The sequence below is a fragment of the Hemicordylus capensis genome, chromosome 1, assembly GCF_027244095.1.
Source record: "Hemicordylus capensis ecotype Gifberg chromosome 1, rHemCap1.1.pri, whole genome shotgun sequence".
Lineage (NCBI taxonomy): Eukaryota > Metazoa > Chordata > Lepidosauria > Squamata > Cordylidae > Hemicordylus > Hemicordylus capensis.
Genome location: NC_069657.1, coordinates 183233596 through 183305684, shown reverse-complemented (window position 1 = coordinate 183305684; position 72089 = coordinate 183233596). Strand labels below are relative to the sequence as shown.

The 72089-nt window shown below is 44.2% G+C and overlaps 1 long non-coding RNA gene across 1 annotated transcript; it reads left to right on the top strand.

Moving 5' to 3' along the window:
• The first annotated feature begins 33537 nt into the window (after positions 1 to 33537).
• Positions 33538 to 59744, top strand: LOC128339209 (uncharacterized). Its single transcript, XR_008312905.1, has 4 exons — positions 33538 to 33651; positions 41201 to 42194; positions 44740 to 44825; positions 59484 to 59744. It is a non-coding gene; the product is annotated as an uncharacterized LOC128339209 (long non-coding RNA).
• Positions 59745 to 72089: the final 12345 nt, after the last annotated feature.

Here is a 72089-nt window from a genome sequence, read left to right as displayed (position 1 = left end):
CACACACTGACACACCATTGCTCTCTCACACACATGACACCATTGCAGCAGCAGCATAAGAAGCATGCACTTTTATCAAGCATAGCCATCAACTAGAACATCCTCAGCCACATTTTGACTGAGTTCCTCTTGCAATGTAGATTGCAGAGCAGACCAGAGCAGGGAGTGAAGCACAAGTTAGTCTCAGAAACAGTCATAGAGTACATCTCATAGCAATCACCAATAAAATAGTAGAGAAAGCACTGTCTATTTCTCACTGCAACACCATCTCACAAACAGATTAAACCACAGCAACTCACGGCAGGAAGGCACCCTGCCTTTGTCCATCAGAGCTCCAGCTACTCCAGCTCCAGCTCCTCCAGGATACTAAAATGTTTAGAAACAACTGGTGTCAGCAAAAACATTCAGATATTGGGGGGGGGGGGGACAATGAGCATGTGGAGTACACCGGTAACAATCAATGGTGAGATACTTGGACAGATTAGCATTAGAAGAGGCATTTTCCAAGGGGACTCACTATCCCCTCTGTAATTGCCATGACCCCACTTTCACAAATACTAAACAAAACAGGCCTCGGATACCAAACATCTAAAACATCCAGTAAAATCAACCATCTGCTGTACATGGACGATCTGAAGTTGTATGGAAAGTCCCAGTCAGAATTGAATCACTGCTAAACACTGTCCGTATATTCAGTAGCGATATATCAATGGAGTTTGGACTAGACAAGTGTGCTGCATTAATAATAAACAGAGGAAAAATAACAAAAACAAAAGGAGTAGAACTGCTCGATGGAAGCAACATCAAGAACCTGGAAGAGAAAAAACATTACAAATACTTGGGCATTCTCCAGGCTGATAACATTGCACACACTGAAGTTAAAAGAAAAGTTGGAAGTGAATATATCAGGAGAGTTAGAAAAATCCTCAAGTCCAAACTCAATGGCGGGAACACCATACAAGCCATAAACACCTGGGCTATACCTGTTATCAGATACACTGCAGGAATAATAGACTGGACCCAGGCAGAGCTAGAGACGCTAGATCGTAAGACCAGGAAAATTATGACCATCAATCATGCTCTGCACCCCCACAGTGATGTAGGTAGATTATACCTCCCTCGCAGCTCAGGTGGAAGAGGAATGCTGCAAGTCCATCAAACAGCAGAGGAGGAGAAAAGAGGCCTTGAAGAATATATCAAGGACAGTGAAGAAGATGCACTTCAAATGGTCAAGAACGAGAAACTATTCAACACCAATGAAACAAAGCAGGCCTACATGAAAGAACAAGTCAAGAACCGAGCAGAAAAATGGAAAAATAAGGCACTGCATGGTCAATATTTGCACAATATAAATGGAAAACCAGATATCACCAAGACCTGGCAATGGCAAAAGTGGAAAAATCCACAACAAACACCAAGTGCTGCCTTTGTAAAGAAGCAGATGAAACCGTGGACCACCTAATCAGTTGTTGTAAAAAGATCACACAGACTGACTACAAACAAAGTCACGACAAGGTAGCAGGGGTGATACACTGGAACATCTGCAAAAAATACAAGCTACCTGTAGCCAAAAATTGGTGGGACCATAAAATCAAAAAAGTTGAGGAAAATGAAGATGTAAAAATATTATGGGACTTCCAACTACAAACAGACAAACATCTGCCACACAATACACCAGATATAACTGTAATAGAGAAGAAAGAAAAACAAGTGAAAATAATCGACATAGCAATACCAGGATAGCAGAATAGAAGAAAAAGAAATAGAAAAAATCACCAAATACAAAGATCTACAAATTGAAATTGAAAGGCTGTGGCAGAAAAAGACCAAAATAATCCCAGTGGTAATTGGTACCCTGGGTGCAGTACCAAAAGACCTTGAAGAGCACCTTAACACCATAGGGGCCACAGAAATCACCATCAGCCAATTACAAAAAGCAATGTTACTGGGAACAGCCTATATTCTGTGACGATATCTATAACAGCAGCAACAACATGGACAATAAAATTCTGGCATCCCAGGTCCTTGGGAAGGACTCGATGTCTGGATAAAACAAACCAGTCAATAACACCTGTCTGACTGTGTAAATAAAATTAAAAAATTAAAAAGTGGTTTTAAATACATTTTTAAATACACATGGTATATGTATTCTTTCTTATGGGAGTGAGTTGTTGCAGGATCGGTAGAATGGATGCCTAATTTATAGAAACTACAGTTGTCTCCAACTTCTTTGTGAGTAAGGGTGGAATATATTCAAGCCATTTAGATGGAACTGAGAAGGAAAGCTGAAGGGAACAGCTAGTAGGAACCCTGTCCTTAGGCTGCATGGAGGTGAGCAATATATACAAGTACTACATGTAATTTGTTGGGGGGAACTTATACTTTTGGAAAAATAATAGATTGCTATGGTGATATTAAGATGGACATTGACCTGCATCCAGGTTAACTGTTTCTGCCTCTGATTATATTGTGTTATTGGACTATCACAATTTAGTTTACTTGTTTGTTTGTGGTGATTAATATAATATAATACTAAAATATAAAATATACTAATCTAGGCACTAGCCTCTGTTGAGAGAGAGAGAGAGAGAGAGAGGTCTATGTGTCTATATCTATCTATATATCTCAATATAAAAATTTGGAGCCTTTTTCTAATGAATCAGTGTCCATCCGCTCCACATGCAGTACATCCCACCTGGATGTTGTTGCATGGGAGGAGCTGGCTATGCCAACAGCAGCAGATGTTCCCACCCTCTCCTGCCCCCGACAGTACACCAGGAGGGACAAGAAAGCAGCGTGAACCTCCCTATGGCTGGTCCATAGATTAGTAGTGAACTGTGGCTGACCAGATCACTTCCCTGCCAGTTGCACCCACTGCACAACTGGCAATGTCCCCTGCTTGACAGCACATGCCTTGACACCACTATTTGAGGGCACACCAGGTGGCCTAGCACTGCCAGCAGAAGCAAGGGCTCTGGGTGATGCTGCTGCAGGTGCCTCATCATCACCAATGTCCCAAGACGCTTATGGTCCTTACCCCGTTGACCTGTGCCCTGCAGTGGGTGCAGGTAGCATGTGTAGGGTCACCTTGGTGGAACTCAAAGTGATCCCACACATGCTGCTATTGTTCCTGGACCTTTTTGGTGGTACTACTAGGGCTGCTGGTTCACCAGCACCACCACCCTTGGTCCAGGGCTGAGAAGGTCCAGGAACAACCGGAATGACTTCCTCCTCAGCCTCAAACTGTGGAGTTGCACTGCCAATGTGCATTGGGGAGGAGGATGAAGAGCACAATCTGGCTGCTGGGCTAGCAGCCAACAACAACATCTCCTCCACTGCCATGGGAAGAGGCTTCTTCCCTGACAGGGGAGGCCCCCACAGGTGGCTGTGCTGTGAGAGCTGGCGGCACCAGATAAGAACATAAGAACAGCCCTGCTGGATTGGGCCCAAGGCCCATCTAGTCCAGCATCCTGTTCCGCACAGTAGCCCACCAGATGTGGCTGGAAGCCACAGGCACGAGTTGAGGGCATGCCCTCTCTCCTGCTGCTACTCCTCTGCAACTGGTACTCAGAGGCATCCTGCCTTGGAGGCTGGAGGTCACCCTCATGACTAGTAGCCATTGATAGACCTCTCCTCCATGTTATCCAAGCCCTGCTTAAAGCCATCCAGGTTGTTGGCTGTCACCACATCTTGTGGCAGAGAATTCCACAAGTTGATTATGCGTTGTGTGAAAAAGTACTTCCGTTTGCTGGTCCTAAATTTCCCGGCAATCAATTTCATGGGATGACCCCTGGTTCTAGTCTTATGTGTGAGAAAGAAGAATTTCTCTATATCCACTTTCTCCACACCATGCATGATTTTATAGACCTCTATCATGGGTGAGTAATGACCTCTAGCGGGGTGGCGGCAACTTGGGGAGTCGGCTCCTCTCTCTGCCTTTGCCCATCATGACCAGCAGCATCACTCCTCCCTCTGCCCACCACTCTGCTCCTAGGTCTGCTTTGCATCCTCCCAGACATCTTGGGGGGGGGGTTGAATTAAAGCCCTAGCTCTGTTGTGGGGGGGGGAGGAAGTGCCTTACGTGGATGTGGGGTAGGGGTGTGCACAAACCAATAATTGCAGTTCGGTTTGAATTCGGAATTGAATTTTTACCAAACCTCGTGTTGCTGAACTGGATCGGTCGAACTCACTGTCTGGTCAGTCCATTTGACCAAACCAGCTTGATGATTTGAGCGGTTATACTTGTAAAGGAGAATCCGGTGAGGATTCCCCTTTACATGTAAGGGGGGGTCAGGGAATCCTCAGGTGGGAGGGTGGTGAGAGAGGTACACATAGCCTAATAAATAGACTGCCCACATTGGGGGTGTGCACAAACCATTCGATGCCCAACCAGTCCGCCTTGGTTCGGTTCGATCGCAGACCAAACCACCCCCAGTTTTGTTGATGAGTGAGCTGCTGAACCAGCCCAATTTGAGGTGAACCAGTTTGGTATTGGATAGTTTCTGCACACCCCTTAGTGTGGGGTGACATATTTATTATGCGGTGTGTTTCACACACGGTGCTATCTATGCACTTTGGTGCATTCACAGAAGCTAGAAACATGAAATTCCCCCCCAAATAAGCAAGCTTTATTGGGGGGGGGCTTGGGGGGAACAAGCAACAACAGGGTACATCTAAGGGAAGGGAGACAGAAGATTACTGTGGCCTAAGCTGTACCAGTACCCTCCTAACTCTGCTGCCCAGTCCTAGTACCCACCTAAATAAATCCCTGCCCCCCAAACTGGGCCCTATTTAAAAGAAAGAACTCAAAAGGGAAGTTGTGGGGGTGGGGGCCTCAACAATTTTCTTTCGGCATCTTCAGCTGGGGTCTGTGTGACCAGGAACTCCAGGCAATCAGGCTGAGCACACACAGGCACTCAACAGCCAGGGGGAGAGCAGATGGGCACCAGCAGTTTGGCAACCACCCACCCCAAAAATCAGAAACTAATAGAAAAAGCTGGGGTGTGGGGGGGGTGGTACTCATCACCAGCAGCAGAAGGAAAGAAGACAGTATCTGTGCTGGAACTTAGGAAAATAAAAAAGTTGGTACTGCAAAAGTAAACAAAAAAGAAAAATGAGAGATACAGATAAGCCTTTACCACGTACCAACCCCTCTCTCACACACATCACCCGCAGGAGGCCAAGCAGAACAGCGTCTGATGCAGTGCAGTCAGTGATCCTGCTCAGTGATCCAGCTCCACAGCGGACCCAGCTGGGCAGAAGGGGTCCAGCAAAAGCAAGGTAGGAGGCAGGCACAGAACAAGGCAACCAGCTCTTCCTCCAGAGATCCAGAAGCAGAACGAAGCCAGACACACTGTCTGCCTGGGCTTTAAATCCAAGTCTCTCCTTGGTGTCCCAGGTTGAGGCAGTGGCCAGAGGTGCCTTCTATCAGCTTCGGCTGATACGCCAGCTGTGTCCGTTTCTTGAGTTAGACGACCTCAAAACAGTGGTACACCTGCTGGTAACCTCCAGATTGGATTACTGCAATGCGCTCTATGTGGGGCTGCCCTTGTACGTAGTCCGGAAACTACAGTTGGTCCAGAATGCAGCAGCCAGGCTGGTCTCTGGGTCATCTAGGAGAGACCATATTACTCCCGTATTGAAGGAGTTACACTGGCTGCCAATATGTTTCTGGGCAAAATACAAGGTGTTGGTCATAACCCATAAAGCCCTAAACAGCTTGGGCCCTGGGTTTTTAAGAGAACGGCTTCTTCATCATGAACCCCGCCGCCCATTGAGCTCATCAGGAGAGGTCCATCTGCATTTGCCACCGGCTCGTCTGGTGGCTACTCAGGGACGGGCCTTCTCCATTGCTGCCCCGAGGCTTTGGAATGCGCTCCCTAGTGCAATAAGAGCCTCCCATCTCTGACATCCTTTATAAAGTCCTTAAAGACGAATTTCTTCACCCAGGCTTTTAACTGATATTTTTTTGATTGTTTTGAATGTTGTTTTTAGAATATTGTTTTAAAAAATTTAAATTGTGTTTTACATTTCTTGCTTTTAAATTTTTGTTTTGTTTTGCTTTTGTTTTTAATTAATGTTTTACTTTTTAATCTTGTTGTAAACCACCCAGAGACGTAAGTTTTGGGTGGTATAAAAATATGATAGATAGATAGATAGATAGATAGATACAGTTTGAAATTCGCTCTTTTGTCCCACAATGGGGGCAGACTTGCCCTGACAACACTTGATTTGGAATGATATCAAACCAACCAGAGGAAAGGAGATGACAAGCCAATCAGAAGACAGTGGCAGAAAACCAGTCAGCAAGGGAGAAAAACAAGTAAACATGCTGACAAAATGGCAGCTGCCATAGCCGCTCAAACCTTCAAACCAGATTGCTTCGAACTGGGTTCAATTTGGTTCGGTCAGAAACCAGCTGCCTTTCCTGAGGGCCGGTCTGTTTTGCGATAAAACTGGACAAATCGGACCAGTTTGTGGCAAACAAGTTCATTTTGAACCATTTGTGCACATCCCTAGTTTTGTGTGCTTTCTGTTGATTCAGAGCATTTCTGTACAGTGCACCAGAAGAGCCATTTATCATCTGCAAATTGCCACATATCTAGAGGCAAGCCAGCAAAACAGCTCCCCTCCCAGGTGCGCTTGAAATAGCTGCCAAGGAGTGAAAGACAGGGAACATGTATTAGCAGAAGACTCTGGCAAGGCTTAGAATCAAGCTGCACTAAAAAAACATAAAGAGTTTTGCCTGGAAGACACCCATTTGGAAAATATGGCAAGGGAAAAGCAGATGCAGGTCAGGCATTCTTGTATGAAGACTATACAAGTTGTCTGGGCTTCCTACACAAGTTACTTCTAAACCTAACTGGATAAAGAGACATCTTTCAAGTAATGGCCCTCTTATCTTTAGCAAGGAAGAGCAGCTATTCCTATTCATTGTAGCATAATGTCTTTTCCAGTGGTGGTTCCTTGTATCTCTTCTCTCTTTCTCGCCCCATTGAGCTCCATTAAAAAAACAAATCTCTGTTATGTAAACCATTTTGAACTTTTTATTGAAACACCGGAATATGTTTCTGCTGTCAAAGCGGAAAGTCAGACCAGCAAAATAGTGCTCTTACCCAGTGTGGGGTCCAGGAAGGCCATTTGGCCTGGGCCTCAAGCTCAAAGAGGGTCTCAGATATAGACAACTTGTTAACTTTTGGCACAGAAAAGGGCTAGAAAAGTGTTTGTTAAATCTCTTACAAAATTGAATTATGTCTCACTTTTTTTTTGATGCCTTATTTTGTGTTTATATCTTGTCATTTTTTTTATTATGGCAAGGGGTCTCAAAAGGAAGTGGCCCAGACCTGCCTGAATGGGCCTGCATTCATTCAGCTTTTCTCGGGATGTCAGCCACTGTACAAATAATTGTTCGGATCCCCTCCCCTCAAATTAGTAGAGTGATCAATAACTCATCCTAGGAAAAAGGAAATGGCATTTTTTTAAAAAAAAAAAAACCACCATTCTATTCAACAACCCCATCCCAGTGTACATGTACAGTATATCTGCATGTGACATGATACATCCATATTGCAATATGGCATGTTGTCATGTTCTGTGACCTTGAGCTGGCATAGCTGCCACAATATCACAACTGAAGTCCTTGCATAATGGCACTAGACCTGTCCCTGATGTTTTACTGCCTAAAATAGAATCCAGTTCCAAGCTGACAGCAAAACCCTACATTTAAGGAAAGAGCTGACAGTTCATTACCTTTTGATGCTGCCCATCTTTTGCTGTTTGAAGCCATCCCCTCACTTGGCTAGTTTGCCTAATTTTGCCTCTGACTGACATAAGCTACTAATCTTTGTTTTTCTCTACGAACACAGCAGGAGTCAAATTTTCAAAAATGTCATTTCCATGTTTCAGCTACAGACATTTTTAGTTGATATTTAAAGATGTCCCTAATGGGCATTTGTATTGGTGCACCTAGGCAATTTTGAAATCTGGACCTAGAGGCCTTTTGCCCCTGCTCCCTGCCACTGCCACAAGATAAGCATCATCTCCCTACATTCATGTGCGCGCACACACACAGAGTGACACATGCAGTATTTTGTAAACATGAGCTCTTGAGGGCCCAAACAGCAATTGACGTTACAAGAATGTACGGATGTAAAACATGTGCATTTATGCAGCTATGCATTAGCAGAAACATTTCAACATGTAACTTAACATACTCCCCATCCCACATGTTTCTGGGAAGGTCGCCCCTGCCCAGCAGTACCTCTCCCTCTCACCCCCCCCCCACACCCAATCCAAGACACCCAACCCACAGAATAACATGATGACTCAGCTGACTCAGTTGACCAGTTGTTCTTGCTCACACACTGCTAGTGGTGGTGGTGTGTGTGTGTGTGCGTGCAATGGCAACCCACCAAGGGAGTCACATGCTGGCTAGGTGGCTCACTGCAGGCCTGCCTGCTGGGCCAGCCACTGCGCTGCTGCCTCTGTTGTAGCCACCACCACACAGGATGGGGGAGTCAGTGACTGCCTCTGTGACTGCCTGCTCGTCTCCTGAGCCACTTAAAACACTCAGCCAGCCTCAGCGTAACTGGAGCCCTGCCCTGCTCAGTGTGTTGCCTCACAGCAGCTCTGCTCCCTCATGCCACACGCTGGCTCCTGTGACACCTCATGAGTTGGTCACATGCTCACTCTCACAGTGCAGGCACACTGCTGGCCAGTGGTAAGAGACTCCGGCTGCTCCTGCTCACCCAGGCAGGCCAGGGCCACAACCACAGGTCTGTGGAGGCAGGTTGCAGTGGGCTGGTCACACTTGGCCCTCAGACAGACCCCAGCCACACACAAGAGGAGACTGGGTGGAAGTGGCACAGCATGACCACCCCCAGGACATTTTAAAGATAATTGGGAGGGGGGAGCCAGGGGTGTGGGGGACCAGATTGCCACCGGTCCAACTTTAGCACCAAACTGGGAACAAGCACATAAATATGAAATGGCATCAGGAAAATGCTATACCAGTGCCGGATCGTGAATCATAAAGTACCTTATCCTATAGATACTAGCATAGGGCTTCTTTCTGCTAGGCAAACCTGCAGAGGACCAGAAAGGCTCTGTGTGTGTGTGTCTTGCAGGAATCCTGCATTTAATGGGCATTTTCAGCCCATGACAAGAGCACTTGACGACTTCTAAATAGCCTCATTACCTTTTCATCACTATTCAGTTCTGCTGCGTGCAAATTCAGAATCCAGTTGGAGACTCCTTTAAAATGCTGGAGGCGGGGGGGGGGAATGTAATTTCACCTAGAGGAGATGTTTTGCTCAAAATTCTCAAGGCTGCATTTAAATTGTATCAGTAGGCTGCCAACATCAATTTGGAAAATGAGAAGGAAACAAAAGATACTTCCGATAAAGATTATGCCCTTTACTCCTTTCCTAATGGAGGGCGCTTTTAATTTAATGATGGGAATACACTCCACAAAAGGGAAAAATCCATTCTTAATACATTCTTGAATTGCAGTCATCTCATAATGTCTGTTGTATTAGACAATCAATATTTAATGCATTTTTTCATATCCCATGAAGGAAGGCACTTTAAAAAAAAAAAGAATATAAGATTGTTTGAGAATACCAGAAATCCATCTGACACTCTGCCTCCAGCAGGGGACATTCAGATGTCCCAAGTAAGTAAGTGTGTGTGTGTGAGACATCATTCAAGGAGGCTTACACAATTTTTTAAAAATCACAAAAACTCCCAATATAAAAACTAAAAGAAGTAGAACAAGATTGTGATAGTTATTCTCTCCCATGTTTGTCTGCATGATCTAGTAATTCAACGATATTCTGCCTCTGAAAAAGGAAGTTCCATGCTTTGGGGTTGCAGCAAATAGTGATGTTACCTAGCCTCCATCTGTCAAATCCTTTTTTAAAACATACTTGTGCTCATGACTATCATCATATCTTTTTGGCAAGAAATTATGCCATTTGATAGTTTTATTATGCAAAGTTGTTAAAAAAAAGGTGACAAATGTACTTTGAAACATCATTATTTGCTAATACATAAATGTAACACAAGGACATTCTAATTTGTCAATAACTTGAAGCTAGCAGCAACCTGAAGATATCAATCCCTGCTAACTGAGCAAAGAGGCACCTTTTTAAAGTGATGGTTTTCTTTACTGAGCAGGGGGAGAGCATCTGGCCCTATACAACCCTAGCACAGCATCCCTCCAGTGGCTGTTGCTGGTGTCCCTCTTATGTTTGTTTTTAGACTGTGAGCCCTTTGGGTCAGGAATCCATCTTCTTTGTTTTTGTTTTTCTGTGTAAACTGCTTTGGGAACTTTTGTTGAAAAGTGGTGACGATTACAACAGCAACAACAAATATACCTAGAGCTGCAAAATATAACCATGCAAGTTGGCCACCGTTAACGTTAACTTCAGCGAGCGGGCGGCGGGAGAACTCCCTGCCGTCCGCTCGCTTCCCCGGCTCGGCTGCAAATGGCTTCCTAGAAGCCATTTGCAGCCGAGCCGGGGAAGGGGACGGGGTCGGCAGGAGAGCTCTCCTGCCGGCCGCCTGTGTATTGGAAGGGAAGGGGTGGCAGGGTTCCTGTGACTAAGCAGGGGGCGGCCGCCAGCCGAGACACGGGGGTATTGAAGAGCCGGGCGGCAGGGACTGGGAGCTACCCTGCCGCCCGATTGCAATTGAAGCCAGAAATTTAAGGAGAAACGCGTGCCGCCGGAGGAGGGGGAGTGAAGCGGGCGGCAGGGAGGTATGCCGCCCGCTTACTCGAATATATACTTCAGAATTCTTGAAGGGGTGAGTAAAGCCCCCACACACACTCTTTTGGAACCCCCCACCCAGTGCCGGACCGCAGCTCCGCGGTTCCGTGCACACCCCTATTTTACACCAATCACAGCAGCATGCAATCCAGTTTGATCTCTTCTATTAACTACGTTTCATTTAAGCAAAAAATAATATGCAACTATAGTGTATGTCTATATACTACAGTATATATACAATGTTTAGTGTCTATACACTACAGAAAGAAAAGCCACCATTTTGATTTCAAATAGGACAGCAGAATGTCATATATGGAGTTACCCCAATTTTGCAGAATTTAAAGACAACCAATAAATTTAAGGGCAAGGGTGTTTTAAAAATTAGTTTCTTGTGAACTGATTTGCAATACTTATTTTGAAGCAAGTGTACAAAAACAGGCTTTTTGTGGGGTTGCATGTTACAAGCACAAAGCAAAATAAAATAGTAATGTTTAAAAGGGGAAACATGTTAAGATAACAATTTTCTCATATTTTGCTATTTAACCCATTTGGAAAACTCTGTTGCTAAAAAAAGCAGCATATAAATATTTTAATGGAGTGGGGTGGGGAGAAAGAAACCCCCACACAGAGACCAGATTAAAGCTATAAGCAGTGTAAATTCAGAAACAAAAACAAAACAGATCCATGATTTTGTCAGAGCATTCCTCTCACTTCCCCCATTCTTTTCAAAGCTTTAAATACTTCTGCACTAATTTCCTCATAAGAAGATATACTATTGGGATGGAGAAGGTTTTTCTTACAAGTTTGCACTAGAACAGTTTTGGTATACTTTGAAAATACATATATATTTTAAAGCTTAAAACTCTCTCTCACACACAACACACACACACACACACAGGATGAGACTTCTCTCACATGTACATGGTTCATGGGGGGGTGGGGAGAGAAACACATTAGCTTGACCAAGGGGAACATATCACGCACAAACCAAACAGCAAAGGGTTGGTTTTTACAAAATGTTTTATTTTCTTTCTTGGAGGGAGACCCCCAGCCCAACAGCTTCCTCAGCTCTGCAGTTACATACAAATTCCAAGCCAGGGAGGAGCACAAGACTCTAGCAGAAACAATAGATCTGGGAGAAAAGTTAACCCTTTTTTTTACTTTCTGCTACTGCCAATCTCCAAGAGACTCAACATTAATTCACAGGGAGTGCAACTGCACCCTTGCACCACCGCTGCATCTGATCATGCTGAATGAGAATGTGGAAGACAGGGATTTGTAGCACAAACTCAGGGTGTGTATGCACAAGGGCGCAGTTGCACCCCCTGTGAATTTGGATTGAGTCTCATTGAGATTGGCAGTAGCAGAGTCGGAAAAGGGTTAACTTCCCTTCCTGCTGCTAGTCTTGCCTCTCCCAGCCTTAATGGTTCTCCTGGAGTCTGGTGCTGCTCCCCAGCTCGGCACTTGAATGTAACTGCAGAGCAAGGAAGCTGGCTGTTGGGCTTGTCTCCCTCAAAGTAAAGTAAAGTAAAACTTTATATGCCTTCTTTTGTGGAAATTAATCATTACAAAAGAAAATATTAAAAGCTTTTAAAAGAATAAGAAGGAAGAAAAAATGCTCTGACAAAATGGATCTGTTTTTAGCCTACTTTCCAGTAGGTTTATGAGATCACCCGGCATTCTCTCTCTCTCTCTCCTTCCCACATCAAATACACAACACCTGGACCAGTATGAGCCAAATTGGGTACAGTTGTAGGGATACCTCAACAGCATAGTTTGTGGTGATGTCATCCATGCTGATTCAAGATGGTGGATGCATAAACATTTGAGGCACAAGTAGGCAACTTATGAACCACTTAACTGATTTGAACCAAATTTGCTACAGCTGTAGGGGCACATGGGGAAGCCTCAATGCTGTAGTTTGTGAGGATGTCAACCACCCCAGTCCAAGCTGGTGGACGTGTGAATCTTTGAGGCACAAATGCACTAACCTGAGGACTGTCTAACCGATTTGGACCAAATTTGGTACAGTTGCAGTGAGTGACACACAGGGACACCTCAATGGTGTAGTTTGTAATGATGTCAGCCACCCCAATCCAAGATGGCAGATGCATGAACATTTGGGGTACAAGAGCTCTAGCTTGTAGACCTCAGTTTGAACCAAATTTAGTCCAGTTGTAGAGACTGAAAGGAAAGTAGGCTGATTAGTTCTTACTAGAACAACTTGTTCTTGTTGCTGCCTTTGATTCCTAAAGATACTTAACTGTTTATAGTTCTAATCTGGTCTCTGTGTGTGGGTTTCTCTTCCACCCCCACCGTCCTTATTAAAAATATCTATATGCTACTTTTTTAGCAACAAAGTTATCAAATGGCTTTAATAGCAAAATATGAGAAAATTGTTCTTTCTCAAAATGTTTCTGCTTATAATAATTACTAGTTTGTTTTGCTTTGTGCTTGTAACAGTAGCCCATTTAGAAATAACTTACATATTGTATTTTTAGTAAGCTTGTAATGGACTAAAATACCCCAGCTGCTTGAAAGTAGCTTCATAAATTGCTAAAATAAACATTAAGCATGTCCTCATCCCCACCAAAAGTATATTTTAATACACTTGCTTCAAAATAAGGCTTTGCAGATGGGATAAGAAACTAATTTTAAAAACTCCCTTGCCCTTTAAAAAGTTCCCTTGCTTGTCTCTAAATCCTAAGAAATTGGGTTAATCATATATGATATTCTACTGTCCTGTTTGAAATCAAATGGGTGGCTTTTCCTTCTGTAGTGTACACACACTATACACTGTAGTGTATAGACATACACTATAGTTGCATATGCCTTTTGCATAAATGTAGTTCATAGAAGAGATCGAACTGTGCTGCTTGCTGTTGTGATAGGTGTAAAAATGCTATTCGAATTTGCTTCTGAGTACATGCTTAGGATTGGAGTGCATGTGGCTAAAAGTCAACATACACATATATTTTATTATGACACACATCCTGTTCTTTCCCCAAAGAGTATAGGGGAACATACATGTTCTTCCTCTCCACTTTTATTCTCACAACAACCCAGTGTGGCAGGTTTGGAGGAGAGAGAAAGTGTCTCACCTAAAGTCCCACATGACTGAATGGGGAACACAAGTCCCCGAATCCTAGTCTTAACACTCTAATCACTACACCACACTGGTTCTCAACTGTGTGTGTATTGATTGCAGGAGAAATCTGATGCAGGGGGAAAAAGGAGATTTATTTTTAGCAGTGAAGCAACCTAGTGGGGAGGAGACTGTTGGATACCTTTAAGAGAGCATGAAAGGGTTTAATTATCAGAAAGTGGGGAGGCAGTGGACCTCAGGCAAGCCCTGTGGGCCCAAGCCCTGGATCTTTTAAGTACCTAACAACACCTCTGCAAGGGAGAGAAGCACGATTGTCCATGCAAAATCAAGTATTTGGCAGGTATGTTCAGAATTTCTTCTAAAAATACCAACAGCAACAAAAGTGGATTTTGGAATAAAAAGTAGTGAATTTACATAATTTAAGTGGCAGGGCAAGTTGGGGGAGGGGGAAGAAAAGGAGAGAGAGAGAGGGAGAGAGGGAGAGAGAGAGAGAGAGCGCAAGCAGAGAGGAGAAGGAAGAAGACAGAAGGGAGATTGGCATGAAGCGACAGAAGGTGGCACAAGACTATGTGTGGCTCACCAGAGGTGCATTGGAATCCAATCCGGCCCACCACCAGGTTAGAGTTTGATAACTATGCACTATGCACCCTGGCATAGTGCAACTATGCACCCTGGCATAGTGCATTTGCAAGAGATATAAAACCCAAGCCCCAATATTTTTATGGGGGGGAGATCTTTTATGGCAAAAAAAAATCCTGTTGCACTCCTGTAATTTCCTCCTGGATCTGCCCTGATCATGAGGAGAGCTGGTCTTGTGGTAGCAAGCATGATGTGTCCCTCTAGCTAAGCAGGGTCCACCCTGGTGGCATATGAAAGGGAGACTTGATGTGTGAGCACTGTAAGATAGTCTGTTTAGGAGATGGAGCTCCTTGGGAAGAGCATCAGAAGGTTCCAAGTTCCCTCCCTGACATCTCCAAGATAGGGCTGAGAAAGACTCCTGCCTGCAACCTTAGAGAAGCCACTGCCAGTCTGTGTAGACAATATTGAGCTAGATGGACGTATGGTCTGACTCAGTATGGCAGCTTCCTATGTAGTATATATTACATTTGCATGACTACTGTTAGTGGCAGAGGGTACAACATACAGCACCCATTGTGTCTGCCGGTAAGTTTTCTCTCCATGCTAACAGAGTCAGAAGGGGGTCATTTCCATCAGAGAATTGGTGTCGTGGGAAAGGGTTAGACCACCTTCCACTCATGCTGTGGCTCCGATCCAAATGAGGACTCCAACAGCCATTCAAAGAAGAAAATTATGGGGCAATCCTGTCACAAATCTTCCATGGTATTGGCTAGTTGTGCTCTACGCCAGGCTTCCCCAACCTGTGGCCCTCCAGATGTTGCTGAACTACAATTCCCATCATCCCAGCCACAATAAGTTATAGCTGGGGGTGATGGGAATTGTAGTTTGGCAACATCTGGAGGGCTGCAGGTTGGAAAAGTCTGCTCTAAGCCATTCCAGGTTTTTTGTACCCTGTCATGCGAGCAGGTAGATACATAAACGCTCACAAATGGTAATTTCAGTCATGGCATTGACTTGAAAGAGGGGTCTCATAATTTAATAGAAAGTAGCAACTCACCAAATAATGAAATAAGTAATTTATGAATAGCCAAAAAAAGAGATTTTTCTTGGATTACTGAATATTATTGTGAGGGATGTACAAAATATCTGCCCGTGCCTTTCTGAATCTAATATGTGAACCTGTAAACATTAGGGATGTGTATGGAACCGGCTGGCCCGGTTTGGTTTGAGTCTAAACTGGACTTAAACCTGACCAGACCAGTTCAGTCTGGCACCTCTTTGAACCCCACCTCCCGGGTTTGGTCCGGGGGAGGGGGGGTTCACTTTTTTAAAAAATTATTTATTTTCTTTTAGCCCCTTGGGGGGGGCTTCCTCTAGGCCGTGGGAAGTTCCACAAAGGTTCCCCCTCCCCCCATCAGCCTTGCTCATCACTGCCATGGCCCATTTGCCCACTCCCCCCTTTCTTTCATGCCAGGCCTTGCAGAAGCCATTTGCACATGTGCGGCAGTAGACAAAATGGCTGCTGTGCCAAATTAAGGAAGCCTGAACAGGCCAGAAAAAGTAGCCAAATAGGCCACAGCAGTGATGAGCAAGGCCAGTGGGGGGGAGGGTGGACCTTCTCAGACCCCCCCCCAGCCTAGAAGAAGCCCCCCAAAGGGACCAAAGGTTAAAAAAATGATTATTATTTTTTTAAAAAAGTGGAGCCCCCCCCCAAAAAAAAACCCGTCGGAGGTGGTATGGTCCAAGGTCAGACTGAACGGGGGGGGGGGTTCGGTTTGACTCCAGAACCGTCGAACCGAATCAAACCCCATTGAACAGTTTGCACATCCCTAATCCCACTTCTTACTTCCCTGCATTGTGAAAACTCTCCATTTATACCTACCCTCTGTTTCTTGTCCCCCAACCAGGTAGCAATCCACACATGTACTTGTCTTGTTATCCCATGACTGCTAAGTTTCCTCAGGAGTCTTTGATGAGGAACTTTGTCGAAAGCTTTTTGGATGTCCAGGTATAGTATGTCAGCATTATCACTTTATCCACACACTTGTTGACACTCTCAAAGAACTCAAAAATGTGTGCGAGGCAAGATTTACTTTTCCAGAAGCCATGCTGGTTCTCCCCCAGCAGGGCTTGTTTTTCTATGTGCTCTACAATTTTATCCTTGAGGGTGCTTTCCATCAACTTGCCTGGAACGGACATTAAGCTAACTCGCCTGTAATTTTCCAGATCGCCTCTGGATCCCCTTTTGAAAATGGGTGTTACATTTGCTACTTTCCAGTCCTCTGGTACAGAGCTTGAGTGCAGGGATAAGTTACATATTTTTGCAAGGGGGTCAGCAATTAAACATTTGAGTTCTTTGAGGACTCTTAGCTGGATGCCATCTAGCACTGGCAATTTGCTAGTTTTCAATTTTTCCAGACAGTTTAGAACATCATCTCTTGTTACTTCTATCTGACTCAGTTCTTTATCCTCCATCCCCCAAAAGCATGGTTCAGGAACAGGTATATGTTCAGTATCCTCTGCAATGAAGACGGATGGAAAGAAAGCATTTAGCTTCTCTGCAACCTCCATGTCCTCCTTAATAATCCCTTTCACTCCCTCATTGTCTAATGGTCCAACTGCCTCCCTGGGAGGTTTCCTGCATCAGATGTATATAAAGAAGTTTTTGTTATGCCCCTTGACGCTTTTAGCTAAATGTTCCTCAAACTCTCTTTTCACCTCCCTTATTGTCACCTTGTATTTCTTTTGCCAGAGTTTGTGTTCCTTTCTGTTCTCTTCATTTGGTCAGACCTTCCAATTTCGGAAGGAAGTCTTCTTCCCTTTTATAGCTTCCTTGACGGTACCTGTTAGCCATGCTGGCATCCTCCTGGACTTAGTGGTACCTTTCCTGCTTTTGTGTATATAATCTAACTGGGCTTCTAGTATTATGGTTTTGAGTAAACTCCATGCATTCTGGAGCGTAGTGACTCTCCTGATTTTCCCTTTCAGTTTTCTTTTCACCTTATCCTCATTTTGGAGAAGTTTCCTCTTCTGAAATTCAAAATGTCTGTGTTAGACTTCCTTGGTGATTCTCTCCCCATATGTATGCTGAATTTGATTGCATTATGGTCACTCCCTAGAGGGTCAATGACACTGGCATCATGCACCAGGTCCCGGGTGCCACTCACAGAGGCGTATCTAGGGAAAATAGCGCCTAGGGCAAGCACTGAAATTGTGCCCCTTGTCCAAACATCTGACACCCATCTTTCAGATAACTTTACCATAATATCAGCTCAAAAATACAAGTCAAGCTTGTTAAGCTTGTAATATTTCAAAAACTATTTAGCAGTGGATGCAGCCAGACCAAAAAATGCTGGAAAACTACAAATTCCAGTATGCTGGGGCTCATGAAATACCCAAATACTCTGTGGAGGTGTACTTGGAAAACTAAACATAAGTGCCTGTGTAATTCTCTGCTATGCATTGTAGCATCACTATTACATAAGTTTTAAACATAAATGGAGAATTTGACTTTTCCCAGATACTCTGAATATAATTAAAGTAAACTGTGTCGCTGCTTGGAATCAATTCTAGTATTTCAGAAAGACAGTTAAAATGAGAGAAAGAGAGCAAGAAACTCCCAGTGGACCTTAATACTAAGGATTTCACACTGATTCAAAAACAAACTTACCATTAATAGCCATATTATTAAGACATCACATTTAACTCACTTATCACAAGAAGCAAAGTAAGAGCAAATGAATACAATCCTAGCTCATAAGCTTCAGCTCAGTATTCACAAGCCCTGATTCTCTGTACTTAGTGCCCAACTAAATATGTGTACAGTGACATATTATATATTTTTAAAGAAATTACCAGCAGCCCCTTCAGGGGGGCTTCCTAAAGGCCATGTGTAGGGGGTCTGCAAAGGTCCCCTCTCCCCCTGCTGGCCTCTAGGGCCTCGCAGGGACCATTTGAGTATGTGCAGTGGCCGTTTTAAAAAAAATTAAATGGCCACTGAAAACAAAATGGCCACTGCGCATGCTCAAATGGCCTCTGCAGGCCTGGCATGGCCTAGGGCCTCACAGAGCCAATTTGAGCATGCACGGTGGCCATTTTGTTTTCAGCAGCCATTTTTAATTTTTAAAATTTTTTAAAGAATGGCACCCCCCCTTCAATTGGCGCCCGGGGCACGTGCCCTGCCTGCCCCACCCTAGATACGCCCCTGGCCACTCAAGATTAAGTCCATGGTTGCCTTCTCTCTGGTTTGTTCCAAGACCAACTGTTCTAGGGCACAGTCATTCAGCATATCTAGAAATTTGACCTCTGTCTTTACCTGACAAATTTACCCAGTCTATGTGTGGGTAATTGAAGTCACCCATTATTACTGCCCTGCCTCTCCTTGACACCTCACTGTTTTGATGGTTCAGGATCATCCCCAGGGGTGTAGCTATAATTTAGTGAAAGGGCTCTAAGAACACAGGGCCCCAGCTCCTGTGGGCCCTCCAGCTCCACTCATCCCTATTTTCTTCATTATCTCCCTCACTCTGGGGGGCTGTAAAGGTCTGGCCCACGGCCAGGGAAGTTCACGGCTTGGCTGGACGCTGTCGACTGAATGACGTGCGTTGAATCTCAGCAATGAGTAGGAGTCTGGTGCTGTAATTTATGGAGCAAGCCGAGAGCTCCCAGCTGGTAGGAATTTACGGCTTGTCAGCCCTCAGCGATAGGCGTTTGCTCCTCCTAACAGCTTCTAATTGCATCCTGCATTTAGAACACCTGCGTTGTTGTGGTGTCAACAGTGTTTCAATGCCTAGTTCTCCCTCCGATTGGTCTCTCACACTTTCTGCTGACTCTGGCTGCTGTGCCTGTTCTAAACCATCAGCTGGATCTATCACAGCTGTCTCAGGAACGCTGACAGCCGGGCTCTGCCCCTCAGATACTCCTGACTTGGCCGGAAAGCTGCCAGCCTCCCCTTCCTCCTCACTGTCGGAGCTCAAGGGCATGACAGGGGCCACCAGAGAGAGAGATGAACACGGAAATGGGATGAACATGGGCGTAGCCTCCTCTGCCCTAGTCACACCCATGTTCATCCCATTTTCCCTACCTCTGAAGGACCTCCTTCAACATACCTGGTGGAACATGGTTGTTGCCTCCTTTGTAGTTAGTTCCCATATCTCTCCAGAAACATAAAACTTCTGCCCTCATTGATACCCTCACATCATGTTTACATAATGCATGCCTATCTGCTTAGGGTGCGAGTCACTTCAGTTCAGGTTACATAAATACATCATCAAGAAGACAGCAATGAACTTGCTGCAGGTAGATATAAAGAGGATATAGGAACATTTGGTAGATGGTGTAAAATCGTTCTGCATCTTTTCCATAACTGAATGAGCAATATCCATGCTGGCCCATACAGAATCACCATTATTAAAAACTAGCACAAAATAAGGCACACTTAATCCCTATTCATTTCAATAGACTTAAGGGCACACAACTATGATATCTTGTGACACACAGATTGTGCATTCTAGTCATCTTCTAAAAATACAATGTAAAGTGGAAAAAAGAGCCCATCAAATATGTTTTTGTCCAACAAGAAGCATTTGAACAAATTTCACCTTGACACCTTTTTTTTCTCATCGCAATTGAGTTTTTAGCCGTTGGTATAAGATCTGACCCATCTATCTCTAGTATCCAGGAGGATTTAGTATGAAAGGTTATTGCCCTGAGTGTACAGGATGTACTGTTTGGCTTCTGAACAGTCTTCTCTCTTCATCCCTCAGGGGAGAACTGACAGTTGGAAAGGAATCTGCCATTTGGTCTAGATTAAAGAATACATTAGGAAGCATCTTTTTATTTTTATTTTTTGCCCTTTACTTAAATAGGACATTTCATTCTTCAGCAGGTGGCATATGCTTTTTTCACAAGTTTCAACATCTGTCTTTGTTTTAGTCTGGATATTAAAGCTGCAGCCCTGCTCAGAAGTGCCTACATCAAGGAGATTTATATGAGTGCAATGGTGTGCAAGGTTGCACGAAGGACATCAGTTATTTTTGTTGTAAAAGTCATAGTGAGATAAACAAATTTTTAAACCAATGGTTGACATCCAGATGAACGTTGTGCTAGTGCAAGGATGTTTTGAAAACTAGTTCCACTAAGTTGAGAACTTGCATGCCAGACTAGTATTGTGCTAATGCTGTGCAATAGGGCTGCTTTTATGACAAGGGGCACAGCCTGTGGGACAACTCCTGCTCTGAAACACCCATATCTCATTTTACTATCGTTGTTGTACAAGTGCAACAAGTGTGGAAGAGACCACCCAACCAGGACCATTCCCACGATTTAATGCAGCTATATGATCTTCTTGTGTGTGCTTAACTCTGATCATTGCGCTAGTGCAGCATTAGTCTGGATGTCAACCACCATCACGTAACATCCAAAGCATCCCAGTCACGATGTATATTTATTTCATATGCATCTTCTCCAACAGTATATTTCCCCCATATGTTTTTTATTCTAATATATTTTGGTTTTGCTAATGTCAGAATTTCCTTGTTGTAACTTGTTGGGAGGCAGCATCATATGTTCACCCGCATTGTGCCATTGGTCCCTCTAGTCAAGTTTTGATCTGGCAATGATTCTGCAAACCAGGGACCTTTCCCAGCCTTGCTACCTGAGATGCATGCTTTATGGATGCAAAGCAAGTACTCTGCCACTGAGCCAAGGCTTCTTCAATATTTGTTGGATGGGGTGAGAATTTCATTCAGCCACTTGGCATGAAACTATAGTTACATTGGTTTCTTACTGTGCTTGTAATGCAAGAATTCTGTTGAGTTAACCAGAGAAATTGGAATAAACGTCGGTACACTCGTCCTTGCCACAAGTTCAGAAATACATTTCAAATTTGAATACCAGCTAAATCCCACTCCCATTTTCAAGGGCAGCAGGGGTGGGCTTGCGGGGGAGGGTTACAATATACAGTGCTTCCTCTGGACAGAAGACCTGAGATTTCAGCATGAAAGTTTGGGTGTGGATTCAGGGCAACATTCTGAGTTCCAAGGATCAACTCCAGCTAATTCTTGCATCCTTTTCCAAAAGTACTAGCAGCTATGTGACAAGGCAATGTGATAACATAAGGGAATAGAAGTCACTGTGTTACTTCAGGACACAATCATACATTGTCTGTTTTTATGCAAGGTGCAACCCAGCATCCATTTCAAGAGGGCTAGGAATCAAGGAGGCCTTGGAAACACTGCATGTTACTGGTTCTATTATTCAATGTTAGCAATAAGTTTTTTGTCTGATTTAGAAGGCAGAGTGCACACATGCCCACACACACACTCTTACTTTCAATCGGGCTATATATTGTCCCTTGCTTTTAATACTTGGATTTTTAGACAGCATTATCGGGACAAAAATACACCGCTGTGCCTGGAAGCCCAGGTTATGGGTGGGGGTAGCTAGGAGTGCTTTTCACCTGCACCAGCTCCATTTTGTGAGAAGCTTAAGGGCCCTCATTCATACACTCATAACTAAGGGGCTGGATTTGTAATCTACTCTACACAGGGTGCCTTTGATGGCTTTTCAGAGGCTTCAGCTAGTACAAAATGTAGCGAACTGCTGATTTCTCTTAGAAGAGTCCCCAGTGCTCTGGAGACTGGCTTCTTATGCCTTTATAGTACAAGTTCAAAACATTACCTTTCAAGTTCAATGTTTGTTATGGCTGCTGCTAAGCATATCTACGAGATTATGTCCTCCCTTGCATCCCATTGTGATCTCCCAGAACCACTGGTGCACCTATGCAGCATTAGAAAGGTGCATATTTATATGGGAGTGGGCTGTGGCCCACATCCATCGACTTCTGCTCTGGAGGCCCTACATTGTTGTGTTTAATTAAAAACTATTTCCCTTAATAAAAGGCAGTTTGTGTTTTGAACAGAATGAAAAAATAAAATGTTGCACACCCGAGAAGCTGCAGTAGGGATGTGCATAAAACTGGTTTGCCTGGTTCAGTTTGAATTTGAACCAGGAGGGGGTGGTTCGGTTTTGGTTTTGCTCGAATCACCCTCTGGTTTGGTTTGAATTTGAACCAGTTAGAACTGGTTTGAACCTCAAAAAGTGGGTGGGGTGGTAGCTGGCACCCATGGGTAACTGCCACCCAAACCCCAAAGCAATCAGACACTCGTACGATTTGTTATGAATTTTTGAAATTTATTTATATTTTTTCCTCATAGTGTATGAAGGGACTCGAACCAGCCCATTATTCCCTATTGTGGAGCACACATGGGTGCCAAAAACACCCAAACCCCAAAGCATTAGGACACCCCTGTGATTTTTTAATTAATACTTGAAATATTTTAATTATTTTTCTCATATGTTATAATGGGACCCAAACCAGCCTATATCCCCTATTGTGTAGCACCTAGGGGCACAAAGGTGGGGTGGGTGGTAGGCACCCAGGGGTGGCTACCACCCACAATACCCCAAGGCAATTGGACACTCGTCTGATTATTGATGAATTTTAAAATATTTTTGAATTCCTTATAGGGGATAATGAGGATTGCAGCAAATGTATAGCTTCACATCGGGGGGGAAAGGGGTGTCCTAGAGTGTAGTGTGGTGGGTGGTAGTTCCCAAGGGGGGCAAGGAAGATATCAGAATTATTTGAAAGGAATTGGGCAAAGGGCTGATTTTTAAGTGATTTTTGGAGTTTATGTGCCTTTAAGGTTAGCAATGAGAGTGAATTAATGGTTTGTCATTGAAAATCTTATATGCTACCAAAGAATCTACACTCAGAACACTTCAGAAACAACAAAACCCAGTACCCCATGGGTTAGCAACCCATGGAAGTGGTTGGCACCCTCGCTCTGGGCCACCCCAGCACCCCCCAAGTGCAATTATGGGGCTGCTGAAACCTCCATTCTTCCCTATGTAGAAAAACTTTAAAGCCACTTGTGGGGTGCTGGGGTGGACCAGAGTGAGTGGTGGTCTAGTGCAAAGAGGTTGCCAACCACCTCCATGGGTGGTTATTTATTATATAAATAATATCTCATAGGATTGATGAATGAGTGTCACTGGGTGAAAGTTAAGCCAGCAATCGCTATGAGAGATATTTATTTAATGCCTTAGAAAATCCTTTTAAAACAAAAACAAAAACCTCCTATCAATCTGGGGATGCCTGGGAAGGACTGAGTCCATTTTTGCCATGGCCCCAGACCCACTTTGGGGGTGCTGCCACCCCACAGAGGTGGGGGTTGGGGCTGCCCCAAATCCTCTTTATATCCAATGGGAAATGCCCCCCTCCAAAAAAAATTCACCACAAATACTAGGGGCACCCATCAATTGCCACCCTAGCTTTTCTGCCCCTGTCCAGGCACTCTAACACGTAACACCACCCAGGTCAGTCCACCTTACTTACCCAAGCAACTAAGATGACACAGACCACCAACTGGGAGGTGGGAGGGAGGGGAAGGGAAGGGAAAGGAAGGGGAGGGGAGGGGAGGGGGATGTTCCAGAGGGGATTGAAGGGGGAGGAGGTCCGGCTCAGAGCAGGTCGTATGCCACATATATGCACAGACGTGATGTGTGTGCTTCGGTGAGAGACCAGTTCTCATCAGCTTGTCAGACCAGGGGCAGGTGGGTGTGGAAGGGAGGATGGAAGGGTGATGAAGAGGATGGAGGGAGGGATGAGGGGAAGGATGAAGGGAAGGATGAGAAGAGGGATGAGGAGGGAAGGGAGGGTTGGAGGTGGGGGAGGGGGAAAAACATGCAGACACAGACAGACAGACAGCACACTACAGCAAGCATCCACACACAGAGAGAGTACTAACATCCATCCACACAGACACAACAGAAACAGCCTACACACACACACACCTTTCTTTCCAGACAAGCACAAACACAGACACTCAGACCCAATTCCCTCCCCTCCCCGCAAAGAACCCAGACAATCCAATCAATCAATATGTTGTGTTGACAGGTAAAGTTCTATTATTATGATTTGTTTTTCCCCCCATCAGTCAACATCAACAGTAACCATAATCAACAACATGAAAATTCATTCAGCAAGCATTGAAAAGATATTGAACACATTTTTAATGAAAACCAACCCCACACATGATTTCTTTGATAACATATTTTTGAAAATCAATCCTTTTTGGAGTCATCAATTAATTCATTTGTTTACAAGTATGATTTTCAATATTTTTGGAGGGTTGATTAACATAACATTTTAAAAAATTATTTACATATTTATTTACATATTTACAGAATGTGTACCCGCCACTGCCGCTGATAGTCTAGTATTATTCTGTGGCTGTGCTACTTTTAGGTGTGTGTGCTGTGCCCACATCAGTTCCCCAAACACTGACAGGTGGAGATAAGGGCTTGTGGTCAGCATCGGGTTTCTTTTTACATGGGCGTTGTATAAACATTTGGTCAGTCACAGCACTAGTAGTAGTGTGGGCACTGCACACTGTGACTTGGCTGGCACAGCTCAGCATCTGTCACGTCAGCTCAGCTAGAGGTGGAAGGGGGGAGGTTAGGGATGAGCTCAGAGGATGAGCCAGGCAAGTGACCAACCATGGGGCAACCATGGTAATCACTCACCCAGCTCAAGCTCCAGCTCAGGGTAGCCCAGAAGGGGGAGGAATACCAACTGCTCCACCAGACCAGCATCCAACCAGGAGCGAGAGGGTGTCAGTACGTCCCCGGCAAGTGAGAACACCTGCTCGCTCTGGACACTGGTTGGGGGGGCAGGAGAGGAGGCACACAGCAACCACCGCTAGGTCCGGCCAGACTTGGCAGCAGGTCACCCAGAACTGTGCGCAGTCCATCGAGCTGTCTTCTTCCACAGGCTCCTCCAAGTACTGGGCAACGCATTGCTCAGCACTGGAGGGCCTGGCAGGTCGAGCCTCCTGCACACCAGGCAAGGCGCCAAGGCACACCCGTTGAAACCACTGGGCAGATTTCACGGCAGCAGCAAGTGGCTGCTGTGTTGGCGCCGCTGCCTGGGATGCCACACTGCTGGACTGGGAAGAGGAAGGGGAAGGGGAAGCTGATGCCACCTGGCCACCCACTACACTGCTGCTGGTGGATGCGGGTCGGTCGGGGTGTGTGCACCCACACCACTGACACCCTCCTGGTCTCTCCTTGTCCTAACGACCTCCTCCTCCCTAACTTTCTGGACCAGGAGGTCCCTCCATCCAGACAAGTCGCCGGCACTCATGACATTGCCCTTGATGGCCAGGTTGCAGAGACAAGCGAGGACATACTCCTCCCTGCTTCCCAACTCACCAACTAGCCGCTTGGCCACCCCAGACTTCAGCCTTCCAGCCAGAGCACAACCCTCTGGCATGGTCAGAGAAGCCTGGAGTTCACCCATCAGCTTCTCCAGACCCAGAGCTGTGAGCAGCGCCTGGCTCAAAGGAGTGGTGTCACCACACAAGCCCTTCGTGGCAAGCTGGAAGGGCTCAAGTGCTGACACCACCACGGACATCTTCTTCCACTCTGCATTCGAGAGGTTGCAGATAGCCATGGACTCGTCCCTCACCAGGGCGCCAAGGGCTCTCTCCTGCTCCAGCAGGTGCTGGAACAGGAGGAAGGTGGAGTTCCACCGTGTCTCTACATCCGTAGGGATGAGATGGTGAGGAAGCCCGAGGTCATCCTGCTTCTCGCGAAGCAGGTGCCTGGACTTCTCACTGCGGTGGAAGTGGGCAGCCAGCTTGCGAGCCTTCTCGTCAAGCGTGGCCATGGCAGCAGCAGCACCTGGGGGAGGGGGCGGCCCTTCTCCTGGGACGCCTTCAGCTCCTTAAGGCCGAGGGCATCCCTGACGGTCAGATGGAGTGTGTGTGCCATACACCGTATGTTCACACTGCCTATGACTGTCTCGACAGCGGCGGTAATGTTGGATCCATTGGCAGTGACAATGAATCCATGGGAGAGGTGTGGACACCCGCCAATCCACTCCTCTATCTGGCGGTCGAGTACGGCCGCCACCTCCTCCATGGTGTGCCTCGTGTCCATTGTCTCCACATGCAGAACGGCCCACCTGTGCCGTAGTGCAGTGGGAGACACACTGGGCCCAGAAGCAGCACCCACGGATGTCCCCTCACTTTCCAGGCCCCACCAGTGTGCAGTGAGGGCCAGGAAAGCAGCGTGCATCCCACTGATACTGGTCCAGAGGTCAGTCATGAAATGCACACTGGTGCCAGCTGGAGCCGCATGCAGCCCAGCTGACACAAGCTCCCTGTACTGACGGTACAGGGAGGGGAACACGTTCTGGCTGAACGGGGTCCTTGAGGGGATGATGTAATGAGGAGCAAGGTACTGGAGTATCCGGGGGAAGCCGGAGTTCTCGACCACCTGAAACAGCTGGTCATTGGTGGAAATCATCTCCCCTATGTGGTGGGTGAGGTGATGATGATCCACATGAACAGTCTGCTTGCTGCCCGACACCTGTGTCCACCATTGGACTGGCAGTGTAGCCTGATTTTTGGCTGGGGCAGGCACACTGCCCTTGTCTGCCCTAGTGGCAGGAGCACCAGGTGCACTAGCGCTGCCAGCAGGATCAATGAGAGCTGGGTGATGACGGTCCATGTGTTTCCACATGGGCGTCATACCCAGGTGCTTGGGATCCTTGCCCCGACTGACCTGCACTCTGCAGTGGACACAGCGGGCATGGTTTGGGGCATTTTCAGGGATCTCAAAATGCCACCAGACACCGCTGCCCTTGGCCTCCCATGCCCTGGGTGCTGTCTTAGGCCTCTTGCTGCTAGGTGGCTGCAGTCCGGGGGGGGGCAGCCACTGCTGCCTGCCCACTGCTGCCACCCAACCCCCTTCTGCCCTGCATGGAAGAGGAAGGGCCTGGCTCCACTGGCAGGGGAGAGGCAGGCCTCTCCACTACCTCAGCAGACCCTTCCTCATCATCGTAGCCAGAGTTGAGGGACCCACAACCGCTGGACGCCGCCACGACTGCCCGGGCTTCATGAGGGGGGCCCCACTGAGTGGCAAAAGGATAGGGGGAAGGGCCCCAAGAGGGAGGGAGAACCTGGCTGCATCGCTGCCAGCCGTAACATCCTCCCTGCCCTCTGCCTGCTCCCCCGCACCTGCAGTCTCCTCCACCACCACTGGCGGTGCCTCAGCAGCACCTGGCACCGAGGGACCTGCCACAGCCCTAGTGCCTCTGCCTCTGCCAGCAGCAGACTGGAGGAAATCTAGCCTGTGGACAAACCCCTCAGCTGGGGCAAGGAATTCTGCAATGGGGAGGACTGGGTATCCTCAGGCTCGTCCCTGCATCCTCTCCTTCTCTGCTCCACAGCCGGAGGCACAACCTGCCCCTGGCCTCTCCCACCTCTGCCTGGCAACCTTATGCGAGGCCTGGCATGAACACGGTGCTCGCTTTGCTCAGACATAGTAAAGGTGTATGAGAAAGGCCGGAAAGGGGCAAAAAAATAGTTTGGAAGGGGGGAAGGGGCAAAAAAGGCCAATTAATTGGTAGGCGGGAGGGAATTTTTTTGAAAAAAGCCAATTGGGGGGGAGGGAAGACTTTCAACGGGAGTGGGGAAGGCCAATTGAGGTGAGGGAGGGAACCTTTTGGTTGAGTTGGGAAAAGCCAATCGGGGGGAGGGAACCCTGGGTGGGTGGCACAGGCCATTAGGTGGGATGGTTCTGGGGAGGCAAGTTTTTTTATTATGGGGAAATAGAATGGGGGGGAGTGTTAGGACACAGCACCTACCGGGGAGGGACAGAGTCAAAGCTTGGGGAACCTGAAAATCAAACGAAACCCTTCTTTAGTGAAAAGTGCGGATTAAGATGGGGGGGGCAACAATTTAATTACTAAGGTACCTAGCCTATTTTAAAAGAACCCTTTAACAAAACCTACGCACTCCACCCAAAGCAAGCAAGCAATACATACAATAGTAATCATATAATAACAATAGCCTGGGATGGGGGGACCTGCAAAAACAAGAAACAACCTGCAAAATAAGCAACAATTTCTTCAGCAACACAACAGTACATCTCAAAATATCCCTCCCCACACCCAAATGCATTGCAAAATACAGGTGTCCCTATTTAAAACCACCAACTAGGGAAGGGGACAACAAAAGGTGCACACATGCGCTTGCATACACTCACCCCTCTTCTTCCAGTCATTCTCCTGCCGCACACTGCTGGTCACAGACGCGCCAAGCAGTCACCCCTGGGCTGGGACACAGACAGGGCGGCACAGGCAGCCGGGGTGGTCAAGGACATTTGAGAGGGTCAGCATGAGGAGCCACTCTTTGTGACTCACCCACCCCCAAGCAGTGACAAATAAAATGAAATACTTTAAAAAATAAAAATAAAAACCGATGGCAGGTGAGGTGCTGTGGCTGCAGCTGTGGGAAGGGAACGAATGAAAGAAGGAAAGGAGACAGGAAGAGAGACATGAGAGCAGACAGAGTGTGAAGGAGGAGAGAGCAGGAGAGAGAGAGAGAGAGAGAGAGAGAGAGCGCAGCACAAATGGGGGTGAGTGGAGGTAATGTAGGAGGGAGGGGGTATTCAAAGGGTAGCAGCGGCAGCAGGCCCAAGAGGGCACAGAGAGAGGGGGGTGAGTGGGGGTAATCTAGCGGGGAGAGTGGTGCTGGGAGGAAGGGGGCAGCAGGCCCAAGAGGGCACAGAGAGAGGGGGATGAGTGGGGGTAATCTAGCAGGGAGGGGGATGGCAGGAGGAAGGTGGCAGCAGGAGTAGAGTGGGCAGGAGTGGAGTGTGTGTGTGGGGGGGGGGTACCAGGACCCAAGGGGCACAAAATCAGTTAACCAACAACAACAAAACCCAGGAATGAATGAGCAGCAAAGCAAGGTGCAAAAAAACCAATGAACCACAACAGAACAAACCAACCCTTCAATAATATTATAGATAAGAGAAATCAATCAAATCAGAGAGAACACAGAAATTAATATTTTTTAAACAACCAAAAATTCTTCAAAACAAAAAAACAAAAAAACCCTAGCCCAGGCAGGCACCAGGCACAGTCTAGGAGGGGGGGCAGTGGGGGGAATCTGGATGGGAGGGGGGGTGGCAGGAGGAAGAGGGAAGCAGGAGCAGGCCCAGAAGGGGCACACAAAAGTCAATAATTAAATCCACACAGAAATAAATATATAACAGCAAGCAATAATCAGGAATCAACAATAATCAATAAAACTAAACCCAGCAGAAGAAAAACAGAGAGGGAGGGGGTTGCAGAGGGGCAGATGCCAGATGGCATAGGAGGAGGAGGTCAGGGGAGACCAGGCTGGGCTGCAGGGCCTAGACCCCGAGCCAGGGACTGGCCAGGGATGGGATCCAGGCAGGAGATGGGATGGCAGGGAGGGAGGGAGGAACAACAAGAGTTGTTGTTTTTTTTAAAGCACACTAAACAAAGAACAAAATCAAAGCAGAAATAAATCAGCAGAGAAAAGAAATGAACAAGGAGAGAGGCAGGGTAAAATTAATGAAATCAATGCAGATGGATGGGGTGGGGCGGGGGGAAGGGCCAAGGCCTAGGGCCCTGGCCAAATAATAAAGGAATGAAAGAATGAACGGATGAGAGGAGGACAACAGAACAACCATAATAGATGGGGAAAGAAGCTGTAAAGTAACACACAGACACAGGGCAGAGAATGGACAAAAGAAAGAGCAGGAGGACAGACACAGTCAAGGACTCACACAGATACCAGCTAGTCAGCACAGCAAGGTCCAGATGATCCCACAACTGCAGCCAAAGAGAATTTTCCAGGCCAGAGGCTTGGCTTGAATAGGTTTGAAACTCCCTCCTTTGGAGGCCCCACCTTTGCACTCCCCCCACCACCGGCCAACAGGGTGCCAGCTCTCAAACAGTGGCACAGTCAACAGCCTTCCAGGGCACAAGACTCATTCTGGCTAATTAAATGATCAATAGCCCAGCCAAGGCAAAGTCTGAAAAATAGGCTCACAAAATGGAGGCCAGGAGCAAAAGTGAAGAATGAAGCACAAAATGGAGGACAGACAGACACAGTGTCTTTTACAGACCCTAGGCACAGAATGGCACATCCGAACCGGTCCGGATTCCGTTCAAACTCGGACCAGAAGGGCAAAACCGGAGCCCTGTCTGGTCCGAGTTTGAACCGTCGAACCAAACCAGTTCGAACTCAAACCGGTTCGCACATCTCTAATCTGCAGCTCTAAACAAATATGGTGAAAGATCAGTTAATAGTGCACTCAGTCTCTATAATATAGACAACAACATTGTTTTCTATAGTATAGAGAAGCTGAGGAGTCTGTTAACTGCTCTAGCACCATATTTGTTCAGAGCTGCAGTATCTCAGATGTGCAGCATTTTATTTTTCCATTCAGCTTGAAACACAAATTGCACCCCCACCGCTCCCGCGCAAAAAAACCAAACAAAAAAAAAACCCACAATGTACAAATAGTTAAATCAGTCAGTCAGTTGCCCTTGTTTAAGTTTTCTAGCTGAGGGATTCTTCTCACTTCCTATTTCGCTATTTTGATCATTCTAATTTGTTATCCTATTCATGGTTTTAGATGGTTTCCCTCAGCAATAACTGGCAAGAAATTATATCTACCACCAAATGTATTCCTGCATGTCAGGCATGGATTTGTTTAATTTTTCATAGTGAGTAACTTCCATGCCACTAGCATCTGAACAATTGTTAACATGCAAAACTATGGGCCAGAAAGAAAGAGAGAGCTCATTTCTGGCACACTGTGGCAATGCACAACTGAAACACCTGTTTTGTGATCCTATTGAGAGCAATTTCAAATGGTAAGGTTTTGCCTCTTCATTTTAGATGTAGGAAATATAAATGAGCCAGGAAAGCTGTTGCTTCAGCACAAAAAGGAGGAAAAAGCTCTATTTCCCAAAGTGGCACATCTCTGACCCAGTAAACAAACAGTTCACAAACATATGTGGATATGCATGACATATGTCTATATTGGAGAGGGACTGTAGCTCAATGGAAGAGCACATTCTCTGAATGCAGAAAGTCTCAGATCCAACCCCTGGCACCTCCAGGTAGTGCTGGGAAATACCCCTTCGAAAACTCAAAGAGCTGTTGCAATCTGTGGCTAAGGGAGAAGTGCCATTGCTTCTGAAGAGTTCAACTAATTGAGCTCCACCACTCATGCAGCAAAGAGGGGGCAAATTTTGACAACCTCTCCTCCCCTCAAAAGTGCTCTGTGCGACCCAAAAATACGTTTGTGAAGCCCTCAGGGACATATTTTTGAGTGCTTCCAGAGGAAAGGGAGATCAATTTGTCACTGCCCATGCAAACACTGGTGCCATATTTCTCTGAAACTCTTCAGAAACACTGGTTCTATACCACTGTTATGGAAGCAGCACCAGTGCTTTGCAGTCTGGCTGTCAGCCAGTATAGACAATACTGAGCTAGATAGACCAATGGTCTGACTCAACATAAGCTACATTAGGGGTGTACACAAAACTGGATTGCCCAGTTTGGTTCGAATCTGAATCAGACTTGAACCAGACCAGGCATGTTCAGTTTCATGCACCCTGAAACCCACCCACCCCAGTTCATTTCGGGATGGGGGGTTATGGTTTAAAATTAAAAACAAAAACAAAAAACAACTCACCCCCTGCTCCAGGGAGCTTCTCTAAGGCTGCAGGGGGGTGTCTCTGGAGGTTTCCCCAGCACAGGCCTCTGTTAATGATCAGATCTCCCAGTTCAGTTGGACCTGGCCACACAGAGGCCCATTGGGCATGTGCGGCAGCTTCCAAATTGGATGCTGCCACAAAGAGCAGGCCCAGAACAGGCCAAAGACTGCCCCAACCGAGCAATTTGGCCATTAACAGAGGAACCTTGGAGAAACCCCCCGAAGGGGGGGTGAGTTGTTTTTTGGGTTTTAAAAAAAATTTAAACTGCAAACCAGAGGTTTTTAAAAAATATATATTATTTTTTACTTAGAATCCCCCAAGCAGGCCAGTTGGGTGGGGTTCCATCTGACAATGAACCAAACTGGGGTGGGGGGTTCTGTCCAATATCAAGCCATTGAACTGATTCAGTTGGATGTCAAACAGGTTCAGAATCAAACCTGTTAACACATCCCTAAGCCACAGCATCATATGTATATATTCCTATACATCTCAGTAAAATTAAAATGTCATAGCGTGCCTATCACATGGTTTGTCACAGAGTTTGTGGCTACTGGTGAAATTGAATTATTATTATTATTATTATTATTATTATTAATCATCATCATCTTTGTTTATAATTGTTTATTATAACGAATTGTTCTGTGGGTGGCTTACAACACATTAAAAACATGAGATAAAAACATACATTAAATTTTAACAGACCAAAAAAGTGTGTGTTGGGAGGGAGAAAAATAGAAAATACAATACAAAAACACTTTTAAAGCACTTCTTAAAAAATCAGTTACAATCAAATCACAATTTTTTAAAAAAATCTAAATTTAAAAATTTTAAAGGCTTGAGTGGGCAAAGAGATCTTTCCCGAGCATCTAAAAGATCAAAGCAATGAAGCCAGGCGAACCTCACTGGGGAGGCTATTCCATAAACAGGGTGCAACCACCGAATAAGCCCTCTCCCTGGTAGCCACCCACCTCACCTCATTTGGCAGGGGCCCCCGGAGGAGGGCCTCCAAAGAAGATCTTCAGAACCGGGGCGGGGGGACATATAAGGCGAGGCGCTCCCTCGGGAAATCAGGTCCCAAGCCATTTAGGGCTTTAAAGGTTTAAAAAGCACCTTGAATTGGGCCCAGAAACAGACTGGGAACCATTTCCTAGCTGCCAGCCATCATCACAATTGTAGGCACCTGTCTCCAAACCTGGCTACATATTTAGCTGCCTTACCTATCCTCTACAAGGCCATCTATATTTTTAATTCCTGAAGACAGTCCAGGGGGATGTGTGGGGATGTTGCAAGCCACGCCCCCACTGAAGCACCTGATTTGGCAGTGGGGATTCCAAATGCAGATAGGGAGAAAGAGCCTGTGAGAGCAGAAGCACCATGGTGATTGGGTGGTGGGGATTCCATATGCAGATAAGGAGGAGGAGCCTGTGATGTTAAAGGTTGGTTGGAATGCAACCGTTACTGGTTGGAAGATGTTTTGTCAGCAGCCTGAGGGGAGTGAGCAGCCATGGCAGCACTGGCAGCAAGGAAGGGCCCAGTCAACCATTGCTGCTATTTGGGGCTACTGAGGCCATTGTCAGAGAAAGGTAGGCAGGCAAGGGATGGGCCCGGGCCTGTCAGCGGCCTGAGGGGAACGAGCGGCCATGGTGGTGGCAGCAGTGAGGAACGGCCTGGTCAACCACTGCTGCTGCTCCTGTGGGGAGCAGGAGGAGCGGGGCTCAGGTGAGGAGGTCTCTGAGGCTGCAGCTTGGCCAATAGGTGGCAGCAATGCTGCAGCCATGACCAAGAGGGGTGAGGGGGATGGAAGCAATGGGATGGAGGAGGAGGAACAGGAGTGCAGCTCAGTGAAGGTGGGGAGATCTCTGCGGTGAGAGGGGCTGTGGCAGGAGGTGAGGGGAGCAATCAAGAACTAGCACGCAGATGCTCTAGAGTGCACGAGAGTTCAAGCACTGAAGCGGAGAGAAATAATGGCGGCGGCCAGGAGGCAGAGGCGAAGGGCTGGCAGGCGAAGCCCCGCTGGCCGGAAGAGGTGGGCGGACGGTGGGCGAAGCCCTGTCGGCCGGAAGGAGGAGGCAGGAGACGGTGGTGGGCCAGCCTGGCCCTGGCCCGCCTGCCGGGGTGAGGCGGCAGCAGTGGGACCTGCCCAGCCGCTTGGAGGAAGCAGCGGCGGGCCAGCCTAGCCTGGCCAGCGGGACAGCTGCGGGGGAGGGGCCCGGTTGGTTGGCCAGCCAGAAAGCCGGGCATGCCGACGTGGGGTGGGTGGATGGCTGGGCCCAACTAGAGGCACAGATGCTCTGCGCCCGGGCCCACTAGTTATTATTATTACTTGTTACCCTCTTGTCTCCTGAGGAGCTCTGTGTGAGATCCATAGTCTGTCTTCTTTTTTATCCTCACACCAACCCTGTGCAGTAGGATAGGCCTAGTGGTTCAAAGTCACCCAGTTAGCTTGTGGCTGAGTCAGGATTTGAACCACCCTTCTGGAGCAGCAGGGAAATGCTTGACTAACAAGCAGAAGGTTGCCAGTTCGAATCCCTGCTGATACTATATTGGGCAGCAGCTATACAGGAAGATGCTGAAAGGCATCATCTCACACTGCACGGGAGGAGGCAATGGTAAACCCCTCCTGCATTCTACCAAAATGCAGGGCTCTGTGGGCACCAGGAGTTGAAATCAACTCGATGGCACACTTTACCTTTACTTTACCTTAGTCTAAGTCCAATACTCTCACCACTATACCACACTGATTCTATGTAGTCTTTTTAAGGCACAGAGTAGTTTGCAAGGAAAAATAGAAAGGCAGATCCCTGCCCCAAAGAGCATCCAATATAAATTTCAATGGTGAGAGAGAAAACAAAAGTAGGGATGCAGGGGCGCAGCAAGAGATACATTCAGGCTTATAAACCAATCTTGTGCACATTTAGTCTAAGTCCCACTAACTTTAAGAGAGCTTATGTCCAAGTAAGTATGCATAAGAATGAAGCCTTTGTTTCAGCTGGAGCTGAGGATTAAGCATTTATTGATTTGGTTTTCACAGGATTAAAATGGGATTACTTCCTAGGAATGTTATAGGGTTTGGGACTTAGAATATATCACTTTCATTCCATTCGGTTTTTCAGAAGCAACTAATGTTTCATGTGCTCCTTTCCGGAAAATTTGAAAATGCATCTCAGAGCAATAGGAAACATAGGAAACATAGGAAAGTGCCATATACTGAGTCAGACCATTGGTCTATCTAGCTCAGTATTGTCTTCACAGACTGGCAGCGGCTTCTCCAAGGTTGCAGGCAGGAATCTCTCTCAGCCCTATCTTGGAGAAGCCAGGGAGGGAACTTGAAACCTTCTGCTCTTCCCAGAGCCGTTTCATCCCCTGAGGGGAATATCTTACAGTGCTCACAATCTATTACACAACACTGGATCTTCCTTGTTAAATATCACCAAAGAGATAAGGTCTAATCACAGCAAAGCACATGTTGTTGTGAACATATGAAAAGCACACCGAGCTTTTAGTACATTCACAGATGTAATCAGCAAAAAAAGAAAAACCCTAGTTGCAGCAAAAAACAAACAAAAAAACCCAAACCCAAATCTGTGTTTCCCTTCAGCTCTTAATTATGAAAACCTTCTGCATATACAACTATTCTAGTGCTAGCTAAATACTTGTCCAAGGTTGAGCGAAGAGTTCACAAATTCCCCTCCCCACACGGTACATGGGGAAAGACCAATGTTGTGTATGTATGTGCAAATACACACACATGAGTTGTGGGGGGGAACATAGTTTCATTTTTCCACAATGGTTATTTACAAATGTTTAGTGCATAAAAAGAAAAAATAATTGTCATGGTATCATATGCCCATAATTTTCTCTTAGTTTCTCAAGAATTAAGGGCAGAGGCACTTTTTAGATGGCATCTATTTGCATATGTATAGCTCCCTGTGAATCACACAGGAGGCAGCAAAAAAGGCAAAAGGTAAGAGAGAGGGAGGTATTAAGATTTCCAAAGCTATTAGTCATCCATCCACTGCCAGGATCTGTCAATGTCCCCTATGTCAGTGATGGAGGCTTTATTGCTTACAAATATTTTTATGAGGCTGGCAGCACAGGGGGCTGTTTTTTCCTGAGCCTTGTGGGAGAACCAAACTGCAGTCATCTATGCAACACACACACCGCACCAGATGCTGAAGGAATAAGAGCTGTTCTTGTTCCCAGGAGAATCACCTCCATTATTTTCCGTTGTTCAAAACAAGCCTTTATTTGATACACACTGCCATTGTGATAATCGATACGAAAACGAAATATCACTCCTCCTTTATCCATGAAATTTGGCATTCTGCTTTTGCTATTTTTAAAAAGGCAGTAAGCCACAATCCAGCCCAATTTCTATTGATTTTAATGCTTGACTTTGCCACTGAAATGAACAGGAGAGAAATGTGTTTAATAATGCTTGGATCATATGCTATGTTTTTAAAATATATATTTAATTAGCGCCATAACTCTCTGAGTTTGGTGACACCATCTGAGATGGGTGAGCATTTCCAGTCTTTCTGAATGTCATCTGAAGTGCCTGATTACTAGGGATGTGCACAAATTGATTTTTTTTATTCGATGTGTGCTCCCTTGCCAAAATCACCCCGATTTGTTTTGTGTCCAAATCTACCCCCATCACCCCTAGATTCAATTTGTATTTGATTCAATTTGATTTGGATTTGGATCAATTCAGACCACTTAACAAGGTCCTAGGGGCCTTGGATGGTGGTTAGGTCCCCATGGGTGCCACCTACCACCCAAATTTCAAGTGGTGGGGTGCTTGGTTGATCTTTAATGAATTTATTTCATTTTTACTGGTTTTGTATATTTCCGCCATAGGAAATAATGGGGATTCGAAGTCACCCTATCTTTACCCTAACATGGATCCCCAGCTTCCATTTTTAAAAAAGCTAAGCTCTAGCCCTTGTAGAAGTGGAGTTATGGAGCAAAATGTGCGGTCATTATTTTTCAAGTGTTTGGATTCTTTGGTGTATAATAACTTTTCCTCATAAGGCATCCCTATGAGGCTTCATTGTACCATTTCTTCTTTTCATTTGGAGTGTCATTGGACAGTGCCAACTGTCAACTGCCATGTGCCAACTACACACACACACACACCACGTGCAAGGCAGTGGGGTACACATTTTATTTTTTAGGAATATTGAAGTGTTTAGATTATTTGGTGTCTAATAACCTTTCCTCATAATGAATCTCTATGAGGATTCATTATACTCTTCTGTTTCTTCTGCTCATTTTGACTGTCATTGGACAGTGCTGTCAACTGCCATGTGTCAACTACAACCCCCTACACACACACACACACACACACACACACACACACACACTGGGGTACTCAGTTTATTTTTTAATGAATTTTTGAAGTGTTTAGATTCTTTGGTATCTTCATTACACCCCTTCATTTCTTCTGTTCACTTTGACCCCACTGCTTTGCTGGTGTGAGTAGGGAAATAGTGGCATCCCATGTTCCAGCTACCCCCCAACCAACAAGCCACTGTGTACTGATTTTATATTTTGGAATTTTTGAGGTGTTTAGACTCTTTGGTGTGTAATGAATCCTCATAGGGATTCATTATAAGGAAAGGTTATTAGACACCAAAGAGCCTAATTACTTGGAAAAAAATTCTAGAATAAACTGAGTGGTACCCCCACTGCCTTGAGGGTGGGAGTGTAGTGTAGTTGGCACATGGCAGTTGACATTTGGCACTGTCCAAAAGACAGTCAAAATGAGAAATGAAAGTGTGTAATGAATCCTCATAGGGATTCATTGAGGAAAAGTTATTAGGTGTTTTGTGATTTTTAAATGAAAGCTGGGAATCTGAGGGAATTAATGGGAGGGATCCGAATCTCAAATTGATTCAAATCAAATCAGGCATGATTTCATTTGTACCCGAATCTAGCCAGTGGACCACAGGGGTGATTTGTTTTCATTCATTCATTCATTCATTCATTCAATTTCTATACAGCCCTTCCAAAAATGGCTCAGGGTGGTTTACATAGAAACGTAATAGATAAATAAGATGGATCCCTGTCCCCAAAGGGCTCACAATCTAAAGATTTGTTTTGTCTCCAAATCACTCGAATCAGCTAGATTCAGATACAAATAGATTTGTACCCAAATTGATTTGCACATCCCTGCTGATTTGGGGGAGCCTTCAGTGTTAATAATGAAAATGAAATCAGTAATTGAACATACTTTTTCTTCTTGCGCACCCCAGATAGCTGACAGACTGGAAAAGAAAGTCCAAATTATGGTTACCGGGACATCCACTCTCCTTGCTGGCAGCTCTGGGTCTTCAACAGACATTATGTCTGTTTGCAGAGATACTCGGAACACTTTTGGTCTGAGGCCTTAACATTTGGCTGCTTGCCAAGCTCAAGAAGGCCTTGTGAAATTCTATTACTTCAAAGAGATGGGATTAAGAATGGGAGCCATCATTCCTAGCTAGCTAAGACTGGAAGTATAAGATATTGCTGAAGATGAACAGATATGAATGAAAACAAGAAACTTAATGGCCATGGAAGCCACAAAAAGCAGGGACAGAGGGGAACACAGGCAAAAAACCACCCCTTTATGGATTTTAGTACCGGTTTTGCAACACCATTTAGTGCTTGAGGCCATTTTCACATGAAACTTAACTAATTTTGGCTTAAATCATCCTGGTATGCGCATATATAAGGTTATTCACATGACCATTAGCATCAGGGTTGGGGGGAAGGCAGAACACTACCTACCTCTCCCCACATGATCCTTTCTGCTTCCAGGCTCTGCTGTGCCACACATCCACACAACCGTGCCCAAATGATCCCAGAGAGGCCAGGGGGCAGGGGAAAGCAGGCTGCATTCTCCTGTATCCCACAATGCACTGCACAACAATCACAATGTATTGGGGGATTCCCCACTGCCAGGCCACTCCTTCTCTGGCTCTATGGTAGTTCATGCTGCTGACAGCCCAAGCATCCACACAACCGAGCGGTTAGGTAGGAGGCACGCACATGGCCTCCTACCTCACCTTTAGCCTGGTTTTAAAACCCGGGCCACCTGGCAGAGGAGTACTAGGATTGAGAATGATCCCAAAGCTTCTCATGATTAGCCTTATGCAGGCTACAGCTCCCCTACCCAGGTAGGGCTGGTTGTGAGAATGACTTCAATCCATACTGGATGGATTATACATTTGATTTTGAAATTATGCTGTCTTCTGCTGCCTGTTCCATGCTATTACTATTCACACATGGACCGAAATAGCTCAGTGACTCACAAACACTTTTTACTATCACAAGTAAGATTGGCAGAGAAAACAAATGACATATAACCACAGGTAGAAATGAGCTCTAAGCGTTTCAGCGCTTCTCTGGAGAGGAGCGAAAGCATTTTGGTGCCTGGCACTGAAACATTTCAGCACAGGATGCAGGGTTCTCTTAAGAAGAGGTGGGCAAGTCCTACCTGTCCATCCTCCAAGCCCCTGTCAGCCCGCCACAGCACTATTGTTACAGAACGACTTCCGTGCAAGTGGCAGCTTGTGCCACTTGCCCCTCTAAAATGCCATGCCATGGCTATGGAATGCGTCCCCAGCATCCGTCACGCGGTGTTGGCATGTAAATGGCATCAACCTGGCCACACAGTGTCCCACTGTGGATGTGCGGCAGCCTCCAAAATGCCGCATCAGGGAATAGGCCCGGAAAGGGCCAAAGATGCCCGAACTGGGCAAATTTTAAAGGAAGGAAGGCCGTTGGGGGGAGCAGGAAACTTTGCAGCCCCCCCCCCCGCCATCTTGGAAAGCACTCCCCCCCCCGAGGGAGTAAGTTTTTAAAAATAATAATAATAATAATTTAAGGCTTGTCAAACCCCCAAACCGGGGGGAGAATTGGTTTGGGGTTGAGCTGAACCTGGTGGGGTGGTGTTCATCTCAACCCTGAACCTTCAAATTGAACCGGTTTGGTTTCAAGTCTGTTTGCACACACCTACATGGAACTGCAGCCAATTCTGTACAGTTTATTCCAAGTACAGCCTTAATGAACTCATTGGGGCTTACTCCCAAGTAACTGCTGTGTACATAGGATTGCAGCCCAAGGACATATCCCAGAAATACGTATAGTGCGAGAAAGGGAGAAATAAGGCTTGCTTTAAATAATAATAATTTAAAAGTTTGTACTGTGTATGCTTATTGGTGAGAAGAAAGGAAACGTGGGCTCTGTGTGTGGCCAAATATACTGTGGTATTTTCAAGTGGTGTGAAACATGCAAATGCAGGAGCTACCTGCAAATAGGCATTCGAAACTCCAACCCCTCCCCACTTCAGTTGATCTTCTTAGCTTAGTCCTGCATAGGGTGAGGAGGAGAAGACTGAGGTTGCAAGGAAGGGGAGAAGTGGAGGCAATGCAAATTGTTCATTGGGGTGTTATGTTTTTTACTGTTTAACTGGTTTCAAAAGTGATTTTAATGGAGTTTTATTCTATTTTAACTTTTGTGAACCACCTTGGGATGCCTTATGAGAGGTGGTATAAATAAAATGAATAAATGCTGAAAGAAGAAGGAATGCTGCTGCTGAGGGGAAGAAGAGGCAGGGAGACTTGAGGGGGGGCATTGCTACTTTCTACACTGACACCCACCACGAACCACTCGAACAGCAGGATTCCTTTACACACAGCCAATCAAGGGGTGAATTTAGCACTAAATCAGCACTAAATAACCAGCTGTCAAGTGCTGGTGTGAGTGGTGGTGATTTTGGTTGAGACAAGTAAACAACTTGTCTGGAGAAAGCCATGGGCTAGTTCTTTCTGACTACAGTTGGAGCTGGCTACTATTAGCCGCACCTATGGTTACCTTGGCTCCCTCCCCTCCCCTCTGCTCCCCCCACCCCAAGAGGGAGGAGCCACCACTGGTGTTTTATTAAGTGCTCAGCAAATGTTCTATTTTACTCCAGGGCAGCCATGATGACACCATCAGCCTGGTCTTTTTTTATATTAATCTGCACAAATGGCATGCATTCTAAAGGCCCCCCCCCCCCAAAGGCCATAAAGTGCTAAAATAATACTTCATATCTATACATTACATTTTGAGTGTTAATGGTTCATCATCTTCCTCTCTTATCAGCAATCACTATATCAGGAAAGCAATCCTATATCAGGAATAACAACAAAGTGATTTAGAAAATCAGTCACTGAATCAGGAAAATAATTTGGAAATGATGACGATGATGATGATGACGACGATGATGATAATGATGGAGAAGAATCTACACTAGATAAGAGCTGGTTTTACCAACACTCTTTCCACATTCAAGCCTAAACATTGAAATGGCTTGTTGATACTTAAAACGAGTTTAAGCTAACACAATGTTTCTGGTCAAAACATTGACATATTTGGAAAGGACTAACTCATGTTTTGAAGGCTTGCCAAATTTTTTGCAAAAAGGAGGGGGAAATGGCTGCAGCTGTTGTGTCTGGAAAAGTAAACTGAGAAATGTATAGGATGTTCTGGTTGTTGAAAGGGAACCTACAAATAGAGATAACAATAAAAAAAGAAAAATAAATGAATAACTTAGCGTGTAGTAATAACCAGCATAAATACCTTCCAATCTCAGCAATGTGAGGATCACAACTTATCTTCAAGGCTTCAATCTACTACAAGAACAAGGGGAGGTGCCAAAAGATATCTCAGCTGCATTCCTTGTTCTATTCCTCCCCAAACAAATGTATGTGTTTTCACCCAAAATATTCTGTGAAGCTATTCAGAGAGAGAGAGAGAGAGAGAGAGAGAGAGAAGCAAAACTGGGCTAAGGGAGCCCAGCTTCAGCAGCAAACCCACCTCCGTAGCCACTCTCTACGGAGATCATTTTTGTGATCATCCACCAGCCGTGGCTGCTTGCAGCCAGGGTTGACAGACTGTGGGGCTCCCAGCCAGCTTTGGGGAGGGGAGGGGGTCCAATAATGCACTGCACACTCTCACGGTGCGTTATGGGAGCTCTGGGGGGCAGAACGATGTGTCCCGGCACCCCAACCCTCCAAGCTACTGGCAGCACCAGGTAATCGTCTGGGCGGGCAATCCGCCCACCAAAGAAGCAGCCTTTGGTCATCATCTGTGGGAGGTAAGCTTTTTAAGGCTTCCTTCCTGCTAGTCTTCTTGCCCTTTTTCACTGCTCATGAGAAAGGGCTCAGTAACATTCTTTACAATGTTCAGCCAATCAATCTATGATACCTGGTGGGGAGACTGTCTAGGACTTGGATGATTAAGCATGAAGCATCCCAGTACCACTAGTCTGTCACTGTATTTGATGGAAGGCTAACTTGCAAGTAGTATTCCTAAATCTTGTATTCCTGGTTTGAAGCTAATGAAAAATAAACTCATAATTGTTATTGGTTAGCTTTGAGAGTATAATTAGAACACCGAACAGATGGTGAAAATTTCATTTTTAAGTGATAGGTTGTTATAGTAAACTCTGCTGCCAAGTAGTAGATTTATTGTTCACAGTGCATATGGTAGGATTTTTGAAACAGTTGGATGCATTTTAAGAGAAGAAAGCTTTGAGAGACAAAAAAAAAATCTGCTGTATCAATGGATCTTAAATTACATGGAATTTTTAGAACAATTTAAATTCTTCTGAATTTTTACAAGAAGAGGAATAAACATTGTGAATTTAATTTCAACCAACAATCCCCCCCCTATTTTCCTCCACACTTCTAGCACTGCAATCTTTAAAAAGGCAGAAAGAAGCCACAGAGAGAATGCAGACAAATTATGCTACTCTTACATAAATTAATCATAGTGACTGACATGGTCAGTGACTGCTGTCACCAGCAGTCTTCTGGTGACAGAAGGAGGGCTGCAGATCCACAAGAAGGCTTCAACATCCCTGCACTGAAGGCTTTGTTGTGCAACAGACTGGGCATGGAGGGTGAGGGGGGATTTTAGCATCATTTCCTTCCCTCCAAAAGCCCTTTCTAGAAGTATAAATCTGGTCTTTGCCCTCCTCTGTGTTGGAGGTGCAGATCTGATGGCATCAACTCTTAGCACCAGCAACTAGGGATGTGCACGGAACTGGTGGTTCCACCAGCTCGACGGTGGGGGGTGTCTGACTTTGAGAGCGGGGAAGAGTGCACTTACCCCTCCCGCCACTTTCCCCATGCCAGCATCCATTTTTTAAAGAGCCCATCAGGGCCGCAGCGTACCTCCCTGCCATCCTGTTGCCCTCATTGTCTGGATATGACCGGAAGTCATATCCAGCCATCATGTGTGCGTGTGTGGGTGCAACGTGCCCACACCTGTGCTGGCGCACACAGGTGCATTGGAGACTTCCGGTCATATCAGGGCAACGGGGGCAACAGGGCAGCAGGGAGGGATGCTGCCACTCTGATGGGCTTTTTAAAAAATGGATGCTGGCAGGAGGAAAGCGGTGGGAGGGCTAATTGCACCCTCCCCCACACTTAAAGCAGCCCCCCCCCCGCCTTTGAGCCTCGCCCACGGGGTTCCATGCACATCCCTACCAGCAACCCTATTAACCACCAGAGGCACTACAGAGGTAGAGATCGTGAGTAAAGGAATCCCCTCTCTGACTATGCTTTCTCTACACTACTTCTCCTTTGTTAGACTGATAGTCTCAGATTTCAGTCTCTGAGACAGGCTTCCCCTTCCTGATGTAGCAAGAAGCTAGGTGTGTAGGCCTTTCCTGTCTCTCTGATGTATTTCCTAAATAAACTACTTTACTTAGAACTTCATGTCTCCAGACAATATTAATCAGCCGATCTCGCCTTACTTCTGTACTTCTGCTTATCTCCTTGGGTAGATCAGCAAATCTCCCCGGTTCAGTTTCCAACTTCTCCTGTTGAAATGCAACACTGGGGAAGCCCCTGCTAGAAGCATCGGAGAGCAGCTGCCAGTCAAAGGAGATAATATTGCTAGGTGGCCCAGTGGCTGGACCACTATAGGGCAACTTCATATATATACATGAAAATTGTTTGGATAAATGTTTGAATGGGGCCACCCTGGAGATGTAGAGAAATTGCTTTTTTGGTTTTGCCATGCTCAAAGCACTGAAGACTGAGGAAATAAGTCATAGCATTCCTAACAATTTAATTAGAAACCTGATGCCAGCTGCTGTGTTATTAAGAACTGCTTTAATTAACGAAGCTGGCCCTACAAACCCTGTGGTTGTGACACTCTACAGGGAGTTAGTTCCTTGCTCACACAAAGAGGCTTTTTGCAGAACTCAGCTGTAAACACAGACATTGCATTTCACACCTCACCATTCCCCACCAAATTTATTTTGTCAGAAAGTAGATGTGAAGATGGGACTAACCACCTCATCCTGACATGTTGTTTTTCCATAGCATCTGTAAGACCCAGCAGCAATTTTGTTCTATCCAACTCTCCAGGGTGCCACGTTGTGCGGTAAAGCAGTCGCTCAGTGCCCAAGTCACAGTAAGGAACTGTAGGTATAACTCAAAGGGAAATGGAGCGAATGCTGTAGGTGCTTTGTTAGATGTACAAAACCCTTAAATGGAAGAAGGCACTTGTGTGGAGTTCTTGCAGTGCAGCAGTATCAATCTCCACAGCCGTGAACAACAGGGAAGCTTTGAAAGATTTGTCTAGCTTACTTGTAAACCCAATTATAATTTTTCATTAACTCTGAACAGAATGTGATTATGCTGCATCCATCATGGAAAGAATGAAAATAAGGACTGATGATGAGTAAGCCAGTATGCTGCTGCTGTGCTTGCAGGTAAGGGTCCTGATGCCAATTCCTTTGCAGGATGGAGCAAGCTGAGGCATAAACTTCTGCCTCAAGCTGAGATCATGGAGACAGCGGTAGGGACCTTGGAGAAAAAACATTCAGCGTGGTGTAGTGGTTAGAATACTGGACTAGGACCAGGGAGACCCGAGTTCAAATCCCCATTCAGCCATGAGACTTGCTGGGTGACTCTGGGCCAGTCACTTCTCTCTCAACCTAACCTAATTCACAGTGTTGTTGTGAGGAGAAACCAAAGTATGTAGTATGCCACTCTGAGTGGGATATAAAAAAATGTGAAATAAAATTAAAATGTCAGGGGAGCAGAAGCATCAATATTTTGACTCTCAAAGAACTTGGTGGGGGGATTGGTATTGGATTCAGGTAAATAGGGTAATACAGGAACAGAAATCCTACAACCATAGATCAGTTTTATAGCAGTTTAATTTTTTGTTGTTGTTTTTAGATGTGTATCCCACTCTCCCTCCAAGGAGCCCAGAGCAGTACATGGTTGTGTTTACCTCCAGAACAAACCTGTTAAGTAGGTTAGGCTGAGAGATAAGTGACTGGCCCAGAGTCACCCAGTGAGTTTCATGGCTGAACAGGGATTTGAATTCAGGTCTCCTTGGTCCCGGTCCAACCTCTTGACTCCCCACCCCCACACTGCCCCAGAAGAATCCTAAGAACTGTAGTCCAAGATAATGAAAATTCAGAGATTCCTGGCCTTCTCACAAATATGAAGCATTCCCAGAAACAAACTGAACGTTGTATTAGAGATGCCAGCAAACTTCTCCAAGCTCAGGCTCAGATAAGAATTAAACCTCAAAAAAAGCTGTTCTCAAAGGAGAGTCAAGCTCTTTAAATCCCCAAATGTTGGAGGAGTTTTCTCTCACTTTACCCTCAACCACCTGTCAGTAAACATACCACTTTGAGAACATTTTTTTAAAGCATACCTAAATTGTTTCTTCCCAAAGTTGTTTGCATGTTAAACAATTATGTTCAGACTAAATCTTAGGCACCTCTATGGCACAAAAAGGGGAAATACAAAGAAGTTTTTTAAGAATTCCTGGACAGAGATTTTTCCTAAACCTCAAGAAAGAAAAAGCCTGTGCAATTCCATAATGTATCTGGAAAAGTTTCAAGTGCAATTGAGGATACCAATTGGCAAATCAAATTAAACTTGCAAATATAACCAGGAGGGTGCATTCTGAAACAAACAAATACTTTCCACTTCTATTTCCAGATCTGAGACCAAAAAAAGAGAGATCCCTTTCCAAACAGTTGGGAGCTCAGTGCAATTGCAATTCACATGAAATTGCCATGGGATATTGGAGAAAGTATTGGAGGGGCATTAAAAAAAAACTTGACTAAGATCTAAAGCTTGAAAGGATCACAAGATACAAAGCCCTAGACTGAACAAATAAAGACCAAAACATGTGATGTCCTCTGATATACTGATTTTATCTGATCACATCAAATACTTTTGTACAGATTGGCTGGTAATGGCAGTGCCTATGACAACACTAGCTGTGAGTTCTTAAGCATTCTTAAAACTCCTCCCGCTTTGCTGCATCATCTTATGAAAATGCTGATACCACATTGTTGCTCTTACATGTAGACAGACCCATGAAATGTTTCTCTCCCCCTCATCAGCACTGAAACTTCCAGAGACCGAAAATAAAACAAGAGGCATCAATGGAACATGCTCCCTTCCAAGCAAAGTATTCTATACCTTCCTCTCCCTATTTTGATTCCATGTTTCATTGTTGAGGAGAACTTCAGAAAGTTTGCACAAAGAAAAAGTACACTTGGAAATGTCACTTTTCTCAGCAGTACAAACACACAGGGATATAGGATAGGAAGTTGCCTTATACTGCAACGGATCATTGGTCCATCTAGCTCAGTATTGTCTACATTGATTGGCAGCAGTCTTCCCAAGGTTTCAGGTAAGAAGGTCTCCAAGCCCTACCTGGAGATGCCAGGGAATGAACCTGGGATCTTCTTCAAGCAAAGCAGATGCTCTGCCACTGAGCCACAGCCTCACCCACAAACCAATTGAGAGTGGTGCTCACTTAAGAGGATCCTCTTAAGGAATCCATCTGTGAGCATAACTCTTCTGATGGTGGCACAGCACTTCACCAAAGGCAATAGATATGCTAGCTGCAGGGAGACCTGCATTATGGCAGTGTCAAAACATTTGTTATTTGAATGCTTAGAAAATGCAATATTTAAAGCTCCTGAACTGTGCTCCCGAAAAGTGCTCAAACCATGGTTCATGCACATGATATGTACAACTGATATGTACATTTGAAATATGTGAGTTCTTTGCTCCAAATTAGAAACATTTTATTGGGGGGGCGGGGGGGGCATGAAAAAGATCTTACATCCTGATACTAACCTTGTTAGTTTAAGAGTTAAGTAAGTAGTATTACTAGGGAGTAAGGCCCACTACAGAAAAGCCTTCAATTGCGTTGACCATGTCAAGTTGTGGGATATCCTTAGGAAAATGGGCGTCCCAGAACATCTCATTGTTCTCATGAGAAACCTATACACAGGACAGAAGACCACAGTCCAGACGGAACATGGTGAAACAGACTGGTTCCAGATCAGCAAAGGAGTAAGGCAAGGCCTTTCTTCCTCTTTATTCAATTTATATGCTGAACATATACTGAGAGAAGCTGGACTGGAAGAAGATGAGAGTGGTTTTAAAGTTGGAGGAAGAGAAATCAGGAACCTGTGCTACGCTGATGACACCACTCTGATAGCTGAGAATGCGGATGATCTGCAAGCTCTAGTAATGAAAGTCAAGGAGCACAGTGAAAAAATGGGACTACAAGTAGTAGTAGTAGTAGTAGAAGTTTATTACATTCATTGACCAGTCATTACAGTTTGCATAATACATTTACATTTAACAGAGTTTGGGGGTTAATAGTACAAGCTTTACGCAATTTGCAAGCAATAAAACAAAACTTGGCCACATTAATAGAAATCACTGGTTTAAAATTTGACAGCAGACATTCCAGATAAAAAATATCAGTCTGGCCAGATATTTCTTTATAAGGTGTAAAATAAGGTTAGAACAACTATCCCTGTAGAATTGGTAGTAGAGGATTACATGAGCAGTTGTCTCTGTGTCCTACGAAGATTAGAATAATTCAGACTGTGGTTCTTCCTGTGACACTCTCTGGATGTGAAAGCCGGACTTTTAAAAAAAGAGTAAAAAGAGTATTGATGCTTTTGAACTTTGGTGCTGAAGAAGACTTTTGAAGATACCATGGTCAGCCAGGAAAACAAACAAATGGATCATACAACAAATCAATCCAGAATTTTCACTCGATGCACAAATGACCAGGCTCAAACTATCATACTTCGGACACATTATGCGAAGATCCAGTTCCCTTGAGAAGTCCATAATGCTGGGAAAAGTTGAAGGAAAGAGAAGAAGAGGACGACCAGCAGCAAGGTGGATAGACTTGATTACAACAGAAATGATGAATGCACCACTGAGAGACCTTAAAGGCCAGGTTGAAGACAGATCATCCTGGAGAGAATCTATCTATGTGGTCGCTAAGAGTCAACACCAACCTGACAGCACTTAATCAATCAATCCATCCATCGATCCATTCATCAGTCAAGGCCCACTGAATTAGTGGTACATTTCCTAGCAAAAATTGATAGGATTGGGTTGTCCCTTGGAGCACCTATATTTTGCTGTTAGGACCTGACAGAGGTACAGAATATGAAATATCCAGTTGTTTGAAAGCTAACGGAGCTATGCTTACATTACCTTCTGTGATACAACTTGTACTAGTGATCTGACTTCCTGAGAAGTGGGGGGTTTTTTTAAGAAAAAAAAAGAAAAGGGGGAAGAGAAAGAAAAAAAGTGGGGGGATGTTGACAGTGAATAATGAAACTCCAGTCATCCCAAGTTAAACATTTATACTTTGGCTCAAAATGTTATAGCTTTCTTGTGACATTTTATTGTTTTATATTCCCTTTCATATGTCCAAGGGCAGCAGTCTAAATACCAGCCATTTAGCAGTGCTATTAACACTTTTAGTCCTTTTCAAACAAATTTGAAGTCAAAATGTGGCTATGTTCCACATTCCATCTTTAAGTTTACAAATCTGGAGGCAGTGGAACAGATGAGCACATGGCTCCAAACAATAGCAAGGGGAATCAGAGTGCCTTTTAGAAGACAGAAGACCCCCAGCCTTCTCAAGATCAAATACTGTACTCCTGTACACAGGTGTCAGTTTTTTATTGAAGCCAAGTGCTTTCCTCATTTTTTTCAGAAGCAGCAGAAATAATCAAATTATATTTATATGAGTTACTCCATAATCCAATTTAAGGAGCTAGTCTCACAATTAGATAAAATTTCAGTTTTGGAAAGCACTGCATAAGATAGTATATCCTGGAGTGGGAATTCACAAGACCCAAAGCATCTGCAGACTACCTGAAAGTTAAAAAACACACACAACCCTATCACTTAATTACAGTAACCCACCCCTATCTCTGGGGGTATTACTAGTTAGTAGAGGGAGTATCAGGAAAACACAGATTCAAATCTGGACTCCCCCATGAAGTTTACTAGGTGACCTTGGCCAGTCACCATCCTTCAGTCACTCTCCTTCACAGAGTCGCTATGATAAATAGGGAGGAATTCCATGCATACCACCAAGAACTCCTTGGGGAAGGGGTGGCATATAAATGAAGTAAATATGTGTCTGCTCAGAATTTGACACAAGTATGTAGAGAATCCTGAAAGTAAGTCTGAAGTGAAGAAAAGTGTATTGCTTCCAGTGTCGTGGAAATGATTCACTTGCACATCAGAAAAACAGCCTTTGGGTACTTTGTTCAGAATACCAAGTTCAGAATTCCATTCAGAACAGAAAGATGGAAACATTTCACAGCATTCCATGCACTTACTTGACAGATCAGAGTGTGAGACTACAAACTGCCTGGGGCAAGTTATAGCCATCTCACCTTTGTTTCTTACAAGCAAAATGCCGATCGTGTGGTGATAGTGTTGGGCGTGGAGAAAAGGCTTCTGTGTTGCAACGGCCTCTGGGAAGTGCAATGCAACTGTGTGACGACACATTGCACCATGCCCCATTGGATCCCTGTCAGGGAGATCCAAAAGATTATTTTAAAAAATGGCCACCACACATGCTCAAATGGTCCCTGCGAGGCCCTAGAGGCCAGTGGGGTGAGGGGGAACCTTTGCAACCCCCCAGCCTTTAGTAAGCCCCCCCCCAAAGGGGCTACAGGTAAAAATTAATTAATTAATTAATTAATATAAGACACTGTACACATATTCAGATTGGCACTATGTACAGAGAATCAGGGCTTGTGAATGTGGAGCTGACGCTTATGAGCTAGGATTGTATTCATTTGCTCTTACTTTGCTTCTTGTGATAAGTGAGTTAAATGTGATGTCTTCATAATATGGCTATTAATGCTGAGTTTGTCTTTGAATCAGTGTGAAATCCTTAATATTAAGGCCCACTGGGAGTTTCTTGCTTTCTCTCATTTTAACTGTCTTTCTGAAAGACTAGAATATATTCCAAGCAGTGACACTGTTGATTCTGCATATCCTTTAATTATTTACAGAGTATCTTGGAAATGTCAAATTCTCCATTGATTTTTAAAACTTATGTAATGGTGATGCTACAATGCATAGTAGAGAATTAGACAGGCACTTCTGTTTAGTTTTCCAAGTACATCTCCACATAGTATTTGGATATTTCATGAGCCCCCACATACTGACATTTGTAGTTTTCCAGCATTTTTTTGGTCTGGCTACATCCACTGCTAAATAGTTTTTGAAATATTAAAAGATTAAGGAGCTTGACTTATATTTTTGAGCTGATATTATGGTAAAGTTATCTCAAAGATGGGTGCCAGATGCTTGGACAGGGTGCGCAATTTCAGTGTTTGCCCTAGGCGCTATTTTCCCTAGATACGCCTCTGACTATAGAGCTGACAGCCAGTGATGAGAGGCCAGACTGTGGAGAGCTACCCAGCAGTTGGGAGCTATGTGATCCTAGCTAAGAGGGGACAGAAAGAATGTTCTAGCAAGGAGGGTGTCCTGTGGAGGTAACAGGCACACAGACATCCTCAGTAAAGCCAGTTCGAAGCTCTGAGGCTGGAGGCTAATCACTGACGGGGCCTGAGTAAGAAGGGGATAAGACACACACTTTATCCTCACAACAAAGAAGGTTTGGCAAAGACATAGGGCCTGGTTCTGGTGAAATTCCAAACAGCCCCCTTAATTGCATGAAGAGAGGTATGGGGATATATGTTTCCTCCCACCCATCTGATGTGCTGGCACCTAATCTTGCAAAGGAGGTTCATCTCAACTACCTCACTATACCCCTCTATATTTTCAAATACTAGTATTTTACCCCCAAGCTGAGGGGAAGTTTGGATGAATTGTCTCCCCACCCCCATGCAATTAGTTGCCAATGTGTTGTGTGCAAGGGAAAATATTCCCACTCACGTCTCTCCCCAAGGCAATTAAAGGTAGCTGGTCAAAGTATTGGTCTCCATTGTCCTAATTCACACACACACACACACACACACACGTATTTACACGAACCGTGGTTCGAGCACTGTTCTAGAGCACAGTTCAGGAACTTTAAGAAAGAGGAGAGTAGGTTCTTACCAGCTGTGGTGCCATTTGCACAGTCACAGGTGCACAGGTGCACAGGTGCCATTTGCACAGTCCAGGTGCACAGGACACCATTTGCACAGTCACAGGTGCACAGGTGCCATTTGCATGGTCAGCATTGTGTTGTAGATCAAGCAAATTGTGCCCATGTATGTGTGGATGCCTTGTGTGTGCTGGCAGCACACAGGGCTTCATGGGACACATGCCACCCCAATAGGAAGCTGCATGGGGTGGCAGAGAGGAGGTAAGGACACAGCTTTATTAAAGCTCCCGAACAATGTTTGAACCACGGTTCAAGCTCATCCCTAACATACAGGAGAGTGGGAAGCAGGGATCATGTATGTTAGAGCACAATAGGATGCTGATTTTGAGATGTCTATATTTTGATAGCTGCTGCAGTAACTCCAAGGGCGGCAGCAGCAGTTAAATCTTAAAAGAGCTGTATTCCTGCATAACATTATGTAATGTATCCAATGCTCTTTTAATTAAACCACAATGAAGGCTTTTCTTCTTGGTGACTAATTATTCTTCCACTCAATCTCATCTCCCTCTAGCCTCTCTTACTTGTACTTCATTGATTAACGTTGCTTAAAGTTGGCAGCTTTTTCAACCAATAACTATCCTCTGAATAAAGATTTCCAACTCGGATATTGCGAGCAAAGAGCCTGAGCTTTTGGAACTCCAAAACAGTTCCTGAATCCTTCAGAATAAATACAATTCATTAAATATTTCTCTTGAGAATGATTTAAAATCCATGTTCAAGTGGAAGGGAATGCTGCGAAGGGCACAATCATACTTCAGATATGGCAAGGGTTGGAATGGGAACTGACTGCTCAGACATCCACAAAGCTCAGTTCGGCACTTAAGGATGCTGTTGCTGCTTCACTAGATCAATCTGAAAAATGGTGTGCGAGGCCCAGCACTGGGGTCAGCACCGTCATAGAAACCTAGGAAGCCGATGATATAGTTCTTTCCTTTGGCTGTGTAGCTCGCACACCCATACAAGCCTCAATGCCGGGAGTTTCCCCAGCAGCTGCGTAAGGAAACAAAGCCCGGCATCCAGAAATCCCACAGTGCCCTGTGCTAAGAGCGCAGTGCCTTGGGGAATTTCCCTGCTGCTGAGTGGCGAGCACTATAGGTGCCTGGCTCTGTGGCTGCTTGGGCTGCAGAGGGCAACCCAAGCAGCCACACAAGCGGGATCTGAGGTAGAAGGGTACACTCACACACTTCTACCTCGGTAAAAGCCTAAGTAAAAAACTCAGGCTACCCAAATAGGCCTGTGCAAGCCCAAGTTGGGCTTACCATGTGAACAGCCTCACTAGCAACCATCTGGACTGTGCTGTCACATGAGCAGGGTCGCCAACAAGGGTTGGCAACAATGTGAGTAATATTGCCGACAACCCTCCAGCACAATGTAGAGGACCTGCCCACATGGCTGCCAGTGACAGCATCTAAGATTAAGAGCTTTATCTCACACGAAGACCTGGGAAGGCCCCTGGAGAGGACCCAATTTCCCCAGAGCTAATTAAAAAAACAACTCAGTGTAGTGGGCCCCTATCTTGGCCTCACTTTTCACATTCAGTGACACACATGGCCGTATTCCCAAAGACCAGATGGGGCTAGCCTCATCTTCAAAAAATGCAGAAAGGATGATCCATCAAACTATAGATCTACCAGCCTGCTCAGCTCAGTCAGTAAGCTCTACACTAGACTTTTATACTGGAAGCTTAGGGACTGGCTAGACCAAGAAAACCTCATTGAGGAGGAGCAGGCTGGCTTTATGGAGGGCCGATCCACCATTGATCAGTGTTTAGTTCTACAATATCTCATTGAGAAATATTTCACCCATGCTAAAACCTCCCTTTATGCAGCTTTTATAGACCTCAAGGCTGCATTTGATTCCATCTCACAAGTCAAACTATGGGAGAAACTAGAAGCCTCCTCAACTGACCAGCACCTACTATACCTCATATGTATCCTACACAATGTCACATCCCTCAAAATAAGGTGCAATCCCCAAGGTCATCTATCAAGTGCCATTCCAACCCAGAAAGGCATCAAACAAGACTGCATTCTTTTCCCGCTCCTGTTCAACTTCTATATTAATGCCATGGTGGGTCACCTTTACAAATCAGATTTTCACCCTCCCAGGCTGGCAAAGAGACACATCTCTACTCCGCTTTATGCAGACGATGCAGAAATTCTCTCTAGTATCCCCTATAGTATTACCAGAACTGCCTCGATCAAGTGGATCAATTGGATTTGATCGAGTGGATTGACCTGGTGGAGAGGTAAGGTCCACCCTAATCCTAACTCCACCTGCTCCATAAACTAGGCATCTTGCGGTGTCAGAGTAGAGTCAATGCTGTGTCACACACACCCAGCATCTAGATACCAATATAATGTAGAATTCCCTATCAAGGGAGAGTCAGGAAAATAAGTATTGCACTTAAATTTGGAAAAGCTATATTTTAACAGAATTAACATTGTAGATAAAGGTTTCAGCACACGTAAATGAAAGGTCAGCCTGCTGAAAGTAATATCCTTCTCGAAATAAGAGTGCACAGCCTTTTTTTATTAACTGCAAGATCTGCTGGAAGGGTTATAACTAAGCCACTGGTAAGAGGGAGGAAAATGTATTTCATCTGAAAGGAAAGTGCAAGAAGTTTGCCCTCTGCTGAAATACAAACAAAGATGAAAAATCAACAACAACTGCTCTTCTTCATCCCTGTGCTCCCATCTTTAATCAGGTTAGAGACCAAAGCAACTTTTACTAACAAAATTTTGTTTGCAACCAACTTTACCCTTGAAAATTAAAATATGCAGCATTGCCTTGTTATATACAGGCTGCATATTTTGGCATTCATTTTCAGTTTATCGAGCTGATGGGGAAAACGCGCCAAGGTCTGCTCTGGTAGGTGGAGAGTACCACATTCTTAATAGCCTCAGAAAGTGTTTAGTTGTCTGAATTTTGCTCCTATCTTCTGGCTTTTTCTCCCTTATCAATTTGAAAGAAAGAAAGAAACTGAGGATTGTGCTTGCTGTGAGGGGCACCCAGCGCCCCTTTACTCCCCATCGCCTGTGTGGCAATAGAGCAGTGGCAGTGGCAGCAGCCTGCCTGAGGGAGCAGCCTGGGTAGGCTACCCTGCCCTCACCACTCAACTACTGCCACCACCGCATGTACAGTGAGAGAGAAGGGGCGCCCCACATGTGCAAGAAGGGACAGCACAGGGGCACTGTAGGGGGTGCCACCGGGGGGTGAGGGCCCAAACATGGGTTGCCTATGTCCTCCTTATGCCACTGTGCACAACCCTCGAAGTGATCACACATGTATTGTACATGTAGCACATCCACGTACAACTCAGTCACATCAACAGTCAAAACACAATAGGGTATACAAAATGCCCAGCATGTATAAAACCCTACAAAAGAGTTGCATGTTATTACTTAAAGGTATAATGCATGTACAATACATGCATGATAATTTAAATGCTTGTGCATTTTCTGTATTGCAGTAATTTGTAGTGGGATACCCTTTAATAGTGCTCCTTGATTTCTCTTTAGATACAGACTTGATCACCTTTTTTCCTCTACTATGCTTTGGATTCTATGCAATTTGGGGCTTACCAGGGGCCTGAGAGCCCTCTGTTTTTGTAGTCCCAGGAAGCTATTAAGAGCTTTAAGTTTAGTAAGCCCCTAGGGGCTATTGGGGGTTCTTCATCATACATAGCTGGAGAACTACATTGATCTCAGCAGTCACGATTTGTGCAGGCCTAATACAAGCAAGCCAGGCAATATGTGATGTGTACATATGTATGTGAACCTGCTTTCAGTCCAAATGAAATATAGACAACCCACACAACAAAACCCTCAGAGTGAAGGAGATTGCCAAGCAGTTTCAGAAATGTTCGCCATGCCAACACCCAACTTCATTATTTGCAGTTTGCACCTGCAAAGTGCAAAATTGACCTCAAATCAGAGCTGGCATTACTGAACACAAACAACTTGCCCCATGGCACTGCTTCCACGAGACTGTCTTTTCAGGGACAGAAAAGCAGTAAAGTGGATACATGTATCAGATAGAATGTACAGATAGTATGAGATAGAATTTACATTCAGGTGGCAGCTAAACATCATTTAATGGAAATAGTAAAGCCCACATTGGCTCTCAGCTAGATTAGACAACACTTGCTCTGGAACATGATAATCCACCCCCCGCTAATTTTTGTTCAAAGCAGTTCTCATAAGAAACATCAGTTGCTGTTACACATGTACTGCTTTGCAATTAGTCAAAGGGAACAACACAAGTTAAGCTAAAAGGTTAATATTATTCTGACATCCCTTCCAAGAAAGTGACAAGGGTCACTGAATTTTTTGGCATGTCGTACTCTAGCTTTCTGTGCTACCAAAATCACTATGGATATTAGATCTGGAGGAGGAGAAGGAGGTGGAAAAGATCATCTCAGAGGGTCATGCTTCCAAAGATCGCAAATGCAGCTGCTGGAACCAATCTAATTTAACTGCTAAATTAAACATGTTGATTGCCTTGGGGACCTCTCTGAAGAGGAGGAGGTGAGGTAAAGCTGCCCTATTCCTTAGTTGTCAAAAGGGCAATGTATCATACATCATAATCAAAGCTGTGAGACTTATTTCAAATCAATGTTCTATTTGGTATTCCCTGTGCAGAGTAGTATTTATCCTCATATGCTCATTCATCAGTGGGTAAGATAGGAGGACTGGGAGCAACCCATCCATTAAGCAAATCACCTCAGGAAGCAGGTGACTCAATCAACTGGAGCTGTCAGGATAACCTAATCAAGGCCACATAAGGACAATGTTGACTCACGTGTCCACCCTCACCTTGCACCTAAGCCAGTCAGGAGACCACTCTGCCAAGCCCACGAAATAGAAATCCTCAATCAATTAATCAGTGGCTGGCATGATGCGCAGCCTACCACCTCCCTAATCGTCTGTTACAGTGCTGCTGTGGACTTCAAAGAAAGCCCCGACACTGTTTTGAAGCTGCAATCGCAGAAGCAGCATTTCCAGAGATTTCCCCATTTGCAACAATGAGGAAATTTGTGGAAATGTGGCTTCCACAATCATTGTTTTAAAACCACATCAGGATTGCCTTTGAAGTCTGCAGCAGCCCCAGGATGGATCATCAGGGTGGGAGACTGCACATCATGTCAGTCCCCGTCTCTTTATTTAGCAGGGCCCAGGGGGGAGTAACTGGCCCTATCCACCCCCAGCATAGTACCGCCAGTGACTGTTGCTGGTGTCTATCTTATGTTTCTTTTAGACTGAGAGCCCTTTGGGGGACAGGGTTCCATCTTATTTATTTGTTATTTCTCTTTGTAAACTGCCCTGAGCCATTTTTGGAAGGGCGGTATAGAAATCAAAATAAAATAAAATATTATTATTTCTTGTTTACACAGTCAGACAGGTGTTATTGACTAGTTTGTTTTATCCAGACATCGAGTCCTTCCCAAGGACCTGGGATGGCTGAATTTTATTGTCAGTTGTTATAGATATCGTCGCAGAATATAGGCTGTTCCCAGTAAAGCTAATTTTTGTAATTGGCTGATGGTGATTTCTGTGGCCCCTATGGTGTTGAGGTGCTCTTCAAGGTCTTTTGGAACTGCACCCAGGGCGCCAATTACCACTGGGATTATTTGGGTCTTTTTCTGCCACAGCCTTTCCATTTCAATTTGTAGATCTTTGTATTTGGTGATTTTTTCTATTTCTTTTTCTTCTATTCTGCTATTCCCTGGTATTGCTATGTCGATTATTTTAACTTGTTTTTCTTTCTTCTTGACTACAGTTATATCTGGTGTATTGTGTGGCAGATGTTTGTTTGTAGTCAGAAGTCCCATAATATTTTTACATCTTCATTTTCTACCACTTTTTCAATTTTATGGTCCCACCAATGTTTGGCTACAGCTAGCTTGTATTTTTTGCAGATGTTCCAGTCTATCATCCCTGCTACCTTGTCATGCCTTTGTTTGTAGTCAGTCTGTGCGATCTTTTTACAACAGCTGATTAGGCGGTCCACTGTTTCATCTGCTTCTTTACAAAGGCGGCACTTGCTGTTTGTTGTGGATTTTTCCACTTTTGCTCTTATTGCATTATGTTCTTAGTGCCTGTTCTTGCGCAGCCAGTATTAAACCCTCTGTTTCTTTCTTCAAGTAACCATTCTTAAGCCATTGCCAGGTCTTGGTGATGTCTGATTTTCCACTTATATTGTGCAAATATTGACCATGCAGGGGCTTATTTTTCCATTTTTCTGCTCAGTTCTTGACTTGTTCTTTCTTGTAGGCTTGCTTTATTTCATTGGTGTTGAACAGTTTTGCATTATTGACCATTTTAAGTGCATCTTCTTTACTGTCCATGATATATTCTTCAAGGCCTCTTTTCTCCTCTTCTACTGTTTGATGGACTTGCAGCATTCCTCTTCCACCTGAGCTGCGAGGTAGGTATAGCCTATCTACATCACTGCGGGGGTGCAGAGCATGATTGATGGTCATGATTTTCCTGGTCCTACTATCCAGCGTCTCTAGCTCTGCCTTGGTCCAATCTATTATTCCTGCACTGTATCTGATAACAGGTATAGCCCAGGTGTTTATGGCTTGTATGGTGTTCCCGCCATTGAGTTTGGACTTGAGGATTTTTCTAACTCTCCTGATGTATTCACTTCCAATTTTTCTTTAAACTTCAGTGTGTGCGATGTGATGATGATGATGATGATGATGTCCATGAAACAGTAGAGGAGGAGAAAAGAGGCCTTGAAGAATATATCAAGGAGAGTGAAGAAGATGAATATAATTTCACAATATAAGTGGAAAATCAGACATCACCAAGACCTGGCAATGGCTTAAGAATGGCAACTTGAAGAAAGAAACAGAGGGTTTAATACTGGCTGCACAAGAACTGGCACTAAGAACAAATGCAAAAAGAGCAAAAGTGGAAAAACCAACAACAAACAGCAAGTGCTGCCTTTGTAAAGAAGCAGATGAAACAGTGGAACACCTAATCAGCTGTTGTAAAAAGATCACACAGACTGACTACAAACAAAGGCATGACAAGGTAGCAGGGATGATAGACTGGAACATCTGCAAAAAATACAAGCTACCTGTAGCCAAAAATTGGTGGGACCATAAAATTGAAAAAGTTGAAGAAAATGAAGATGTAAAAATATTATGGGACTTCCGACTACAAACAGACAAACATCTGCCACACAATACACCAGATATAACTGTAGTCAAGAAGAAAGAAAAACAAGTTAAAATAATCGACATAGCAATACCAGGGGATAGCAGAATAGAAGGGGGGTGGGAATAGAAAAAAATCACCAAATACAAAGATCTACAAATTGAAATTGAAGGCTGTGGCAGAAAAAGACCCAAATAATCCCAGTGGTAATTGGCACACTGGGTGCAGTTCCAAAAGACCTTGAGGAGCACCTCAACACCATAGGGGCCACAGAAATCACCATCAGCTAATTACAAAAAGCAGCTTTACTGGGAACAGCCTAAGTTCTGCAATGATATCTATAACAACAGCAACAACATTGACAATAAAATTCAGCCATCCCAGGTCATTGGGAAGGACTTGATGTCTGGATAAAACAAACCAGTCAATAATACCTGTCTGACTGTATAAATAAATACATAATAATAACAATAGGCAGGTCCTTTGGACTGGCATTTTGATTGGTTCCACTCATGCAGCAGCCCAGAAACAACGTGTATGAATGTGTTTAAGAAGCTGCCTTCTACCGAGTCAGACCATTGGTCCATCTAGCTCAGTATTGTCTACACAGATATTCATGTTGGTGTGGCAGAGACTATGTGTCAGGCTTCAGCAGCAGTATCATGATTTGTTGTATTCAATTGGGTAATTATATTTGATGTTAATATATTAAGTTTGTATTATTTTGTATAATATGTTTTCTTTAATGTGTGGTTTGTGCTTTGTAGCAATTTACATCTACAAGAACTTTTGGAAATAATTCACACTCCCCTGGAGGAATTTAAGAAAGACATTTGGAGGAAGCAACAAAGAATTTTACACACCAGGGAGAAGTGATCTATATTCAGTAACTGTGGAGTCTTTCACGATTGTATTTTACAATTGTATATGTACTTCTGATGAAGCTTATTGTGAAACGAGGACATATTGCAAAACCTTGTCAAAATGAAGTATTGAAGTGATTAATGAAGTGATATTTGGTATATTTATATTGGTTCCATTGTTTTATATATGCGTTCATGTTTGATTCATTGAGTGGTATCTTTCTTCGTATTTTTGTGTCAGTACCACTCTCCCTCTATATATTCTTCAAGGTTACAGGCAGGAGTCGCCCTCAGCCCTATCTTGGAGATGCCAGGGAGGGAACTTGGGACTTTCTGCTTTCAAGCATGCAGATGCTCTTCCCAGAGTGGCCCCATCCCCTGAGGGGAATATCTTACAGTGCTCACATGTAGTCTCCCATTCATACGCAAACCAGATTGGACCCTGCCTAGCACAGAGGACACTTCATCCTTGCTACCACAAGACCAGCTCTCCTCTTTCCAGAGCCCATTTGCTGCACCAGTCTCAATCTCCTGATCCAGAGAGCTGATTCTATGCTCTGAAACCAACTACTCTCCCTGACCATTAGATTCAGCTCCTGGAACTCCTGCCTTGGAAAATCATTCCCATCACCAAAATGCAAGGTAGGGCCATTTCAACCACTGTTTTGGCTCCACCCTCCACCCCATTCAACTCAAACTTCTCTCTGGAAGATTTTCAAACCAGATATAGTTCATATTCTAAATTTTGGGACAGGATTTTCCTCTCTCTCCATAGAAGACTTTTGCTCATTTGAGTTGCTTTCTATGGTACTTTGCAGTCCTGTGTTCTGATCTCTTTAGCTTTGACATGATTTGGCTGCTAGCAATAAGACAAGGTTAGCTATGAATAACATGTATATCTGCCTGACTTGGAACTAAAAACTTCTAAAATTCTTCTAAAAAGAAGAGCAGGATATACATGTAAAGACAAACAAATAAACAAAACAAAACAGATCTGGGCATCTGGAGGTCTTCTGAACATGGCCAGAAGATTTTACAACTGACTTTCAAGAAGCAGCCGTGGACAGCTGCAGCAGGGATGTGCAGTGGCTTATGGGAAACTGATGCTGCCTTGTGCCTAGCAGTCTGCTTGCTTTTCACTTAGAAACATACTACAAAAGTCTATAGCACCCTTTTGTCACAAAGAAACTAGCCCTGTAAAAGACTTCTCTGAAACTTTCTACCTTTCAGGGAAATGAGAAATGCAAAGTTTAAAAAGTGCTTTGAAGCCCTTATTTATGTAGATAAAATGGCAAGATAAAACTATCATGTACTGTATATAAAAGTACTCATTTGCTGAATGTTCAAGGTTATGGCACAAGTATTGCCTTTTGAAAGGTACAAGCTTTTCCTTTTGGGGCTGAGTCAGAGACATGACGGGTACCTCTCTCTTATTCCCAGCGATGATCCATTTTTGCCTCCTGAAAGCCATTACTGTTCACAGTTTCCCCCCTCATGGCCCATGTCTGAAAAACAGGTTGTGATTTTTATCAGTGTTGTCACAGGGTTCAGGACAAGACATGACAACCCACCATGGACAGTTATCTGTTCTTCTGCCACCTTCTTTATCTTTTCTGATTGCAAACATATTTACTACAGTTCAGTTCCCCCAAAGGTCCTCATAAAAAGCTGCTCGTAACAGTTAGCAATAGAGAACACCACAACATTGCATGAGTGTAACCTCTTGTACTTGCAGCTGTGGCTTGATCCTAACGCAAATTCTTAATGGAAATAAACAAAATGGTACCCACCCAAGTTTGGTGAAATGGTTGTCAATATTTATTGGATTTAGGGATGTGCACTGGCTGCTTCAGCACCTCCTCTGGGGTGCTGGCATTTCAACTGGCTCAGCAGGGTGGGGAGCAGTTCCCATTAAAAGCAGGTAAGGCCTTCCTTACCTGCTCGTCCCCACCACACCGCTGTTCCAGTGGCACCCACTTTTGAAAACACTCCGTGCACCTATGGGGCTGCTCCCTGCAGCATCCACATGGTGTTGGCACACATATGGTCAGTGCACATGTGTGCCAGCCATGTGCCTGCTGACGTCACACAGAGGCTGCAGGGAACAGTTCCACAGCCGCCTGCAGCATTTTCGAGAGTGGGTGCCTCTGCTGGAACCAGCAGGGTAGGGACGCAGGTAAGGAGCTCCTTACCTGCTTTTGAAGGGAACTGCTCCCCAGCCCACCACCAGTTGCCCTGAGCTGCTTGTCCACATCCCTAATTGGATTATCACAACAATGGAGAGGCTACATTTTAAATGGATAGATGACTTCAGAGGGTTCTAAATCTCACAGGTGAACCACATTTTCTTTTCAGCCAAGTGTTACATTTCAAGGGTCCTGTTCAAATTATAGTTAATTGGCTGAATTCTCAAAGAGAAAAACAATAATGTGTCTGCTGGCAAAGCATGATTTTGTTATGCTGGGAGTGCTGCACATTAGCTTTAGTCTAGCTGGAAACATTCTGTTTACTGCCTTCTGGACTTTTGTCATTTCTGTGTGATGGAACAAACATAACAGATACACAGATATGACAGGTATTAATTGCAGAGGAGTTGTTATAGGAGTACTGTCTGTCCAATATTTTGGTCCAACCACTAAAATTGCATTCTGGCAGGTAACCAGTATTACCAGCTACTCAGGGACAGGCCTTCTCCATTGCTGCCCCGAGGCTTTGGAACACACTTCCTGCTGAAATAAAAGCCTCCCTATCTCTTACAACTTTTAAAAGGGCAGTCAAGATGCATTTGTTCACTCAGGCTTTAATTAGATACTGTTTTAATTGTGTTTTAACTGTGTTTTAACAGTTTTAACTTTTAAATTTTAATTGTTGAAATGTTTTTAATTTTTTTATTGGTTTTTTAAATACTCTTGTAAACTGCCCAGAGACCTTGCATTTTGGGCTGTATGAAAATATGTTGAATGAATGAATGAATGAATGAATGAATGAATGAATATTGGGATCTGAAAAGCCAGTACTTTTCAGAGCTGGTCAACATAAAGATGTCTCCTAAAAACTGCTTCAGTGAAGGGAAGTCCTGCCATTCACTGATTCTTGGGAGGGGTTATTTTGGGAGGGATGATTGGGAGGGGTGACTTTTTCCCCCATTTGTGCAAGGGAGGAGATGCAGTGCTGAACCTGGTATGCGCTGAGCTAGGGTAGAACCTTGTCTAGAGCAAACCTAGGCTAGGCAAAGCCTAGAGAAACTAGTCTAGGCAAAGCCTAGATAATCCAATGATGAGATCAAGAATAAACATTCTTTGGGCTGTTTCCAAATAATTTATTCTGTCAATGGAAGACATTCTTTTTGTGCAAGGGAGAGGGGCAACCTTTGCCAATCCGCCTGTCCATCTGCAGCTTTCTTTGCCCCACCCCAGAAGTCTGCTCCTGAAGGTCCCCCAACCACCCCTTGCATGAAAATCACCCCTCGTCCTTGCATAAACACTTGTAGAAGAAGTTCTTAGGATACAACTCAAAGAGGCGTGTTTTTTATTTATTTTTTGATCACATCACCAGGCTCACCAGCTTTGCCAGTGACAGGTTCTACTCCTGACCCATCACCAGGTTCAGCTTCGTCTTCACTTATTATCTTCAGGGTTCTACCCTGGTTCTACCCCCTAGTCCATGTAGTATTTAAAAAAAAATCCAAAGCTGATAATCCTTTCCTCAAAACTATTTTACAGAAGATATTTCTAATTCTAATTCGAAAATCTAACTTAGGACTTTGAACTGGTCTATGACCGAAATAAATGAATTGATTGATTGATAACTTAAAACTTTCAACCTCAGATATGTAAGTTTTGTTTTGAAGAAGGCTAAAATATGATCAAAGCTTTGCCCAATGTCACTTTAGGTGATTGTTTAGAGCACCAGGTGATTGTTTACAGTACCAGTTACAGGAATGGTCCAGTAAGCCTTTTATGATCTCAGAAGCTGCCCATATTAGTCCAGTTCAGACACAACATGAAACATGCCCCCCTCCCCTGTTCACCTGTCCATGTTTGTAAATTCAGGAGAACAGTCTCTCTGCAGTCAGCACTTCTTCCAGAGACTGCAGAGTGGCAGGGGAGATGGCTGTGTGGGCTTCCTTCTTTCCTGAAGGAGAGCCAATAGGTTTTAACAGATGCAAAAGAAAGAGGTGGTCTTACCCTACCAGACTTAAGGTTGTATTTTGATGCTGTCGGTTTGACGTGGTTAAAAGAATGGATAACATTAAGAAATTCTAGAATATTTGATCTGGAGGGATTTGACAGAAGGTTCGGATGGCACTCCTATTTGTGGTATGACAAAAGTAAAGTACATAAAGATTTTCTTAACCACTATATAAGAAGGAGTTTAATGAGAGTTTGGGTAAAATATAAAAAATGATTGGAACCTAAAACTCCGTTATGGTTATCCCCGATTGAAGCTCTAGTACATAAAGAGGTAAATATGCAATCGCAATGGGGTACCTATAGGGATTTGTTATGTTTTCAAGAAAAGGACTGTAAGTTTAAAAGTTTAATTGAAGTACAAAATTTGGTTAGTAATTGGTTTCAGTACCATCAGTTAAATGAAGTGTATAAGAAGGATCTTAAAGTTGGATTTGAGGATCAGCTGTCGAGATTTGAGAAGGAGCTGTGTGAAAATGATGAAAAATTAGTTTCTAAAATGTATAAGCTCTTGCTTTTGGAGGAGACAAGAGATGAAGTGGTTAAAACAACTATGGTAAAATGGGCTCAAGATGTAGGGTATAATATAGAAATGGCAACCTGGGAAAAATTATGGAAAACTGATTTAAAGTTCACTGCATGTTATGTTTTAAAAGAAAAATATTATAAAATGATGTATAGGTGGTATTTGACACCTAAAAAACTGGCATTAATGTATAAAAATGTTTCAAACAAATGTTGGAAATGTGGACACTCTGAAGGAACTTTTTTTTCATATGTGGTGGTCTTGTAGGAAGGCTAAGGCCTTTTGGGACATGATATATAATGAGTTAAAGAAAAAATTTTAAATGACATTTCCTAAGAAGCCAGAATCCTTCCTGCTGGGAATAACACAAGGAGTGTTTTCTACAACCAACTTAACATTCTTTATGTATGCTACCACGGCGGCCAGAATAATATATGCGCAGAAATGGAAGAGTCATGAATTGCCCTCAGAAGAAGATTGGCTGATAAAAATTTTGGAATATGCGGAGATGGCAAAACTTACAGTACTGATAAGAGACAAAAATTTGGAATGCTTTAAAGAAGATTGGAAACCATTCTTATTATACTTAAAGAACTATTTTCCTAATATTGATTTTACAACAGGGTTTGAAATTTTGTAATATTAGCAGGTTGGGTAGATCAAAATCGAGTTTGTAAGGTTTAAGATATATGTTTTGAATTATTATTATAGCAAGGGTTAATTCTATAGTTGGTGATTCACGAGGAGGTGTGAGCGGGAAGTCAATATTCGTTTAATGTGATGTGAATGTTAAGATATTGTTAAAATCAATAAAAATTTTAAACAAAAAAAAAGGAGGAGGAGGAGAGCCAATAGGAACCAGAGTGAGGGAGACTTCCCCCCTTAACTCCGGTTTCAGAGTAGTGAAACTGCATGCTGGTGTTTGTATGTAACACTGGCACAGACAAACAAGGTGACAAATGCAGTTTGGGGAGGGAAACCTGTTGGAGCTAGGACCCTGGCAGCATCAGCTCTCAACTGCAATGTGTCATAGTGACCACTGGGGGCGGTTAGGGTCATGGATAAAAGTGCCGGACTCCTCCTCTCTTTGTTCTTCCAGTGTTAGTCTCAATTTTGTCTCTGCAGAGCTGGCTGTTTGTTTTGGTCTTTCTCTTCAGCCATGAGCTACAGCTCAAATTAAGCAACAGGCTATTTCAAATTTGTTTGTAACCTTTTCTTTAAATAAATGCTTGTAGTTCTTCAGTACTAAAGAACTATCTCAAGACCTCTTGCTTTGCTGCTTTCTCACCAAACTGGTTTTGCTCTGTGTTTGGGGTCAGAACTGCCATTCTTCCCCTACAAAACTTCAGGTCCATTTTTTAATTTAACTATAATTCCCCAGGTTTGTAAGTTCAGGTTTGGGAACTGGAGGTGAAGAGACCTCCGGTTTCCTGTTATGTATGAAGCGGGCCAATCTCTGTAGGTGGCAGTGACGCCTCCTTCTACCTATGTCTTCTATGCCATGTAAATGGAAGCAATGTAAATTGAAATGTAAATTAAACATGCTATCTGCTTTTTGCATGCTGTTGCGAATAGCATACATCTGAAATAAGTTCATTTTTATAAAAATTAAGGTTTTATTGCATATAGGAATGTCAAGAAACAACAGTTCATGATTAGTTTCTTTTCAGATACTACTAAGTTATGTTTCCCTGACTGTAGCTAGGTACATAGCTATGGTTTCCTAATTGCACTTCAAAATGAAACACCCAGTCAAGCTTTTGAAGAGAATGGAGTGCAGGGGTGGTCCACAAACAAATGGATGTATACGAAGCTACCATACCGAGTCAGACCATTAGTAGTTCAGTATTGTCCACACTGAGTGGTAGCAGATCTCCAGGGTTTCAGACAGGAGTCTTTCCCAGCCCTACATAGAGATGGCAGGGGTTGCACCAGGGACCCTCTTCTGCATGCAAAGCACATACAAAGCATGCAGAATACAGATCAGAAGTGTACTGCTGTATCTGCATTCAACCTAATATGTAAATAACTGTCCTTGCATACAGATCTAAATCTACGTACACTGTACATAGTTTGTATGAGTATTTAACATAATGGTGGACATAAGGAAAATTAGTTCCATTGAAATTAAAAGGATGTTAGCCAAACGTCCTTTGAATTTCAATAGGACTACTTTGAGTTAGCTTCTTCATCCTATCAGACAATATGAATAGGGGTCTTGAAGATCTTTCTGTAATAGGGGTTTGAGAGGTTTTATATTTTCATAATATATATTTTCATAATAGTGATTATGCCGGTGACCTCATGTATTTATGATAAGGAATCAGTTTTATTTGCCCCACTGGGTACATACGTAACTGAGACTGGCAAGTGGTCCAACCAAAGGGTTGCCATAGTGTGAAAATGTTTGAAGAAGTAGTCATGACTCCTCTTAACAATGGCACACTGTAGATCCTGGTGCCTCTGAGAAGAAGAAAGAAGCCACATTTACTTCTCCAAAAATCTCCCTTTTCATATTTCATTCATTTCTTCAAGGGAGTTTCTTGAAACTCTTCCTCCTTAGCAAGACAAGAAATCCTTACTGAATCCATCCTGATTGGCTCAAAGGGTAGTTCAGCCTACATGTCCTTGGCACCCACACCTCCCTCCTTTGTCTGAAAAGAAACCAAAAACTCAAGCACATGATTAAGAAGAGATGAAAGAAACTCCTACAAAGGAAAACCAGGAGTCAGTCATTGTTTCTAAGCACATTCAGCAATGACAATAAGCCCCTTGAAATTTAATGCACATATTGAATTTTGACAAAGTGAAGTTACCAGAGTGTACAAACAGCATTTTTAGAAGCCCAGTAGTGAAGAATGAAAGATACTGCAAGCATTTAAGACAAATTGTTATGTGTGTAGTGCTTAATAAGAATAAGAAAAGAGTAATTTATAGAGGTGGGGCATGATCAGTTTGAAATAAATACTTTTCTTTCTTTTTTCCATTGTTACTGACTACAAGCAGGTGTGAGGAACAGCTGTTGCAGTAATGCCTGGTTGCACTTTCCAGGCCAACAGCAGACACTGGAAAAAAATTACAGTTTCACAGATAATGCAAAAGAACAGAAATTGCTTCCGTAGTTAGAGCCAGAGGATATTGGATTTGCTTGAAAGCTCCACTGCAATAGAACTTCTGTGGCTTGCTAGTTATTTGTTTGCTTAAATAATGTACAACCCACCTTTCTATATTACAATATCCTCCAGCTGATTTGAAACAATTAAAATAATAACCAATAACAAATACATTTAAAACAGCAACACCAAAAGCTAAAAGGCTACTCTAATAAAGCACATCAGCAGAGGCAAATCAATTTACAAAAGGTTAGATTTTTGTTTAAGGCAAGCCAGAGTAAAACTGGCTTCAGTGCTTGTCTAAAAGCAGCAGGCCTGGTGAGTCATATATCTCTTGGGATGCAATCCGCATCCTAGGCACCACTGCTTAAAGGGCCTTCTCCAGGGGCATAGAGAGGTTGGCAGCGGCTGTTGAGTTCATGGCATCCCCTGCCCGCCTCCCCGCCAAGCACTGAAAACCTGCACCAGCCACACCCTTGTGTTGGTGTCTGAGGCTTGATAACACAGAGGGCATAGCCAACACTGGGGCACAGACATGCAACTCTTTACCCTTTCCCAGTCAGCTGGCCCTTTGTTTGCTGACTTGGTGTCTCTTTCCTTTCCTTCATGCAGAGCGAGGGAGAGAAAGCACACAGCCAGTCAGGGGGGAAAGGCGCTGGCCAATTGGGAGAGGCTAAGAGGCTGTGAGTCTGTCTCTCTTAGCCAGCAAGCTCGTCGCTTTCCAGTTGAGTGTGAGGGGGAAGGGGTTGACCTGGGGGTGCCCTGGAGGCCCCTACTTGCTGGAGGCCCAGGGGCATTTGACACCCTCTCCTTGTCCAGCTATGTCACCAGCTTTCTTCTCTCATACCCACCACACATTTGACAGCAGGATAGTAGAGAGAAAGGGTGGGCTCTGCCCTGGAACTGAACTGAAGTTCTTGGGCAGGTTCATCGGAGAGGAAATATTTTCTAAGGTGCCCTGTAGGGATATAGGGATTCTAGGAGCGCCAAACCAGTTCCATCAACAGGCCTTCAAGCTGCTTTGGGGGGGTGTTCTTTAAGGGGCAGGGGAGGCGCTGCCTACCAGCCAGATCCTACCCCACCACTTTCCCCCCACTGGCACTCTCACAAAAAAGAGGGCATGCAGGGCTGCAGCATGCCCCCCTGCAGCCTCAGTCGGCATCACAATGCAAATAGCAACATGTGCATTGGCCATTTGCGTCGCAACACTGACCGGGCCTGCTGGGAGGCACGCTTTTTGAAAGAGTGCACCTGCTTTTTGAAAGAGTTCAGGGGGGGAAGTGGGGGGGCTGGGGTTGGCAGGTATGCAGCACCTCCCCTGCCCCTTAAAGAAAACCCCACCACAACCTTCCCGGGTGTTCATGCAGGGGCATATCTGGGGTAGGGCAGGCAGGGCAAGTGCCCCGGATGCCACTTGAAGGGGGGTGCAATTTTGAAAAATTAAAAAAATTTAAAAATCGCCGCAAAAAACAAAATGGCCACTGCACATGCTTAAATGGCCTCTGTGAGGCCCTAGGCCTCGCAGAGGCCATTTGAGCATGCACAGAGGCCATTTTGTTTTCAGCAGCCATTTAAAAAACTATTTTAGAAAATGGCTACAGCACATGCTCAAATGGTCCCTGTGAGGCCCTAGAGGCCAGCTGGGGGGGGGGACCTTTGAAGACAACCCCCCCCAGCCTTTAGGAAGCCCCCTGAAGAGGCTACAGGTAAAACATTTTTTTAAAATTTAATATAATATAAGTCAGTGTACACATATTCAGTTTGGCACTATGTACCAAGAACTAGAGCTTGTGAATACCGAGCTGAAGCTTATAAGCTACGATTGTATTCATTTGCTCCTACTTTGCTTCTTGTGATAAGTGAGCTAAATGTGATGTCTTAATAATATGGCTATTAATGGTGAGTTTGTCTTTGAATCAGTGTGAAATCCTTAGTATTAAGGTCACTGGGAGTTTCTTGCTCTCTTTCTCTCATTTTAACTGTCTTTCTGAAATACTAGAATATATTTCAAGCGGTGACACAGTTTACTCTGCATATCCTTTAATTATTTTCAGAGTGTCTAGGAAAAGATAAATTCTCCATTTATTTTTAAAACTCATGTAATAGTGATGCTACAATGCATAGTAGAAAATTAGACAGGCACTTCTGTTTAGCTTTCCATGTACACCTCCAGATAGGATTTGGGTATTTCATAAGCCCCAGCATAATGAAATTTGTAGTTTTCCAGCATTTTTTTGGTCTGGCTACGATCACTGTTAAATAGTTTTTGAAATATGAAAAGATTAACGAGCTTGACTTGTATTTTTGAGCAGATATTATGGTAACGTTATCTGAAAGATGGGTGTCAGAAGTTTGGACAGGGGCGCAATTTCGGTGCTTGCCCTAGGCGCTATTTTCCCTAGATACACCTCTGTGTTCACATAAGTGGTTCCGTGCACATCCCTAGCAGTTAGCAGTTAACCCCTGCTAACTGGGCAAAGAGGTACCTTTTACCATGGTGATTCTCATTATTTAGCAGGGGGAGAGTAACTAGCCCTATCGACCCCCAGAACAATACCTCCAGTGACTGTTCGTGGTGTCTATCTTGTGTTTCTTTTTAGAATGTGAGCCCTTTGCGGACAGGGAGCCATCTTATTTATTTATTATTTCTCTGTGTAAACTGCCCTGAGCCATTTTTGGAAGGGCGGTATAGAAATTGAATTATTTATTATTTCTTGTTTACACAGTCAGACAGGTGTTATTGACTGGTTTGTTTTATCCAGACATTGAGTTCTTCCCAAGGACCTGGGATGGCTGAATTTTATTGTCAATGTTGTTGCTATTGTTATATATATCGTCGCAGAATATAGGTTGTTCCCAGTAAAGTTGCTTTTTGTAATTGGCTGATGGTGATTTCTGTGGCCCCTATGGTGTTGAGGTGCTCTTCAAGGTCTTTTGGTACTGCACCCAGGGTACCAATTACCACTGGGATTATTTTGGTCTTTTCCTGCCACAGCCTTTCAATTTCAATTTGTAGATCTTTGTATTTGGTGATTTTTTCTATTTCTTTTTCTTCTATTCTGCTATCCCCTGGTATTGCTATGTCGATTATTTTCACTTGTTTTTCTTTCTTCTCGACTACAGTTATATCTGGTGTATTGTGTGGCAGATGTTTGTCTGTTTGTAGTCGGAAGTCCCATAATATTTTTACATCTTCATTTTCTTCAACTTTTTCAATTTTATGGTCCCACCAATTTTTGGCTACAGGTAGCTTGTATTTTTTGCAGATGTTCCAGTCTATCATCCCTGCTACCTTGTCATGCTTTTGTTTGTAGTCAGTCTGTGTGATCTTTTTACAACAGCTGATTAGGTGGTCCACTGTTTCATCTGCTTCTTTACAAAGGCGGCACTTGCTTTTTGTTGTGGATTTTTCGACTTTTGCTCTTATTGCATTTGTTCTTAGTGCCTGTTCTTGTGCAGCCAGTATTAAACCCTCTGTTTCTTTCTTCAAGCAACCATTCTTAAGCCATTGCCAGGTCTTGGTGATGTCTGCTTTTCCACTTATATTGTGCAAATATTGACCATGCAGTTGCTTAATTTTCCATTTTCCTGCTCGGTTCTTGACTTGTTCTTTCTTGTAGGCCTGCTTTGTTTCATTGGTGTTGAATAGTTTCTCATTATTGACCATTTTAAGTTCATCTTCTTCACTGTCCTTGATATATTCTTCAAGGCCTCTTTTCTCCTCTTCTACTGTTTGATGGACTTGCAGCATTCCTCTTCCACCTGAGCTGCGAGGGAGGTATAGCCTATCGACATCACTGTGGGGGTGCAGAGCATGATTGATGGTCATGATTTTCCTGGTCTTACGCTCTAGCGTCTCTAGCTCTGCCTGGGTCCAGTCTATTATTCCTGCAGTGTATCTGATAACAGGTATAGCTCAGGTGTTTATGGCTTGTATGATGTTCCTGCCATTGAGTTTGGACTTGAGGATTTTTTTTTTAACTCTCCTGACTTCCAATTTTTCTTTTAACTTCAGTGTATGCAATGTTATCAACCTCTTCCAGGTTCTTGATGTTGCTTCCATTGGGCAGTTCTATTCCTTCTGTTTTTTCTTATTTTTCCTCTGTTCATTATTAACGCAGCACACTTGTCTAGTCCAAACTCCATTGCTATATCACTACTGAATATACGGACAGTGTTTAGCAGTGATTCAATTTCTGACTGGGACTTTCCATACAACTTCAAATCATCCATGTACAGCAGATGGTTTATTTTACTCGATGTTTTAGAAGTTTGGTATCCGAGGCCTGTTTTGTTTAGTATCTGTGAAAGTGGGGTCATGGCAATTACAAACAACAGAGGGGATAGTGACTTCCCTTGGCAAATGCCTCTTCTAATGCTAACCTGTCCAAGTGTCTCGCCATTGATTGTTAACTGTGTACTCCACATGCTCATTGCTTTTTTATATAAATATATGAATGTTTTTGCTGACACCAGTTGTTTCTAAACATTTTAGTATCCATGTGTGAGGAAATGAATCGAAGGCTTTCTTGTAGTCAATCCATGCAACACCTAGATTTGCTTTTCTTCTCTTGCAGTTTTCTAAAATCATTTTGTCAATCAGCAGCTGGTCTTCTGTGCCTCTGGTGTTCGGGCAATTTCCTTTCTGTTCAACTGGAAGCTGTTTGTTAGATAATAAGTG